Source organism: Pollicipes pollicipes, unplaced genomic scaffold (genome assembly GCF_011947565.3).
Source record: "Pollicipes pollicipes isolate AB1234 unplaced genomic scaffold, Ppol_2.1 Scaffold_7231;HRSCAF=8579_pilon_pilon_pilon, whole genome shotgun sequence".
NCBI lineage: Eukaryota > Metazoa > Arthropoda > Thecostraca > Pollicipedomorpha > Pollicipedidae > Pollicipes > Pollicipes pollicipes.
Window position 1 is genome coordinate 44,254,271 of NW_023597034.1, and position 70,936 is coordinate 44,325,206.

General features: G+C 49.1%; 4 protein-coding genes and 1 non-coding gene across 6 annotated transcripts in view; 2 read left to right on the forward strand and 3 right to left on the reverse strand.

Moving 5' to 3' along the window:
- Positions 1 to 13,262, forward strand: part of LOC119110252 (glutamate receptor ionotropic, delta-2) — a 19,332-nt gene extending 6,070 nt beyond the window's left edge. Inside the window, exons 4-9 of one of the 2 annotated variants that reach the window (XM_037234012.1) lie at positions 1,598 to 1,731; positions 3,442 to 3,660; positions 4,626 to 4,757; positions 9,390 to 9,550; positions 9,721 to 9,869; positions 12,892 to 13,262. In XM_037234012.1, coding sequence (XP_037089907.1) covers positions 1,598 to 1,731; positions 3,442 to 3,660; positions 4,626 to 4,757; positions 9,390 to 9,550; positions 9,721 to 9,869; positions 12,892 to 13,061 — 965 coding nt within the window. In that variant the 3' untranslated portion in view covers positions 13,062 to 13,262. Of the gene's footprint in view, positions 1 to 1,597; positions 1,732 to 3,441; positions 3,661 to 4,625; positions 4,758 to 9,389; positions 9,551 to 9,720; positions 9,870 to 12,891 lie in introns of those variants that run through there. The other variant, XM_037234013.1, reaches the window with a different exon arrangement.
- A 15,683-nt stretch (positions 13,263 to 28,945) lies between these two features.
- On the reverse strand, positions 28,946 to 35,715 carry LOC119110644 (uncharacterized). The gene is made up of 3 exons (XM_037234544.1): positions 35,573 to 35,715; positions 34,954 to 35,102; positions 28,946 to 30,492 (listed from the first exon to the last, which is right to left on the reverse strand). The coding sequence occupies exons 1-3, from the start codon at positions 35,611 to 35,613 to the stop codon at positions 30,356 to 30,358; spliced, it is 327 nt and encodes a 108-aa protein (XP_037090439.1). The 5' UTR covers positions 35,614 to 35,715; the 3' UTR covers positions 28,946 to 30,355.
- A 1,848-nt stretch (positions 35,716 to 37,563) lies between these two features.
- LOC119110171 (glutamate receptor ionotropic, delta-2) lies at positions 37,564 to 43,939 on the reverse strand. Its single transcript, XM_037233906.1, has 6 exons — positions 43,871 to 43,939; positions 43,160 to 43,351; positions 41,718 to 41,904; positions 39,247 to 39,380; positions 38,066 to 38,284; positions 37,564 to 37,713 (listed from the first exon to the last, which is right to left on the reverse strand). Exons 1-6 carry the CDS (start codon positions 43,937 to 43,939, stop codon positions 37,564 to 37,566), a joined length of 951 nt encoding a protein of 316 aa, XP_037089801.1.
- Positions 43,940 to 48,108: 4,169 nt separating this feature from the next.
- On the forward strand, positions 48,109 to 48,181 carry TRNAV-CAC (transfer RNA valine (anticodon CAC)). The gene has a single exon. It is a non-coding gene; the product is annotated as a tRNA-Val (tRNA).
- Positions 48,182 to 63,519: 15,338 nt separating this feature from the next.
- The window catches only part of beta-PheRS (phenylalanine--tRNA ligase beta subunit), a 10,587-nt gene continuing 3,170 nt past the window's right edge, over positions 63,520 to 70,936 (reverse strand). The window contains exons 3-14 of the mRNA XM_037233142.1: positions 70,416 to 70,570; positions 69,962 to 70,034; positions 69,571 to 69,686; positions 68,345 to 68,495; positions 67,841 to 68,020; positions 67,059 to 67,234; positions 66,384 to 66,585; positions 65,836 to 65,916; positions 65,326 to 65,418; positions 64,785 to 64,902; positions 64,217 to 64,369; positions 63,520 to 63,712 (exon numbers count right to left, since the gene is read on the reverse strand). Of these exons, the coding sequence (XP_037089037.1) occupies positions 63,561 to 63,712; positions 64,217 to 64,369; positions 64,785 to 64,902; positions 65,326 to 65,418; positions 65,836 to 65,916; positions 66,384 to 66,585; positions 67,059 to 67,234; positions 67,841 to 68,020; positions 68,345 to 68,495; positions 69,571 to 69,686; positions 69,962 to 70,034; positions 70,416 to 70,570 (1,650 nt within the window). The 3' untranslated portion in view covers positions 63,520 to 63,560. The remainder of the gene's footprint in view (positions 63,713 to 64,216; positions 64,370 to 64,784; positions 64,903 to 65,325; positions 65,419 to 65,835; positions 65,917 to 66,383; positions 66,586 to 67,058; positions 67,235 to 67,840; positions 68,021 to 68,344; positions 68,496 to 69,570; positions 69,687 to 69,961; positions 70,035 to 70,415; positions 70,571 to 70,936) is intronic.

Genomic DNA, 70,936 nt, shown 5'->3' on the forward strand with positions numbered 1-70,936 from the left:
TTTTTTTTAAAAATTGCAATCCAGCGGCACTGGGTACAATTCCCAGAGCGAGCGAATTGTTTGGCCCGCCTGAAATGGAAAGGTGGGTTGGCAGCTGGCCAACGAGGGTTAACCCTGGCCCGGGGCGGCTGTGTCGTAGCATTGCGCGACGCGTAAAGCCCTCCACATTCCTGTCTGACGCAAGGGCGAAGGCAAAATTATCCGCTGAACTGGGCGGTACGACTTGGGTGGTGGGTACAGGGTGCACGTAACAAGCTATGCTTAGGCAGGTACTGTGAACCCGGTCACCCATGCAGACCATTCGGAATAAACTTATAAAAAATTATAAAAGTCTTCAATTTCGGGCAGAATAGAAGTCACGCAGTGTTAGATCCAGGGAGCAGGCACTGGACACACACGTCTCTTCTGATCGGCACGTGAAGGCCACCTTAGGGCGTCGATGGCGCTTCTCTTTGGCGGTCATGGGAGGCGGCACACATTTTGGTTGTGGGAGACGGGGACGGGGTTAGCCTCGAAGGACTTAGGCCATCCCTATGTTCCAGAGCTTTTCACTTTAACCTCACAAACTATTGCATATCTTGTAGCGCTAGGTACGTGAAGTTTATTGCATCGTTTATCCGCTCAGCTGTTGCAGGTTGTACCTTATGGTGAGAGCAGACCTGACTTTTTGTTATGAGAGTGGTACGATACGCCACTGCGCAGAAAGATAAAAGAAGATGGTCCTTTGTGTTGTGGTCATCTCTTACCCACGTTTTTTTGTAGATATCCGCCGAAAACATTGGGGACCAAGCCAAAATTGGAGGGGGAAGCAACTCAACATTGGGGGTGCCAGGGCCCTCACAAAATAACAAAAATCGACACCCGTGATCTCTTGATTCCGCAGTAATTTTTGATGAACTCCGGTGTAACATTAGCCGAATGCAGCTAAACAATGGTGAACAGCACTTTTATCTTAAGCAGCTTGTGATGTGCATTAGCATGTGTCCCGGGACCTTTTCCTCGAGCTGACCCTGGAAAAGGTGAGGAACTCAAATTTTAACAGCTCACGACATTGGTAATATGGGACGGGCGTGCTCGGGTTTCAGAAAGCTAGCTTTAGCTCAAAAGGGCTATAACAGGCATGGAACACGGCTGCCAAAGACAACGTCGATTTTCCGTTTCACCCTGCCGTGCCGATATACTTAAATATTAGGTGAGAGTTACCCACAACTGAGCCGTATGCAAACGATGCGTTCAATTCCATCTCGATGTAATCCCTGCATGGACCGTATCGGTCACTTATTACCGGACATAACGAGTAGGACTGTAAAACATCTTGCACACCGCAGTAAATCGACAATGTCATGGCATGCTATGTCGTGCTAATCTAGGCACGGCCTTATTGCCCGCGTTTGCGAGATATAGTAAGCACCCCCATCTTCCAATTTATAGTAAGCATCGTTCTTCAGCAGCACGCGGTGCCCTAGTTGCATGTTATGCGTGAGTTGGCGTGCCCACCAGCTGAGCTGTCTTGTGTCCACCAGTTGTCCTGTTATATAGCATACGCACGTGCGCATCGCTCCAGCTATACGTCGTGTTGACCTCAGTGTCTTGCTAGTGTGCGGGATGCTGTTAGCTACTTTTCTGCTACGGGTCACCGTGACCTTGACCCGACCTCGGAGCGAAGAGGATGATCAGACGTTCGGCATTGTCTCCAGCCTGCTGCACATCCACGCCTGCATAGTGCAACAGGTCAGCTTTCTCAGCGGCAGGCGGAGTTACGTGCGGGCGCCTCCAAAAAGTTACTCCATCTGTGCTAGTTCTCGTATCAGGTCACGGATTCCTGGATGGCCTTACCGACCTCGCAGAAAGCGGAAACGACACATTCCGTGACACATGGACAAGGCTGTGTCAAAGGCGTCGTATACTTAGCATTTTTGGAGGTGAGGCTCATCATACCACAATGTCACCTTGACCAACGCTGCCACGTGATGAGTATGGAGCAATTCACATCAGTCGCATAGCTCATCGTTATCACTGTTGGTTTCTTTGCCATCCGCAGTTTGCTGGTGTAGACGCAACTCTATCCATCTGTGGTATTTCAGATGGTGCGTCCGACATATCGGTACAATTTTTGCATTTATGCAACACGAATTGGCGTTGCCTTCACAATGGCGGTAGTGTGTCGCAGGCCGATCATTTTTGAGTGTGGCACTTAAAAGTGATCGGTGGTTGTGACACAGTGGTTACACTTCGTATGCTGGATGCTTTATTCTAAAATGTACAACGTGCGTAATAACCGTACGTCTACTAACCTCGACAACCACCCGTAGCGACACCTTAATTTTTGTTGACTTTCTAAACGGGCCTAAAGTCACGTTGGATGTTAGAGGGATTTACTTCTGACTGAATGCCAGGTGAAAATCTACGTTAAGGTTGCTCGCACCGGTGCAAATCAACGAAAAGGTTAAGTGCGGTTGCGCCCCTCGTTTTTTACTCTTTAGTTGTTTTTTTATTTCCAGGCAGAAGTCGCCGGAATGTAAGCACAACGATACATATCTATGCAAGCACTCAACACACGCATGAGCACCATTCAGACATTTGGGTGGTACCCAGGATACCAGCATGGTCTGGTGCCCGCAAGAAGACCATGCGATATGCTTGTGGGAAGGAAACAAGTATGTCGGTGACTGTTATCTTTGAGTAGCAAGCAATCATCCACAGCAGCTACGGCGTGTTGCAAGAAAATAAGCCCGATGTAGATGGCCACGCGCTGGAGATGATGCTATCTTTTGTTAAGGAAAGGGAAGGCAATTGCGGTAAGGTTGGTAGTATGCTGTTAAAAACCACCTTGAAAATAGTTGAAAATCGAGTGAATGAGAGGTACCTAAGACCCACTTTTGCTGGGCTCTTTTGACTACGTTGTCCTCAACCGGGAAGCCATCAAAACGTCTAAGATTGCAGCGTCTGGTGCTCATATCGTCCAAGACCGCAACATCCATGCGGTTCTGTACGCCGCGTGCCTGGACGTTCCGATTCTCCCCTGTCCTGGGACATTGGACGTTTTCTGGATGTTTTGAACGCTGGACGCTGCAATTCTGGATGTTTTGACCAAAGACGTCATGAGCTCTGGACGTTTCAATACCCATGCTGTCAACCAGTGTAACCGGTATCAAACCATGCACCCGCCTCTGTGTCAGTCACTTCTCACTTTCATGTCACATACATGTGCTGAGCCTTCCTCGAACCAATCAAAACACAAATAATTCATATGTTAAACATATCGTACATGCCACCTTATCGAATTTGAGCCGCGGAGAATTTCTCGCATTGGGTGTTGTTGCCGCTGGATAACCCTCTCCTAGATGTCTCGAGCTCACAAATCCCGTTGGGACCTGCAACATGGCACCTGCCTTCATGTCTTGTCAGCCTAGATAGCAGGGCATGCTGTGCTCTCCGCAGGGCTGGTCCTCCACGCCCAGTCGAGCCTCTTCTCGTGTTGTCACGCTGGCCGCGCGTGTCCTCGGCATCCTCATCTACGTCGAATACACGGCCATGCTGATCTCGATGTTGACGGTGGTGAAGACAGGCCCCGAGGTCAGCTCTATGGAGGAGTTTGTCGCCCGGAGCGACTGGTCGCTGCTCATCCGGTCGGGCGTGGCCTACACTAACGATTGGAAGGTCGGTGACTCGCTGAACAATATTTGTCCATGTTTTATGTTACCCGTTTCAGCTAGTCGTGCATGGAAATGAACAGGCCTCCACGTTCGTTTTGTATTACATTGTCTAGAAATTTGCGCCTTGGATTTTCAGAAACAACTTTTCAATGCTTAGAATGTTGAGATGCTAGTCTTCAGAACATATCTTAGTGATCACTCTGTTGTAATAAATTACTGGCCACGGGCATAACAGTGTTAAAAGGAACAACCAGCAAATTCGTCCCAAACTTACCATACTAGAAGCATGTCAAAAAAGGTCAACAGTAAAAATTCCACAAGATTAAGATCGACGGCGAAAAACGTAAGTACGGATATGTTGGGAAAATATCGACCATGATGAAATTTCATTGAAAAACGATTGGTTTATTAATTATGGAAAGGATGAACATCAACATCACCTACGCTATTTTGTCAAATTTTGCATTGCAACCACTTTTTGCTTCCAAACCAATCCATGTCAATGGTCGCCCTCGAATATTTATAGTCGAGTTCTTTCTAACAGTTTGTTCGACATAGAGTTTTGTGTCAAAACACGGAGCGCGCGGTAGACGCTTGCTTCGAAAAGGGTCGCCATTTTGGAGTTTAACCATAGCGTTAAGGCAAAGCCACGTTAACAACGCGATACGAAAACATCCGCTTGGGGTTGGAAGATGCGCTTTGGAACAACCGTTTTGTTTCGTTACTGAGAGTAAGAGAATTCGTGATAGGTGCATCCTGTGGTGAAATGCGTGAACTTTTCGTCTTTGCTATCACTGAATAGGAAATACATCCAATATCGTCTGTGTTTTCTCCACACGACTGCAGCTATGTTTATCTCTAGACACATTATACAGAGGCCAGCCAAAACTTTTATCCCTCAAACATTGGCTGTACTGGGCTCTGTCATACTGCTGCCCGCTCCACACCAAGCAAACTTCGCATCTTCAGATGAGCGAGGAGGCCTCGCTGAGAATACTCTATGAGCGCATTCAGACCGGACAACAAATCAAGACACTGACCCCGGCGACAGTGGAACAGATGTTTGATCCGAAGACGGTGACCTCTTTCAACCGTATTCAGGTGAGTGCAGGTTGGCCATGCGTGAATTAAAACAAGTGCTAGTGTGTAACACTGCCGTATCCGATGTAAGACACATTGCGCTTGTAATTCCATGATATTCAGTGGTGCTTTGTCAGTGAATATGAAGTGACTCCAAAATCCGCGGGTTTAATTCTGCTGCTTCGCATGGCTTCAGTAGCTTCACACTGTATCATCTTACGACAACGTGCCGGTGCTATGACGTGTATCACATATAGGCGACTGGTCCCGGATATGCGAAGCGTGTGGGTTGCACGTCACGGTTCACATACGGACAGACCGGACCAAATGCTTCACATACGGACAGACCGGACCAAATGCTTCACATACGGACAGACCGGACCAAATGCTTCACATACGGACAGACCGGACCAAATGCTTCACATACGGACAGACCGGACCAAATGCTTCACATACGGACAGACCGGCCGGACAGACCGGACCAAATGCTTCACATACGGACAGACCGGACCAAATGCTTCACATACGGACAGACCGGACCAAATGCTTCACATACGGACAGACCGGACCAAATGCTTCACATACGGACAGACCGGACCAAATGCTTCACATACGGACAGACCGGACCAAATTCTTCACTTACGGACAGACCGGACCAAATGCTTCACATACGGACAGACCGGACCAAATGCTTCACATACGGACAGACCGGACCAAATGCTTCACATACGGACAGACCGGACCAAATGCTTCACATACGGACAGACCGGACCAAATGCTTCACATACGGACAGACCGGACCAAATGCTTCACATACGGACAGACCGGACCAAATGCTTCACATACGGACAGACCGGACCAAATTCTTCACTTACGGACAGACCGGACCAAATGCTTCACATACGGACAGACCGGACCAAATGCTTCACATACGGACAGACCGGACCAAACGCTTCACATACGGACAGACCGGACCAAATGCTTCACATACGGACAGACCTTACTAGATGTTGCCGCACTCTGCGCAGGGTGGAGCCCACGCACCAGATTGACGTGACACTTTACACCTAGATAGCGTAAGCCTCCTTTCATCCTTTGATGGCAGCCAGCTCACGAGTGTTTGTTTCAGGACTTAAGTTCATTTAATGACCAATCACCAGTACAAGGTGCAGTCAGCCCTAACTTACTTTACTTAGCTTATCCTTCTCGTTGGTTTCCTGCAACCAAAAGCTCTGAATTGAAAAAAGGGTTAAACAAACGTCATGAAGGATTGTAATGACTCTATTACAGCAGTAATCAAGTTGAAACTTATCATGGGCCTATCGAAAATCGATTGTGGAGACATGAAAACGTGGTCTGGGGAAAATATGCCGGACTCGTGATTCAGCGACACTAGGTAAGAGTCCCAGAGTGGACACATTATTTGGCCTGATTGGCACGGAAACGTCACTTAAGAGCTGGTCAATGAGGGTCAACCATTGCCAGGGGCGACCACACAGCAACATTGTGTGGCACGTAACACCCTCCGCATTCTTGTCTGGCGACAGAGCGGAGGTGAATTTTGTTCATTGATAAGGACCACACAATTTGAGTGGTGAGTGCAAGGTGTACGCAACAGGTGGGGACAAAATTTTCAAAAAGTTTACAAAATGAGTTTGGGGACAGCGCTGTACCAAATGGTGCGACGAACACCCAAAATACGCCATCAAATGAGGTTTTCCCTGACTTTTCTAAAGGCCTCATTGCTCGTAGAATAACCATAAGAATGGAGGGATAAAAGCACTTGTATTTTGGCGACAGGCCTCTATTGAAATGAGTATCAGTAGTAAACCAAGAATTGCCCGCCGATTCCACTCAATTTTGCAGTTTTTGATAGCGAGCCACAAATTTTACAGTTCACCAGCATTTAGGGGATTAAACACGGATAATTGCCAACCTCGTATTCTACGATACAGCGCATATCCAACTAAAAATTTAACCCCGCCAAAAGTACGTGCACATGCAAACGAATTAAAGTAAGCAGGTATCACACACCGTTCAAAATGCAAGCGATTTCAAGTAAACAGGCGCCACGTATAACGCATCACTTATGCACGGAAACGACTTCAATGAAGCAGGCATCGCGCAGCACGTGTCAGGCATCACTCGTACATGTAACCGATTGTAGTGTAGCACGTATCACACATCAAGGCACAAATCGCATTCGAAAAATCGGTCATGATGAGCCCTGCACGTCTGGTCTGGTCGCCGATTTCATATCAGAATGGATTCACTTATTTCCCTGCCTGTGCTTCGTAGATGACTTGAGATCTCAAATGGGTATAGGGTCCATACCTCCCTGGATTTTAGCTTGGTTGTGTGTTATTAAGTATTGGTCGCCGAAAGGGGCATTCTCCGCTTTGTTGTTAGCGTTTGCAGGTGTTCAGTGCATCTTAAGCGAATATGGCTCTCGGACTCTCCGATATAGACCATGTCCCTCCCATGTTTTTCACACAGTTAACATTTAGTTCTGTAAACCAGGTTTGTTTGCGCGCAGATCCCTTCGAGATAAAATACTTCAGAGACTTTGAGGCTTATTGTCGTTTTTACAGGCTCTCCGTATGTGCAGTTTTCATTTTCTAATGATATATTTGATTTTTGAAAGCAAGCGCTCCCCTGCGTTAGGTGGCGTTAGAAGTCCATCGTCCAACAGCGCGTGTTCCATTTCCTACCACCTATCTCCCACGTGTTGTAGGTTTTTTTACCCCTTCTTAAGTCTACCTAAAAGCCTTTAAAAAACATCCACTGCGCAACAGCAACGTCCACATTTCGTTTATACTCTTTCTTTCTTTTTCATTACTTGATGAGTTTGTTATAGGCCTACCTAGCCTAGGAACACATAACCAATTATATTGTGCTTAGTGGAAGTTGGATGCGCAGATTCGCAGCGCAGAATGATACAAGAATTGGTACGCGCTGTCCGTGCGTCCCCAATCCAGCATTATCATCGATGTTTCTAGATAAGAACATTGGCGGGCAGAGCCTTCGTTTGAAATTGGTCCAAGAATATTGTCGTCAGAGGATGAGCGCATGGGTTCCCTATTGCCATACCCAATTTCTGTCGATGGTAGTCATCGCCGAATGAGGAAACATTATACTAGACACAATTTTCCAAAAAAAGACAAACGTCCTCTGAAAACATCAATTTTATGGAAATGATCGTGTTTCTTAGCTTCACCGCAGCGATGGCCTTATTGACAGGTATGATGCCACATAAATTGACAATATCCGCACTGGAAGAAAATGCTGTCCTCTGGTAACCCTTTTGCTCGTAAATGATTGGAAGCCTTTTTAAGATGCGCTCCGTCCGACCCTCAGAGGGGCCCTCAGATCTTCCTCAGACCCTCAGATCTTTGCGGCCATGCAGTTTAGAGACTAGAGAGTTTTGTGTCTTGAGAAGCGAATGTTATGAAATCCTATTACAAAGTCATGTTAGGAATGGCATGTTGAGAAGTCATGTTAGGAACTTGCAAAACTTGGACAAAACTGATCGTGAGCCATTTGACAGCCAACATGCCTGGAACTCGTGCTTACGAGTGCCATATATGAGCATATCGACAACTATATTTATCTTGAGATTAAACGTCGCATGGCCGATGGAATGGCTGTATCAAAATGACATCATTTTGACGTCATAGATGCCTGAGTGACCTTGAAGTAGTCTGCTCGAAAAAGTCTGCGCATCTTCGCGGTCATGTGGCTCACAAACAAAAATGTTTTTAAGCCTTAAGAAGGGCAGGGCTGTGAACTGCACCAAATGATCTCCAAGATGGCTATTTCAGTTCAAAACCCCGCACTAATGTGAAACATTCCCTTTAACGTATGCCGTATATTAAATTTTGGAATGTTGGCTGTCGGACCACTTGCCATTTTTGCTAGATTTCAATGGCAGTATGATTTTCCGTTGGATTCGGTATGCTGGCTGAAAACAGGATATGACAAGCCTGTCTTGCTTATATCAGAAAACTACACCCCTGAGTCAAGGCTATCAAACGACATGCAAATATTCCATTTGCCCAACAGCACCCATTTGTATTTCATACGGCCATCGTGCGGCGTTTTAAGCGTGGAAGCAAACTTACGGAAACATTCTTAAAACATTTATGAGAAAGCCCGGCGAGTGGAACAGTGTGAGTGTGGGAACATTGTTTCAGGGCTCTCGCACGACACCGGAGCATCGAGTCCGGTCGCCGGGCCCATTCGATAAGACCGTCTCCGATCCATGCCAGTGCCATCCCCAGAGGGAGCGCACCACCGGTGTTTCCGACCTTCGACAAGCTCCGGTCACATCCGGGCAGGCACACGTCCGCCCCACACTACTGCGCAGGCGCGCGGCCGATCGGCTGGCCGGCCTGGACCTGTCAGCGCGGCCACCACGACCTGAGACCGGAAGATGCAGAACTGAGGAGCCGTCGCCAGTCAGCAACATGCTACATGTACATGACGTGTCTCACTCCTCCTGCCAAGTGGCAGGGATGCGGCGGCGGTGGTGGGAGTGCTGTGCCACAGCGCAGCTCGCTAGTAGGTGCTGCTGGTCCCAGCCTGTCTGATGCTTATAAGATTACCGGGCCAGGAGAATGTGTACTCCGCGGTCTCATTTGGATCGCTTCGCAGGCCTTTTTCAAATTCGGATCGCGAGCCTGTGATCTGTTCTCTCTGCCGTTGAGATCAACTTCCAGCCCAACTCGTCTCTCCCAGCCAGAGACAGGTCGACTGGAGCCAGTTTTTCTCGTCATGCGGAAACACATGAAGCTCAAACCAGACATAGACCGCGCGTAAGTAAGGTGTGGCTACTGCGTATGATTTGTTAGGCGCCGTCAACAAATTGTAATCGGACAACGAAAACAAACTTAATGACCAGTGAATATAAACAGGATGTGTTAATGGCTGTCAGGTAACTTGATCACTCTGGTAACATGCTAAAGGTGATTGTTGCTCGTTCCAGAATGCAGAATATGTACCAGACTGGAGTGATCGACGGCCTGTTCAATCGCTGGTTTCCAAATGTCACCAATGAAGCATGCAGCTCATCTGTGGAAGTCCGACCGCTGGAGGTTGATGACCTCATTGGAATACTTAGCATAGTTCCAGCTGGTAAGACCGCTGCCGGCCCTTTGTTTACGCTGTTGTTCAAGCAGTCACACGGGAACCTGATGCTTAGCGCGTGATGACTTCGATTCAGTGCTGATTACAAAGCTGACTTGTGAATGCCGTTGTTCTGCCTTAAATGACCTCTTGCTGTCCAATAAATGGACCCCATTGGTTTTCGTTGCCGTCTGACATTTAATGAAGTATTACTATTCATTTAAATCACTCGGTTGTCACATCGTGTTATTTTCTTTTTATTTTGCGCGGGAAAGCGTTGCACAGTTGAGTTTTTGCAGGGGTCCGTGAGTATCGAACAGCAAACAAATATTAGCTCAGGGACTAAGCCTAGGGGCCACATGGGACGTTGCCCCCTCTGAGCTGTGCGGTTTACATTGGATACAGGGCAATTTCGCAGAAATGCGGTAATATATATATATATATATATATATATATATATATATATATATATATATATATATATATATAATTTCATGAAAGAAGTCACTTTTAAAAATGTCGATGAATATGCCCCGAGTTTTGCTTAAGGAGATGTTAAAAACCCATAGAAGTGGAAACCCTCCTCAGGCCCATCATCGGCGCACATACCATCGGATAAATAAGTAAAAAATCTGACACGATTTTGAGACCATATGTCCCAGCTCAGCGCTGCAATGACTCTGTTGATGAGCTGCTTGATATCTTGCGAAAAAACGCCCCAATTGTGAACTTGCGTCGATTAATATGGAGAGCTTCGTCACAACCATTTACCAAGGGAGCTTTTCGTTACAACCGTTTATTGGAAACCCTGTAACGTTGGACTGAGTGAACGCCGCAGTGAATGTCCCAAAGGTGTAAAAAGACCGATGTTACAGCGTTGTTTGAAGGGTATTGCTCGCATGTCGTAGCTGTGAGCTCTTGCATGCTGAGCTCAACCGCGTGGATGCGTCCGATGTGGATTCAACCTGAACAAACCATTGGATACGCCATACCTAATTCCCTCTTTCCAAAACTCTTGCTTGCAGGCAGCTTAGTTTTCAGAAGCTACAGAACCGACCACTGCCAAACCTCCTCCATTGGTCGCCCCATATCTGATTCCTTCTTGCAGTTTGAATGGTTGGTGGTCCAAGGTCAGTTCAAGTCATCAGATTTTACAAATGTTAGACTTCTTGTCTGCAGACAACTCATAGTTCAGAAAGCACCGCTTCGATCGTCTCCAAGCTCACCATTTGATGAGAGATACCTTGCAGTAGCGGTGTGTGCCATAGAGTCGTGCACAATCATTTTTTACAGTGCCCAAACGCGCGGGCATTTTTGCGGTCGTGCGCTTCACTGTAATAACATTTCTACATATTTTTTGCACAAATGCAAGGGCATCGTATCCTTTTTCGCAAACAAAGACATAACGTACACCTGAAAGGCATATCTAACTTTCGAGACATTCGGGACAGTCAGACAGATTGGAGAAGCCGGAAATGCGCCTGGGAAACCAAAGGCACGGGGTTCGATTTCCCGCGGTTCCCGCTCCTCCTGCCAGGGTGAGAGGCTGGCGACGCCATTTAGCTTCAGAAGCTGAGTACGTCGTGAAGCTCCAATGCCGCGCACACACACCCACGACACGCACACCCACACCCACACACGGTGTCAATCGTAATCACGCACCGACATGGCTGCGCACAAGCACAGGGAAGCTCGAGGTTACCGTTGACCAGAGCAGTGACGTCTTTTCCGTCATTTTTGCCACCGTTTGCTCCTGAGATCTCTCGTTAACAAACTATGAGTGCAGAAAGTGAGCCCTCAATAAGGATTCTGAAGCCGTAGATCTGTCCCAGAAGGACTCTGACCAAACCGGTATATTTCGTTAGGCCCATCCAGCCCGCTCTCACAGCCGGGCGTGTTAAATCCGCAGCATCCGTCACAGCCGTTGCTCAGGCTTAGTTTCATTCGACGGACTTTTGAACAACTTGGAGCCAGCAACCAACAATAGGCTGCTGAGGAGGCATGTTCATAATCACGACGGAATGGTATTCGCACACCACACATGTCGACCACGGCGACACCATGCGTCATGCAGCGCGTGACTTTCATAAGAACCTCCCGCTGAGGAGAAATCAAAGTAACAAATGATATCACTTGCCTATTAAGGTCAGCCTGAGAAAGTTGCACGTTTCATAGGATCAAACATAGAAGGAAGGACATAATTGTACATGGCACCATATTTGCGGCATCAACAGGAAGGCAGGTATGGCGTATTGAATGGCATGGATTCGTAGTAATATAAGTGGTTGGTTCTAAAAACTGAGTTTTCTGCAGGGACGAATTTTGGAATTTGTGAAATGTGATGACCTTTGACTTGACGTTTAGCCACCAAATTGTCAAACGCAAGAGGAAATCAGCTCTGCTGCATGCAAGAGGGAAAATTTCGCAGCAATTGGTTAGGTAGGTTCTAAGAGGTTCTCTGAGGTTCTCTTTAAGTTGTCTGCTTTTGAATGTTAAATTTTCCCTTCGTGTTTTTGAGGTGCTTTACCCCAGGCCTGGTCTGGATATTGCCACCTCATTGCTCACCTCATTATCCTGAATCGATCGGTGAAGGTTTTAGGGCGCTCGGACAAGCCGTTTCGAAGAGCGAGCGCGTCTGCTTCATGCTTTCCTGCCTGATCATGTACATTGAACATGTTTATCACACGAAACAACTTAGGGCCGCTACAATTGCCACGGCCAATCAGCACCTCGCCACGTGATACATCAGGGATGAATGATGCCGGTCAAAGATAAGTCATCTTGTTTCCAAGAAACCGAAATTCGCAGGGCTAGATTCAGCTTATCAGACACCCTGAAAACAAACCTTCTTAAAAGTTGAGTGGTGAGATGGTTTGATGTTGATGAATCTGTTGCGGTGATAATTACAAGCTACTCTATAAGTCACTCCTGTAACGAATCACTCTTCAATATTGCAACAGTCTACAGAGTTATGCATGTCTGTCATTCGTCAAAATTATTGTTACCTACTGAGGATGACCATTTGTTGCAGGAGTCGTGATCAGCTTGGGGGTACTGTGCCTGGAATATCTGACCGCGTACCTCGTGAAGGGCACCGGAACTCATCGACGACGCGCGAAGCGAGATATTGCCAAGCACAACCAGCACCAAATGATGGGGTTTTTATCGCCAGCACCAGACACTGACTTGTCCGAACGATGATGGGCTGGATCACCAGCACAAGGGACCGGACAAGCTATGCAGTTTCATCCCGTTTGCACAGTTCAGGGCTGTCGACTACACGATATACTGCATGCCACATCACATGCTTTATCCAGGGTGCCCGCTTTAGAAACTGAGCGCGTATTCTAATTCTGGATGTGCTTACTTACAAGCTAACAGTTGCGGCGACACATTCTAATTGTGCGATTAAAATATACGGTCCGCACGGCGCTGGCTGTCAGTTCCATTCGCGGCTCAGTAGTTGACTCTCACTGGGCGAGGGATAAACGCTGGCCATAAGCGGCACCTCTGCCAGTTGTCTTACTGGCCGAGGGGATGGATGCTAACCTTAAGCGGCACCTCTGATAGGTTGACTCTCACTGGACGGGGGATAAATGCCAACATTAAGCACCTCCTCGAACAGTTGACTCTCACTGGGCAAGGGGATGGATGCCAATATTAAGCGGCACCTCCTGACAGTTGACTCTCACTGGGCGAGGGGATAGATGCCAACCACAAGCGGCACCTTTGAGGTCACGGAACGGTAGACAGCATCTTGGCGCTCAGCATAACTGACGATGCCACTCATTGCGCGTATTTTGCACACACAAAACCGGATTTTGGTGGTGCCTTTTCTTGTTACCAATTTTTTTTTTGCCCAGACGTGAATAAAATTCCATAGTGGCACAATCAACTGTGGATGGTTGTGATTTCAGGCATGCCCAATTTTCTATGGACAGTTGTTTACCCCGCCCATTCTCTATAATGCCTCTACAACCTGGGATCCACGCAAATGGGATATTCGTGGTCTGCATGCAGAACAGACCAACAGAGATTGGTAGCATTGGCAAGAAGGTGGTGAACAGGTAAGTGACGCGCCCTAAAAGCAACGCCTCGTTGGGCCTCAAATTAAAATAAAATGCACCGGCAGCCTAGCCCTATGTTTGATTTTCCTCGACAGCGCTTGAGCCATTGCAGTAAAACTCTCACGTTTGCGCTTTTTCAGTCCAAATATAATTTTTTTCTTCAAACGAGCAGCAGTAGTTCCTTCTGTGCATGCTGGGGCGATGCGAGTATTCATGAAGCTGACATGCCTATAGCCGGGAGCCGTGCTTGGCTGTCTTCCAATAGCAATATACTGCATCAAAGTGAACTGTCATGCCCTGTGCACTCCATTGTCAGTCTTCTTAAAATGCTGCCGCATTTCCTTCCGCACTGATTGTCCGCCCCATTCAGTAGTATGATTGGAGGGGCCATATCGAATAGGCGCCGGCGACCGGGCTCGGTGCTCCGGTGTCGTGCGACAGCCCTGAAACGATGCTTCCCAGGCTCACACGGTCCCACTCGCCGAACTTTATCATAAAGGTTCAACAAAAAATGTTCCCGCAAGTTTGCTTCCACGCTTAGAACGCCGCACAAGTGTCGTATAACGTGCAAATGGGTGCTGTTGGCCAAATGAAATATTTGTTTGTCGTTTGAAGGCCTTGACTCGGGGTGTAGTTTTTTATACAAGCAAGACAGGCTTTTTCAGCTCCCGATGTTTGGGTGTTACGAGTGCAGAGCTCTTATGCTAAATTATCAACCTTCAATAAACCGGGAAGTGCTGTATAAACCACGATTAGAGGAACATTGATTGAATTGACATTACTTCAACGTTTGCTGCGCCTGTGATCACGAGTAAACCTATCAGAGAACATAAAACGATCAAGTCAAATCCTATTGTAATCAGCCAGCATATCAAATCCAATGGAAAATCCTACTGCCATTGAAATCTATTAAAAAGAGCAAGTGGTCCGGCAACTAGCATTCCAACATCCGATACACGGCCTACGTTAAAGAGAATGTTCCACATCAGTATGGGGTTTTGGACTGAAATAGCCATCTTGGAGATCATTTGGTGCAGTTCACAGCCCTGCCCTTCTTAAGACCTAAAATCCTCTAGTTTCCGAGCTACATGAACGTGAAGATGCACAGACTTTTGTTGTGCACACTATTTCAGGGCCACTCGGGCATCCATGACATCAAAATAATGTCATTCAAATACTACCGTTCCTTTGGTCATACGGCGTTAAATATCCAGGGAAATATAGTTGTCGATATGCTCATATATGGCGCTCGTAAGCACGATTTCCCAACATACTGGCTGTCAAATGACTCACGATTAGTGCTGTCCAAGTTATGCAAGTTCCTAACATGACTTGCCTTTTTTGTTACATAATAGAACCTATTTATCCTCCTTAGTTTTGACCGAAATAAGAGTGGTAATCGAATAACTTGAAATAGCGCTGTGGCTGTGGATACAAGTAAGCACCTTAACACGCGCTCGGGTGGGAGTCAAATTGACACCCGAAGGTTTTTCAATGATAGTTTCCGAACGGCGAGGCGTAGCCGCGCCAATTGCAGCATAGCTATGGAGAATTAAATAGCGCATCGTTTGGTATAAAAATTAGATATACCTTGCACGGCCGCTGACCTACAGTAGGTCGAAGTCATGCAATGGATTTTGCGTAGTCGATTTTTAGGGAATTGTTTAATCTGATGCAACAACGGGGAGTTAGACGAAGCCACACATCTCTAATATAATTTCTTAGACAACACAACAATTCAATGAACAAATTCCACTGACCTTAGGTAAATTTTGAAGGTCACACCAAGGTCAAAAACAATCTGTTGTATTACTCTAGGACTTTTTACGTAAGTTACACTCGATTAATATCAGGTCTCAGAATTGCAGCTTCAAGTAGAAACAAGGAGTTATTTTTCTGAGGTATATATGACGTGTTTAAGACCAACAAGAATAAAATGTGTGCACTGTTCTCTACACCAGTGGCGTAAATTAACGTGACTGCAACCCAAGGAAGTTTTTGGCATCGGTTAGAGCAATTTTATCAGTTTTCCCCCAAAAAAATTAGAATGTGGTGCTCTTGACGTCAACACAGAAGCTGGTAAGTAGGCGGCTGCACCATACTGCACGTGTCGCGAATAAATGATGTAGGATTCCTGTCGGTAGGAGCTTTTGCTGTACTACTTCTGTCGTGGCACCCACGATGATGGAGTGCGTGCAGTGGGTTTACCAGCGCGTTGGCTGCAAAATTAACGCCCCATCTGAAGTACACGAGACGATTCGCTCTTACATTGAGGGCTCATCACAAAAGGCTACGCTTTCCGAAATGGCTAGTGCGGAGGGTAATTGCATGAGTTGGGATAGGTGTAGATGTGAACTACATGGCGGGAGTAACGAAGATGAGTTTACACATCAGCCAAGGGTAGTAAGGTTAACCGTGATAGGAACGAACTGCACACCCTCGCGTTGGAGCAAAGAATGTCGGCTCGCTTCTCCTATTGAAACCTGAAGGTGCCGGGTTAGCCCACCAGCGTGAGGTAAAACCACTTTCAAGGCGATTTATGGATCGCAATTTCGTGGGTTGCTAAGTTATGGAGCATGGCTTTGCATGCTGGTCATGACTTAACACGTCAATACTGAATATATTCGACTTTATGTGGTAAGTGGTGTAACAATGTTTTGCTGGCTTCATCATAACGTTTCGCAACGACCATGGCTGTCTATTGGCGATAGCGCCCACAAAAATGTAAATAATCCTATAAGCACCCTGAGAGTCACCCTACCTTTCCAGCTGTGTGAGTGAGTTCAACGAAATAAAGCCACTCCTTGTGTGGGAGTGAGCAATGCCACCAAAAACAGGAGATTTCGTGCCCCACATGATGTTAAAGCTTTCTTGGTGCGATGCTTGTGTTCAACCAATTGGTATCAGCTGTTGCTCGCGACTGTGAGACAAGGCATCAGTATCCAAGAAATGTCGTGGGACAAAACAGAAGCTCAAAAACGCCACTTGAGCACATAATCCATGTTTTCAGAAAACTGTGTGCGCCTGCATGGCCTAGATGTCTTACCAGGTCGGTTATGCCAAAGGGCGTTACTAAATGATTCATGGACAGCATTTCGCGTCATGCGAATTTATTTTCACGTAGATGCGGTGAACAGACATGAAAAAATAATATGCCTGAACAAAAAAAAAGAAGTTTATTGGAGCTTAGATTATGTGTCTTGTCATAGCTCCGAACCAACTGAGTGTGATCGGCTACATTCTAAACCATTCGCATATTGCCATCAGTTATGCATCTGGTGTGGTTCCACTCACCCCTCGCGCCCATTCATCGCAGCGGCGATCGACCCGGGCCACCGGTAGTGCTGACACCCGCAGTAATATAGGATACAATGACGGATGGACGGCCATACATGTGGTGGTGTCCTGGTGACGGCCGCCTCCGGCCTTCGATCGGCAGCCGCACAAAAGCGGCCATCAGTCTGAGGAAGGGCCGGAGGACAGCGCGACGGTGCAGCTGGTGGTGCTGTACCATCAGTCTGAGGAAGAGCCGGAGGACGGCGCGACGGTGCAGCTGGTGTTGATGTACCTGCTGCACCGTGTTGTGCGAAATAACGTTAAGCATAAACTTCCTTTTTTTGGAGAAGTGGTCCGCTCTCACTGCCAAGCCAGTTCTTTTCGAGCATCACCATAAGCTTGAGTTACATTTGTAGTTTAGAGAATGAGTACATGGCGTACGCCTGTGGGGTGTACAGGCGTATGCTCCCTTCCAGCAAATATTCCATTCCTGCCCTCTTCCTCTTCCATAGGCGCATGCATACCAGCAAATCGTACCACATAGCGTGGTGAGCAATCGATTCACATAATACGTTAGCATTCCAACGACGGACAACATGGTTTGCCGTTTTAGATGCGTTGCCAGAACCCCAATGAAAGTGATAGCGCACAGACGCTGCCAATGCAGAGTGCAAATTCTATGCACAAAAGTTTGTGTTCTGGGCCGAGTTAAGAAAATCCACCTTTTAAAATGGAAAGCCCAAGATGACCATTTGGGTATAAGCTGAACTTTTACACACTTGTTTTGTGGAACGAGCCGTTGTGTGCCTCCAGCGGGCAAACAAGTGACGCCAATGCCCATTTTATACCAGTATCTGGTTAACTTGGTTTTTGAATGAATTAATTATTAATAATTTATCTGATTGATTAATTAGGACGATTGGAAATTGCCACATGCTTGAATTTGAGCTAGTTGTACCCTGCAGAAACGTGACCAGCCGAGCAAAGACCTCAGAAATATAATTTGACCTCGCTTGCCATAGACTGACGGATTCCGCACTTTCAGACAGATCAAAACGATTTCAGTTGAGGCCGCAGCTGACATGCAGGGATAACGACTCGTCTTGCTACTATTTATTCCAGCACGTCTCCCGTGGAATCGGCAACGATCCGCTTCATGATCCTCGCCTACAGAAGCTGGCAATGCTGTCGAGGCTGACAATGTGCGAGCGACTTTGCTCCGATGTCCCTACCACATCATTCCTTCTATTCTCAACGATCCTGTGTTATGAGTGCCATCCGTAAACGACAGACGCGTCGTGTCATTACGCACGTGGCAATTGGTACTTACGTGGGTGCAGCTTAGGCTGGCGTGACCGACCGGGGTGTGAACTCGGCAGGTGGGCCGCCCAGTCGCTGTGCCCGAGTACCCTGCTGAAGCGTTTGGCACATGCAAAGCGCCGAGAGGCGTTTTTAGACCGGCTGTCAGCAGTCACCAGCAATAGTCTCGCCTCGGCAGTATTACAACCAGCCAAGTGATCCCGTGTCTAGCAAATGGCTTTGGTTTCGCGCTGAGAGGCGATCCGAAGTGGTACCTGACATCATCCGGGTGATATGGGATGTCCAGGAAGGGGCACGCCCGGGCACCGGTACCTGTTCACGTGCAGACTAAACATGTCGACGGTAACGCAAAGCAGCGCCGCAACCGTGTCAACATGCATTGCTTCTGCCATGTGATGTCAAATAAGTCAAAAACTTGAACGTTGGTTGATGCGGATTGCAGAGTTCGCAATTTCCGTTGTGCCGCATAAGACCAGATTGGTTAAAACATGAAGTGGAGCATTGGCAGGTCATGGGCGTCTTGCGGAAACGAGAATATCTACATCTCAACTTCTGTGTTGTGATACAAGACTAACACGGTAGAGCTTTATAGGGTGTCAAGTCTAAATGTTCTAAAATGCATTCAATTCCAACATGAGCATTCCTGGTTACTGTTAGGGGGTTGCAGATCAGTTTCAGCATGTCATGGAGGGGGGAGGTAAGTGTGCGATAGGGTGACATGTGAAACGCAGTCCCGGTAGTCCGGTTGGCTGCAGTGCCTGCCTTTTGATCCATCCACCCGTGGCGGTATGGTTTCGAGTCGCTTTAGGGGCTCGCTACTATCGTTGACAGGTATGTTCTGCGGCCGATGGTAGTGGTTGCGCCAAAGGCTAGGTGACGTCGGAGGATAGGACGCGTTGTGCCCAGTATTGTGGCACGTTAAACTTTCGCCCCCAAATTCTGACACTGAGCTGTAATAGCATGATCGAATGGTAGGGGTCAGGGCTTACACAACAAACACTGCTTATTTTGAGCTCTGATACCACAAATCCATCCATTCAGAAAGGGTCAGAACAGTTTTTCATGCAGTATGTTTCAAGCTGTACATGAACACATGCCACGGAAGAGCCTTCTTTGGAAAAGGAGTTTATGGGCGCACGATAGTGTGCCTGACTATTTAAACCATATAACCGGTATATTCTCTGCTAATGGCATTCTGTGAACCTGTTGTTGCACCTAGAAAACACTAGTAACATAGATCAATATAGATAATGACGTTGTGCCGAAATGAATGAGGCTGGCGAGATTAATCAAATGAGAAATGAAAATCAATGGAAATAAGATATCCACCTTCTTCCGCTTTGTCCCCCGACAAATCGCCTCTTATGTTTCAAGGAATGAATGAGATGAGGTATTAATATCACGAATGGGTGAATTGTTCAGAGTATCGTCCTCGTCTGGCATGTCAGTATGTAGACAGCATCGTCCTCGTCTGGCATGTCAGTATATAGACAGCACTTCGCCCAGCTAACTCTTCGGCTGTGGGCAGGGTCTCAACGCCACCTCACGCACATCAGCGCCACCGATAGCATGGAGATCCCGCTGATGTGCCTGATCGATGTGACAACATGCTTTGACGGCATTGACGACGGCCTCTTGTTGCAAAAACTCGAACTGCACGCCACCGCCACCACCTGGTTCCTATCTTTCTTTCGTGACATCTTAGACCGCCATCCTGCCCAGCGTGAGACCTCCCAACCATGCGATAACACCATAGAGTGTTCCAGAGTAGTTCTTGTGGCCCTTGCTTTGGCCGCAAAGGCCCCTCTGCAGCTAGAATAGGTCACTGTTGGAAAGGTGTGCAGTTTTTCGCTGTCGACATGCGCATGAGAGTTATTGATACGCATACTACATGACCAAATGTGCATATGTATGATGTATGATGTATGTTATGTGCATATGTACCGTATGATGGCTGCATATTACATTCCCTCATATTGACCCGGGGATTTAGGGCCACTGCAACAATGAATTGCCCCATGTCGATGCATACGGCTTCCATGCATGCATACATGCATGCATGCATGGAAACCGAGTGAGGCTCAGTAGCGCATGCCACGACTCTACGTACTCCTGCACGCTCTTGCGTGACGGAGGGCCCACAGCTTGCCGATCTGCCGACTCCACGGCACCGGCGAACCGCGGGCGGAAAGCACCGTACGCGCTGCTTCTCAGTTGACAGAGCATCCGGCAGCGCTGCCATCGTCTTGTTGTCAAACTCCACGACGCAGGGAGTCCATGGCGACCCACAACTGCACCTCCACGAATGTCCGTGCTGCCGTCTCCGCCCGCCGGCTTTGGAATGGCTGCAAACTTTACATTTTAAGAAAACAAGTCTGATGCCATTGGACCAAATCGATTTTGTCTTTGCGATTTTGCGAAGCGATTTTGAATCGATCGATTTAGTTGCATTCCGGCTTAACAGAACCACTTTATCTACTAGAAGCCTCCACAGCTATAAGTTCTTTTACCCAATCCATTCGTTACCCATGAGGTTGTGCCCATTCTCACTCGCTACCCATTCCGATTCTGTTGTACGCATCCGTTACTTACCAGCTTGAGTTTGTCAAGACCTTCGGTTCTAAATCATGCAAGGAATTACGGAAAGTTTCTTCCAAACTTGCTGTTTTGGGACGACAATGGTTAAGGCAGCGTGAATGGAGCTATTGTTTGTTAAAGAAGCGCAAGGGGGCAATGGTGTGTAGAATTTCTTGAAGCATCTATCCGCCGCAAACGGCATAACTATACGCACCCATTCCCGTATCTGGTTCAACCTGTAGCAAACCCAGCCTTTTACTCGTCACCCACTCCATATGAGTACCCTATGGGCTTGCTCAGCTCGTGAACACACTGGTTGCCTTAACACGCGCCCGGGTGGCCGGTTTGGATACCTTTCACTCGGGTGGGGGTCATTTTGACCCTCTGAGATCTCAGGAACTAAGAGTACCAGAGACACTTAATTCACATGGTGCATTGACCAGTACTTCCACTCACTTAGGTCAAGCTTTACGGTTCCTAGATCATGACCTATGGGCCAACTAAGGTCAAACAAGGTCAAATCTCAGGATAGGCCCCAACGGGCCTCTGGAATCTAGATAACTGTTTAAAGAAAAAGGTCGCATGCTCATCTAGGGTCAGTGACCTTGTTTGAACTTTGAAGGCCATGATGACCAGAATCACACAAGACTGCTTTCTGGGTTTTGCATTTAGATCAGCGACAAAAGGTTACGCTAGACGGTAAGCTCCTTAAAACAAAATTTTGACCTGGGTCCTCTAGACCAGTAGCCTTTCTTACCTTTAAAGGGTCTATGGAAGGTACATAATGCGGTTCCTTTTATCAGTAAATTCGGAATGAGCACTAAAAACTACCCCATGCAGCAAGCCGTGGAGTAATAAAACAAGGTAGTTTTGACCTTGATCTGACCTTAAGACTTAACCTTAGGTCAATGTCATGTGTTCATTCAATTATTGTGTTGCCTAACAAAGTATCTCAAAGGTGTACAGCTTCGTCTAACACTCCGTCACTGGATCAGACTGAACGATTTCCTGGAACTTGCATTCGCTGAAACCATGGCCTGACGTTGATTTGCCTTAGGTCAGCGACCTTACAAGGTACATCTAAATTTTGATGCCAGACGATTCGCTATTCAACTATCTACAGCTATACAAAATTTGGCGTGGCTGTGCCGCGCCGTTCGTAAACCATTCCGGAAAAACCGTCGTGGGGTCAATTTGACCCCTCCACCCGAGCGCCTGTTAAGACAGGGCAGTTCGAAACATGCAGCTGATAGGAGACAGCACGAACTTCGTCCTAGCTCTGGGCCGAGCATCGGACCAGCCTGTCAAGTTCGGGCTTAAAAATTAGACTGGCGTTCGGCCCGTTGATCAATGCCAGTCACGCGATCAGCGCCCCACGCACGACCTGTAGGGGGCTGTCGCCGGGGCGAAAGCATTAATAAGAGATCGTCCATCAACTTTGTTACCCATGGATAGGGGGGAGGGGGGGGGGGTGATGGGGCGTAGCTGAAGCCTTGCAAGAGGAGGAGGGGCATGTTCTGTACAGCGTATCAGTGCGTTCATGCGTGATTGGAAATAATTAGAACTTCAAAGAAAAACGGATTATTATCTTGAACCTGGATGCCGTTGGCTTCCTATCATGACAAGGAACACGCTCGTGATTTGTTCCACGTCTATAGCTCAATTAGAGCTCAAACGGACGTGCTTGGGGGCATTACGTTGCACACAGCGTACCCAAGGGGAATGGAAAGCTCCGCCAAGCGTAATTATTGTGTAACGAAGCGGCAAGGAGGGTTACAAATGGCAAACAAAAATCGTAAAAGAACTCATGCACGGCCCCTAGAGGCAGCGGGCTGAACGTTACTATGAAACTCACGTTACGAGCGTGCGATTTTAGTTTGTTTTCGGTTCGAAACAAACGAGTTTCTGACCACCGAATATCTCATATATTATATAAACGCATGCACGTTAACAGTGCGGTTGAAGCGAAACGGCAAACAGCAGAATGTGGGTGGAGCTGTGCGGAAGCCTCTTGCATTGTCGGCGAGCTAAGCGGGCTGCCTCACACATGTAACTGTTCAACACCGGATGGTGGTTGGCGACATCTCTCCACAACCAAAGTCACTATAGTAAAACATTTTGTCCCTGACTGTGCTGGCCCCGGTGGTCCACGACGACTCCACGGGTGAAACTAAGGCTGACACCGTTTGTTAAAGGTGCGGCGAGTTGTAACTAGCAGTGCACCGGACAGCATGAGTTGTAACTGGCAGTGCACCGGACAGCATGAGTTGTAACTGGCAGTGCACCGGACAGCATGAGTTGTAACTGGCAGTGCACTGGACAGCATGAGTTGTAACTGCCAGTGCACTGGACGGCATGAGTTGTATTTGGCAGTGCACCGGACAGCATGAATGCCCAATGCTATGCATATAATCGCATGGTATGTTTGCGCTATGTAAACCAACTGAACACCGGTAGGATGGACCTAGGGCTACAGTACTCTATGCCGAGGATGGGGCAAAACCGTGCTCATTGGTAGCGACAAGCGTATTGGTGGTTGAAGTTACACTGGGATTCTAAGCATCCACGGCGTTTTGAAGTTGGTCGTCCGTGTCCAAGCTTAGGTAAAATAGCAGGACAAAACCATTTTCAGCTACTTGTGGCGGAGAACACTCGAGTCGCGTCAGGCGCTGGCTAAAGCTCCTGGTTGGCTGTATGTATGGCCTGCGGCCAGTGGCAGTTTCCGTACAATAGGCCACGTGACGTCATAGAACAGAACGGACCGTTATCATAACGTAGTATTATCGAACGTTAATCTTTCACCGTTAGATTATGCGATTCGCCTGAAACTTCGCATCGGATGGTGGTGTCCAGGCTCACGTGATGGGCGGTGCTTAGCGTGGACGCTCCTCCCACATATTATTCCAATCAAACTGTTTGGACATAATATTAAGAAGGCCTCGAAACGAAGGACGATCACACTGCACCCCAAAAAACGCATACCGATTCCGTGTATGTAGGGTGGAGTGATCCCGCTGACTCGGGAAACGTGTTTGGTTCCTCGTAATCTTGACCTTAACAGAATTGGCCCTTGAGGGCTTGTGATGCCAGGCACGCTCCTTGACCGGCCTGTGGCGGATGAACCCAGATGACAATATTGGCGAGATCCCGGCAAGCCATGTTTGACGCGGGCGTGTAACACTACTCGGCCGTCCGAGTGTGCAGGCTGCTGGAGGCGACCGAGGCTATTCCTCTGTACCTGTTGCTCGTGGTGCTGTAAACCTGGCGTCCAGTTGGCATCATTCTAGTTCAGCGGATAGTATTCCCCACAGTTGATGCCTGACAGGGCCACAGGGGGGTTGGGGGGCTCGGGCCACAAATGCCATGACACAGCCACAATGTGTCTGGATGACTCTCGGCCACTTGCTAGCTCACCGCTATGCATATGATGAGACCACACGGATAGCTCCTCTCGGTACCCGAACCTAGGGCCCATGGACGTCAAGTCCTCTGTCATGTTCCTTGGCTGCAGAGATGGCAAAATATGACATATTGGTAACAGACCTGGCTTACCCTAATCAGGCTCTTCCCAGGCCTCCGAGACCAAAATACGGAGCGGACGCTAAGGGTCTGATGATGATTTTCAGAACTGTTCGGGGTTTTGGCCTGAGCTCACGCGTTGTTAAGAAAATCAGCATAGGTGATGCACGGCCATCACTGGACCACCGCTGTTTCCTACACTCTGCACTTGATATTCTTATGACACAGGCCACATGCTATGCAACAGACCACTAATCTTGAACCGAATTATGCGGAACACACCCGACCCCATCCTGCACAGCTGGTCGCAGGACTATAACGTCAGCTCCCTGCTCCTTGTGATCCCATCGTTCGGAGCTGGTGTGACACAGGCTGTCGGCTCTCTGTTTATTGTGGCCACACGCTTCAGAGTTGGTCATGGATGGACTGGCTAGTCTCTCTTTGCTGCTAATGATCACATCAGAAACAGCCTCCAGGGCAGCGGTGCATTCAAGGAGGGGGAGGGGCACGGAAACACGTGCTCCCCCATCAAACTGTGACACGTATCAACGGCTATATAAAGAAATGTCGACAATTAAAAATCCAGAATTGAATAGGCCTTCTGATCAAGGCAAGGGCTTAACATGCAATGCAATGCAATGCAAATAATGCAAGGTATTACAGGTGTTCTTGATCCAGCAAGGGGCCTGCCTATACAAAATAGGGCCTCCTGTACACGCCTCGCGATGCATAGAGGGGCTTGCTGATTCAGAGCAGAAGCCTTACGACTCACAAAGAGGCCCCTAAGTCCAGCAAATGGCTTCGGCATCCAAAAACAGGGCATTCTGATCCGGAACTGCGGCTATCTGACACGCAGGCCCGTAGCCCGGGGCGAATTAGATGTCCGTGCATCCCCTGGAATCTGGGGTGCACCCCCAGCCTCGTTCCGCGCAGTCCCTGTACTAAGGTATGCTGTGATGTACTGTACTGTATCTGTAAGGTAAAGGAGTTTCACAACAATCAGATGGAACGCTTCCTTGTGTTGAGGACGAAAAGGCGTTGGAGTCCGCACTTACCCCTTGCCAGGTTTGCTACCAACCTCAAACCCGGTATCATTTGTGGCAGTTATGTTTGAATAATTGCTGACGTTCTTGTGTTAACAGCCTTTTTTCCACCTCAGAATGTTTCTAAATTTCCTTGACAGCCAAGCGAATCTAAAGTGGCAGCGATGGAACGTTTCGCACTATGCACGTGCCTTGGAGACACGATCGACATTTTTTTTTAGGGACTAAGCGCCTTAACAAACCTATCAGCGCACATTTTGGGACACTTCCTTTCTCTTATGTTTTACTTTTTCAACAACTTTGAATACGGCTGCTCGACGATGGGAAGCTTTGCAGGCTGTATAAGCCCGTTCGTACCCATACAGAATGGGTGACAGGCTGCGTGTGCAAATGTGTTTAGAAAACTATGGGTGCGGACACGACGATGGGTGAGAAATTTATGATGTGCTAGGTAGAGGCCTCTGATAGCTGCTACACAAGTTTATTGTTCGTGACTTTTTTCGTCATCAATAACTTCATTCGCAGTACTTTTACAATCATCAATACAAAACAGCAAATTAAGGTGCAAGCGTGATACAGGCTTTTATTTCGCTTTTAAGACTAAGTTCAGGAGCCCTCAGCCCTCTAGAAACTCAATGTTCGCGTTAAGCAGTGCTTGTTGCGTGAGCACTGACCTCGCCGTCCGATGACACGATTTAGGGTCAATGCAGAATTTGGTGCCAAAAACTTTACGTAGCACATTACTCGGCATGGTAAGTCCTGCCGTATTACGTCACTTAAGCCCAGAAGCGGCCCAAGCAGGGTTGGGGGGGGGGGGGGGGCGGGCACAGGTGACAACTGCTCCCTACTTGCAACCGACAAGGGGAGTAAGAATACGTTTTTTAGCCCTCTCCCAATTTAAGGGAAGCCGATTTTTCGAAACTAAAGGTGTCGTAGCCATCTGTAGAGTACCAAATTTGAGATCAAGAAGGCCCCATAAGTGAGCTAGAGAGTGATAAATCTGGCTCAGAAGACCCTTTTCAACATCAAAAGGCCCGTTTTCAGGATCATGGGGCCATCTTCATGAATAAGAAGCCCATGGTCTAGACCAGGAGAATCAACGTTGCGGTAAAGAAGTCCCTTCGCTGGCACAGTTGGCCCCATTAGGAGCGCCCTGTTCTAGGCTAGAAGGCCTCCTCTATATTCAAGAGGCCCTATTTCTTAAACAGTAGGGCTTTTCCATGCATCAGATGGCCGCGGTTCCAGATCAGGAAACCTTGTCTTGGGATGAAGAAACCTTGACTAGATTTGGAGTTCCCTTCGTGGATTGAAAGTATCTTTTTCCGAATTAGAAGGCCCCTATGTGCATCACACCATTTTCTGGAACAGGGGACCTTCTGTTAGGTTAGCGAAACCCTTTCCTGGATATAAGGCCCACATTCTGTGTTTCTTATCTGCCTAAATTTATTTACTTGGGCATTACGGATCCAACAGTTGGATAAGGGAGCATGTGCCCTCGGTGCCCCTCCCCCTTGAATACGAAACTGTCCAGTATGCCCCCCATTAGGAGGGTCCATTTTATCCAGGAGGCCCCCGGAAAATCCTGCCATCATCTCGAAATCCGTGGCGTTGTCCCTGCCTGTACCTAAGCCCGGCTTCTTTCACATGGCGCAACCACCTTAGTCAGAAACAAACAAGAAGTGCATACAGTGACTGAAACCAAGCCAGCCACAGGGGAGTGAAACAGAAGACGGACTCTCAAACCACTTGAAGTATCGAGGATGACGGAAGCTTTCCTGAAACATTCACACAATTTAGAGCTTAGGTACGGTAACAAAGCAAAGGGGAAGATAACGTGGAGGTAAACCTGATAAAGGTTGTACAACGGGTGGAGGACTCCCCGAGAAGGGTAAGCCCATAGGTGCCCATGTGATATGGGTAACATGGTGGTTTGGAACAGATTTTAGGAATATCATGGACGCTGGTATGGGTAAGATGTCTAAGAAACATCTGATGAATTCTAAAAGAGATTCTTCATAAACTTCTTGAGAAACTTAAAATGCTGAATCTTGCGCTTGTAATAGGCATAATGATTTCCATTCACACCTCATTCGCAGCCACCAGCACCAAATGAAAAGTTTGGAAGTGGACGTTCCTGAAACGTTTCCACCAGTTATTATAAAATACCTGGAAAGCGCAGACGAGTGGGCAGCGGGTGGGCACAAATGGACAGGAATGGCTAAGGGCCGAGTATGCGCACAGCCCCCCATGGTTAACGAGTGGCTCGGGTTGAAGACATTTCACCCAAATTGAAGTGAAGGCCTCCAGCACGGGCACCATCCCAGTGGTAGCGGGTTAGTTTGGCAAGGGAAGTATAACCCGCGAAGTCCTCTACATCACAAGATCCTGAGCAGTACCACCTTCCCCTGTCCCTAAGATTTCCATATTTTTATTTCATTTTCATATTCAAATTCGCACATTATAATTAAGTCTTAGATAAGATAGAAGTAAAAGCTTTGTTTCTCGGAGTCAATTAGAAGAGTGGAGATATAGATGCAGGACATTTTGGCAATGTTCGTTTATCGAAACAAATGGCAAAAGTGAATATCAACTTCCGTTTTTGTTTCGATACAGGTATGCTGCTAAAATACCGACGCATCTATATCTCCATCCTCCTGTTTTATTTTCCGAGGAATAGTGCTATTACTACTGTCTTATCCATGTGCATAATGTTCCTTGCAATGCACTTAACAGCCTATATCATTTCTTGGTTTTTGGAATTTTGAATTTCAAGCGTGTGTACCGAATAATGCACTTGTCATATCTACGTGATCAGAGAGCTTCGTTTAGCCTGGTTGGGCATGCAGTTCTATGCAATTTTCTTGTCTGTTGCATGTCATAACACGACAAAGATTGCAGTCACTTTGTACTAAATTAACAACGACAGAAAAGTAGTCTGACAGATAACCAAAGGCAGTAACCATGGTCCGGGCGAGAACCATGCAAGCAAACGTAGTCCAATTCGGAATAGGACGCAACACCGCAGAACCGAAATAACTGCATAGCAACTAGTGTTTACCAACGACGAAAAGTGAAGTCCAAAAGTGAAGGCTCAACGCAAACGTCCCGTGTCATAGCGTGACCTGACCTAATCTGACCTTGTAAAATGTAGGTCTAGCTAGGGGGGAGCACCGCGGTTGCAAAGCTGTCAAATGGAGTAGTGATTATGAGCCCAGTATGTGCACAATCGATTTTCATCTACACACGCTTGGGGGCGTCATTTCGAGCCTTAAATAAAACGTGACACCTAACCTGATCTAGAGGTCAGCTAACAGAGGCATATCAGAGAAATGATTTGAAAGGAGGGGTGAATGATAGATTAATTTACATGACAGTGGAACCTGCATACAAATACGGTAAGTGGGTATGTCTTTTAGAGGTCAACGTATCTGATTTTAGTCACAGTTTTCGGAAGGCTTCAGGTTTTTAGCTTGATGCGCAACCCCTTAAAACCATGCTACATAGTCGATTTTGGTAGCGAGGGTTTCAAGAGGAATGAAATGGCGAGAAACGTTACGCCCACCTACCAATTTATACACTTTGTGCAGCACGTTGACGCGTTGCCATTATTCATGAATCAGGCTACATCCATTACGGCACAGAATGTTATCTGCACTAAGCAGCTGAAAAAGGAACCATTTTACCATTTCAGCATGTCATTATTTTACCTTCTTTTAGTCCTGTCCGCATCTATGTCCGCGTCTAGTATGTGCAATATGGTATTCGGAAGAGAAGGCAATTCCAAGGTTTTTCTTACGTATCTTTGTCCCGACTTTGCATTTCCTCTGTTCCCTCTCCCAGGTGGCCGAACTTGCTTTAGGTGCTAAAAATTCGTCAACGTAGTGTTGTTGTTAAGTTGGTTGCTGCCAGGAAAATTGCATCGTTTTTGCACAGAGTATCCATCTTTTTGTTGGTTTATTGGTGCACCACCTGGGAGCTTGGTCTGGCTACGGGCCTGATGATACGTGGAAGAGGCCTCCTGCTCCAGAAAATGGGTCTCTTGACAGGTAAAAGATGCCACCTAATCCAAATCATGGCTCTCCTAGTTAATAATCATGCCCTCCTAGGTAATAACGAGGGCCTCCTAGCTCATAAGGGGTCTCCTCGTTCTTAACAACGATCTCTTAGTTCCCCGGATCAGCACAGTGCCTCTTTCTCCTCTCCTCTTCTGATCAGATTATGGGTACCTCAATCATAAAGGCAATCTCTTTGTCCAGAAAACGGAACTCTTAATGCAGAAAAGAGCCTTCTAAGTCCACTTCAGTAACATGTAGCTCAGCTATGTATGAGCTTAATTTTGTTAATACACGTGATCTAAAAAGCATTTGTTTAGGCAAAAAGGTCCCTAAAAGCTTAAAGGGCAAAACCATACTCTTGCCTCGATGCCCCACCCCCTGCCCTGCTTCACCGCCCCGGGATGACATCCTCCACAGCTGACAGTGAATGAACTGGTCAGCCTCTCTCTGGCGCTCTTTATCGCGTCCTCCACAGCAGCTGTGGTAAAAGCTGGCCGGTCTTCATTGCCCATTATCAAATCCTCGACAGTAGCTGTAGTTCTGGCTGGCCGTCTTCAGTGTTCATCGTCACGTCCTCCACAGCTGGTGCGGCATGCCGGATAATCTCACGCTCTTTCTCCGGTGCTCGTGAGCGTAATTCACATCCTCCACAGCTTGTGCTCTATGGGTTTGGCGGTTTCTGGCGCCACGCGCTTTTGGTACTGGATCTCGGTGCTGTTGACGCAGTACGCAGACAGGTGTTCCAGAAATAGCACCACCAGGCTAAGCAAGATTCCTGCAATGTATAGCACGATGTTAATGAAACGAGGAATGGCGAACACAGGCACGTAACGAGGTCACGTGCTACCCTTACACTATACGGGTGCGTTTTACTTTAAGTTCCTCGACAAGTCCTAGAGCTTTTTTTTCGTAATTTCATACCACGTGATATGATTCTCTTCTGCGATCTGCCTGTAATTCATTGCCAATAAATACATATCTTACTGCGCTGCTAAATTTTCACAATTGTGCAATTGCATCGTCCGCTATAATGATGCAACAGCTGCTGCAGCGCAACACGGTAAATATGCACAACATCAAGCACGTCAGAACCACCTCAGCAGCGAGTAGATCCAGAAATGATCATGTTAGTAAAGCCACCGGACTATCAAAGGTCACACAGCGGGACAACCAGCAGACATCGATGATAATGGAACAGAGAAAGAGAGTGGCAAGAGAAAAGAGAGGTGGATAGAGAGGTCATCAAACGTCGCACAGCAAATGCTATCATTCTAGTGATACATGATATAGCATCGATATAGTACCGATACAGGATTCAGCACCGAGATCATCTGCATCGGGCATGCATGCCTAAAAAGGGGTTGACCTGCTTTGGTTTGGCTTCATTTGATTTGATTTGATTTGGCTTGATTTGGCTTGGTTTGGTTTCACTTGGTTTGGTTTGTTTGGGCTGGTTTAGGCTAGAGCCCTTTCGGCCAGCAACGACCATTTGAAGAGCTATGGGATAACAGACTAGTTACAGGGAATGTTTTACATTTGAAGATATTGAGGCAAGCATGATATATGGTGAGGTAAGCTCACTTCCATTGGTTTGCCTTCGAGTGTTAAATACCGCTCCAGACGAAAAGCTGCTTAATAAACACACTTCTCAGCAATTCATCATTTAAATACGTCATGGAACGTATTTATGACGTCATGCTGCGGCCAGATGAGTCGAGTCAGAATTACCACTGTAGCCGGCGAGCTGACCCCCTTGTATCTTAATTTCCCGAGAGGTGCCCTTCGCGGCGCTCGAGATATTTGCAACAATGGTTCTGTGCTCTCGTTTTGCCCCTTTCTCGTGGTGCCCTTGAATATTTGTCGGCGATTTAAAGCAAGTTTCGTGCATTCACGTACTCGATTATGACGCATATCTTGCGCTATCTTGCGTTATTCCATTGCTAGTCCTACTTTCGCCACAACCCAAACCACTACCCAACTTGTTGCATTATATATAGCAGGAGACGTGAGTCGCGTTTGAGGCTTTCCTGAATGCATGAAACAGGTTGAAGGCCAAGTATAGTCCGTGGATGCCAGAAATTATGCTGACGAACTTCAGAGACAGACTATTCTATTGCGAAATTTTTGTTTATTGATCTTGAGTATTGCATGGTGAATGGGATTGCAGAAATTGCGTGACGTGTGTATGGCTTCATGCATGCCTGTGTGACCTTGACATAATCTGTACGAAATAGTCTGCACAAGTTCGCGGTGTCTAGCTCAGAAGTCATAGGTTCTTAGATCTAAGAAATGTGAAGAGCGCTGAATGATCTTTAAAATACCTATCTCATTTCAAGACCCCATGCAAATGTGGAACACGCCTTGTGATGGTAAGGCAACATGCACCTGAAGGTCCTCCACCAAGACTTATACCGCGTACCTGTACGGGCTTTGTGCCCGGCGCTCGGAGGGGCCCTCACCAGGAGGTGCTTAAGCCTTCCCATGGCTGGCACATGTAGCTTTCCCAGGATAAACGGGATATTTGGGCGAAGGAGCATGAGGCGAGATGAGGACAGGAGGCCAGATGAACCAGCGAGGATCCCGGGTAACGAATCATACTGAGTTAATTTGACGTCATATGGAGATCTACCAGCTTGCTGCTAAATCCCCAACGCCATTGGTTGTATGCAAGAAGGCCACTGTGGCTCTCAAACGACACTACTGTCTTGGCAAGCAGGGTGCAGCTTTGCAAATTTGAAAACACGCGATCCCCCGCCCCGACTTTTCAAGATGGCGCTAACTGCTTGTCATCGACTTGACCTGTTCGGTTTCTGTTTTACCACGTTTCACAATTACGTTGAGATTCATGTCTACCTGGACGGGGGCAGTGTGTGGCTGTCAAAGATTGGCACTCATTCTGGATTTCTGTTGCACGGGCACATCCGAGGGAAGTTTGATCTCGCTCTGCGTGTCTTATCAACATGTGCCCGGATGGGTGGTAGAATACCACACCTTCGGGTGTGGACTGATGTCCCATAATACCGCAAAAATAAGCTAGCCGGAGAAACCAAAGTCACAGGGTGGGTTGGTGCCTGTATGTGAGCTCGCTCATGTCAAAATGTGAAGTGATCTTCGGATCAAAGGAGATTAAGCAAGGTCAAGCTCCAGGTTGGTGTCCAAAGTTCCTCAGATCTCCTCATGCAACCGCCAACCGCCAACCGCCAACCTATATACCTTTACTTTACGTTTCTAAGTAAAGGGTCACTGGTTTCACTGCTCAAATCTGTTGCGGTCCCTGCGATCAAATTCGGAATGGCCATCAGAAACTGTACCGCGCAGCGAGCTCTTCAGCAAAAAAAGCAGGTTGGTTTTGGCCTCGGTCTGACCTTCATACCTCACCCAAGGTCAGCGGAATTTGTCGTAATCCTATATTGTATTGTGTAACTGTCTAAGAAACTATATCAGAGACGAATGATTTCACCAAACACTTAGTTGTCGCATCAGATTAAATGACTCACTAGAAATTGGCCTCGCGGACAGCCACGACCTGACTTTGCCCTGCCATAAGCCATCCACCTTACTAGGTACCTCGAATTTGTTTCATGCCGGAAGATCTTCTATGCAACCGTTATGCGAATTTTGGCGCGGCTACGCCACGCGGCTGGAAAAACGCTTGGGCGAGGGCGGGCAAATTAATCCTGCTACCCGAGTGCGTGTTATTAACTCACTTTACAAATTGTCTTCTGCTAGTGAATGACGTTATCATACCAGTACAACGAAACATTAACGATGTAGTAAGCGCGCCTGTACTTTCTAGCACAATCTGGACCAGTTGCGCAGATGATCTGAAGCTGACAGACAAGTATTCAACATCCTAAATTGTAACCAGCATCGGTAAAATCGTTATGTTGACCACTGACAACAAAGCGTAATCATAACCAAAAGAGTATATTGCGCTGTTCTCCGACGATGGATGTCTACCGAATAGCAGAGTGATGCTGTGAAACATCCTTTAAGCTGTAACGACTGTACGTGACCTAGACTATTGTTAAGCAAGCTCCCGCCTGGAGTTGAGTAGGTGCTATCATATGCGATGCAAACTGGGCTGTATGGGTCTCGGCAATATGTTTTGGAGCGGGCGAGAACGGCAGACATAGTATGAACATAGATAAACGTCTATTCTGACCACTTCTGCACCAAATTACGATCAGCTTTCAAGCACCACGGAATTAAGGTTGGGAAAGTAAAACACGATATAAAAAAGAGTTAGAACTCAGCACAAATTTACAATATGGCTACGCGGCGTACTTCCGGCTCTCCTACCTTTCCTTTCAGCACAAGCCCGCCGTCGAAGCGGACACTCTGGCACCCAGGCGCAAACAGCATCCTTAATGTCCATTCAGAACGTCCTCAATCAAATCAGACACAGCCATTTCCCCCATTGTTTCCAATTGGCCGTCCCTCCCCGGAAACTACGTGCAAAGTTCTTGTTTCGTTGGTCTTCCAAGAGCGTGATTCCAGCACGGAGGTGTCGTCCGTTCTTTTTTTTACTGCAACGATCGCATGAAGTTTTAGAGCGGAGACACACTACAGCTGTTTTCACACTAGCGTAATTTAACTGTGAACTAACTTGGTACTTGATCTGAAACGCATGGAAAATGATAAAACTGGGTGTAAAACCCATTGTTTGTCGTTAAACTTAATTAACACGGTGACATTGCCTCGGAAGCATTTTTGTTTTGCCGCGTATCAGTTCGTCATCGTACGTTTGGAGATCGTGTCGAGTGCCGAAAACTTGAAGTACAAAATAGATACGTGAAGACAGTATATTTATCTGTAGCAAATATTAGGTCTTTTGAAAGCTCTGCCAACAAGCCATGAACTTCCCTCTGCTTATCCCATTTTTGCGCACATCAAATTCAATGCCAAATTAGATCCGTCTCATGATCTTAGCGTGAAAACGGTATTTACGTCTTTGGCTTCACTATGCTAACTCATGTCATCTTCTCCGCAGTTTGAAAAAAATCCGTTAGTGCTACACTGCTACCGAGCGTGTTGCCAGTGTTCAACGTCTGTGTTATGCTGGCGGAATATCACATTATTATGTTCACCTATCCGTCAGACCAGATGTAACTAAACCCAACTGAGTCAGGCATGGTGTCACACAGGCAGGGACCACGAAGAAGCAGTGAGTGCTGTCGAGGAGAATCATGTAGAAAATAGTAACGAGATAATCGAACAGACAATACCGATTTACCAGCTGGCATCATGACGAGAATGGCGCCAATGTCGTCAAACGCCAGCGGCCGAACGCCGGAGGGCGAGCCACACTTCTGGTTGGTGACATTCCAGAACCACCGGTTGTACAGGCCATCAATAGCGCCGCTCTGGTACAAGCCCTGCATGCTGAAACAGCCAATGTGCACACGGAAGCAAGCTTATTGGCCCCTGACGCGGCGCCGATGGGCCATGACCTAGTCAATGGCTGTGCTGTTCTGTGCACGACGGGTGTTATTAAAAGCGTGGTACCAAAACACTGGACACAATTGCACTTAGCCATGGTATCCCTATGCATGCATACATACATACGTACATATACATACACACACACACACACACACACACACACACACACACACACATATATATATATATATATATATATATATATATATATATATATATATATCAACGTGTCATGTCAATAATGCTGTTTGAGATGTCACCATGAGATGTCACCGTTTACCATGGAACATCTGTACGGGTGCTCCCCACGCTTGAGCGACCAGGGCGCGTGCCGACACACGAGCTACCGGTCCGTCCACCGCAGTAAGCCGTATAAACAAACAGAAGCCATCTGCTCTGTTATCACTTACACGTGGTCTATCTCCGGCTTGAGCTTCATGTGTTTTTGCATGACGAGAAAAGCAGGCTTGCCGACGTTGCCGCCCAGCGTGGAGAGCTGACCAGATCCATGTGTCGGCTCCAATGGCAAGGGGACCAGCCTGCAGGCTCTTGCGCCCATGCTGATAAACGCCTGTTGGTAACCACCAGTGAACATCATTATATCCTATTTCCGCGATGCCTTCGGTGCAGTTGAAGGCTGTTTGTAAACCCGTGGGGTTACCTCTGCTTATTTATCAATGCACCGCTTCGTTCTCCAGCATGAAAAAAAAACAAGCAACTTATATTGCCGGCAACTGCTATAGCGGTTGGGTTCATGCCTTATGGCACCAACCACCAGTTGAAAAGATGCGTAATTCTGGCGAATGCTTGTGAGAATAGCACTCTTTAATCATATTTCTGTACTTCTGTACCCATGAAATGGTACATACCTACTTCTGTATTTATGTACGCATGACAAAGAAGCAAATCGGAATGCGGGCTCAATCACCCCATCCCCTTTCATGTTGCGAGAGCCACCTGAACGATTCCCTCTCGGAAAACGACGTTTCATTGCTTGCGACACAAACCACATTTCTGTAGAGAGAAATTCTGAAATTTTGTCATGGGTGAATACACGAAGCAAAAACCAATCAAGTGTGCTTTTGTACTGCGGGAACATTGTTTTAATGTTTATATTTTGGTGTCGTCGGTATCCAATGGTATGGGGTCTCATAGCACGTGCCAGAGATTCTGTTCAATTGCAATCAATGGGTTCCAGGTGCCACAGTGAAACGATACTGATCTAAAAGCCTATAATACCTATGGTATTTTACCGTTTTAATTTTTCTTGCGACTGCTCGGTCTCATAATTCGGGTAGGAAATAAGCGAATTTTTAACAAGCGAAATCTGAATTTTTGCAGTGGCGTATTCGGGCTATTCGGGGCAGGGGATGGGTATTGGGATATACTCTTGTTGACAGCCGGAGTCCCTCTTTTACGCCGTGTGCTACTGAGTAGCAGGGTCTTGCCCGCGCCCTCTTCACCTAGAGACCAATATGGCCCCGCCCTCCAGGTTGACTGACGTCTTAAAAGGTGATTGGTGAAGTGGTAAAGTGGTGAAAAGGATGAAGGCGCCCTCGGTGAATTGCGCAAATACTGGGATCTGGCATTCAACTTGCCCACAATTCATCGATTTTGCCCCATGTACTTGGCCTGCCAGATAATACAATGTCCATTTGTGTCCCGAGGAAAACCGTTTGGGGTGGATTTTCCTCCCCCACCAACGTGGTGGACGACGCTGCAACGCTCTACCTACAACGCTACAACGCTCGCCGACCGACTGTCGGCCGAGAGACCGCGCCGGCGCCCTTTGCGTTTGTTAGCACTACCGCACGTTACCGCAACAGGCTGGCACTGGATCCAGTATCCGCCTGCATCCGCACTGCAGGATAGGTGGATTCGCTCGTATAGGTGGAGCCAGCTATCGCGGACTCGGCTCTGGTCAATACAGGCTGTTTGACAAAACGCACTGTATGAAATACGTTTAAAGGCCTGATTTATCAGGGGTTTTTATTCAAAAGTATCCTGCCCATTTTCACCAACCTGAAGCCAACCGTCATTTCCAGGTATATCTAGCATTGCTCGTATACCATCAGCGCTATAAACTTAGCACCTATGACGACCAAAACAACAATCTCACATGAGTCCACGTGTGCACCAATAAATGAAAAGATGACCTAACGTGCCATCCAAAAACGTGTCCTAGATCAGTCCATGATTAAGATTAATTGTGAATGTCTGACACAATGTGAAATAAATGCAGCGTTGGAAAAGGTTACAAATTTCAAGGTGATCGATCTGGATTGGTGAGAATGTTAAAAGAAGAAATCGAAGGAGGAGCGGCGATTAAGTTCTCCCTCACACAAAAAAGGTTAACTATGATAAAACCTCCAACACTGCACCGAACATTCCTATAAACGCATCATGTTCGGTTGCTTGCCTGCTCGAGATTAAAAGAGGTGACTGTGTTCGGTTCAAACATCTGTCCCATCGTCTCTGGGGTCAGAGTCTTGACGTTCCTCCCGGCGTGAATGCGCTCGGAGAGTATCCTCAGCGAGTCCTCCTTGCTCGTCTGAAAACGAGTGGTTGGTCGCAACACAAATCCTGTTTTGTGACGGGGCGGGCCGGCTCGTCACAAAGGGCAGCACTGTCAAGGCTGGATAGGGGTTTCGTTTGGTGTCCATAGACTGAAATTAGCTTGTGTGAAACGGATTTATTAAAAAGCAGCAGAAGCGTTCGAGTGCAAATGTCTTATTCAGCGTGATTTTTCCAACAAGATTTCCCAACAATATCACAACTCGTTACATTTTCTCCGAGCCAGGCGTCATCCGCGTGCCAAATATGTGAACTTAGTCTTTCACGTGAATCGACATGATCGTGATTGTCGTACAGAGTGGCCACTTGTATAAGCAGTAGGCACCGACCTTCCAGTCACTGACGTAGGCCACGCCCGGCTGGATGAGCAGTGACCAGTCGCTCCTAGCGACAAAGTCCTTCACAGAGTTGACCTCTGTGCTCGTCTTCAGCACGGTCATCACCGAGATCAGCACCGCCGTGTACTCGACGTAGATCATGGTACCCAGCAGACGCGTGACCAGCGTCACGATACGGGAAGAGATACGACAAGGGGTGGTGGACCAGCCCTGTGAACAGCACAGCATACCCCGTTATCAAAGCCTGAGGGAGCGCCGCTGGAATGCCTCGTTATGGAAGGTTGAGGGGGCGCCAATGGGTGCCCCGTTATCGAAGGCTGAGGGGGCGCCACTGGGGCGTCCCGTCATCAAAGGTTAAGGGGCACCACTGCGGTGCCCCGTTATCGAAGGCTGAAGGGGCACCGCTGGAGTGCTCCGTTATAAAAAGTTGAGGGGGAGCCGTTGGAGTGCCCCGTTATCGAGGGTTGAGGGGGCGCCGATGGAGTGGGGGCGCCGCTGGAGTGCCCCGTTATCGAAGGTTGAAGACGTGCCGCTGAAGTACGTCATTCCGCGCCGTTGCACGAGATGTCCCCGCAGTCAAGACATGCTCTGATGGTCCACGTTAACACCGACATATTCGCGAAAGGCGAGTCCGGTGTCTTCTTTCAAGTCCGGTCCTATCCCTTCGAAAAGATGCTTCCCACCTGCGACAGGTAATATTGATATGGAGTCGCGAAGCTAAACCAGCCGCTCTCATGGATGTACAGTCCCGAATTTTGTATTGTCCAATACTCTGCCAACTGAGCTGTCCCCGTGGTTCCGTACTGGGACATGTCAGTAGTTTTTACTAGCGTGTGACAGGTGCGGGGACGAAGGGCGAGAAACCGCGCTGACGTGACCCGCACTTGACGAGCATGTAGTGACAGTTGGCCAACAGAGACAGACTGAAACAAGGTGGTCCTTCCTAAGCGTTCCATGGCACGCTAAAATCTCTCCGTAAAACAGTTTGTCGAATCGCAAGACGTAAATCCACATGATCTGCAGCGCTAGTGCAGGTGTTCAGCGCGCTACCAACCGATCTTCCGGGCGGCAAAGGAAAAGCACGCAGACCCTTGAAACTACTTTTTTACCAAGGCGTCGCCCCACACATCGTCGTGCTCACTGCCCACTCCACAGAGCGCGTACAAGCTGACCTGTTGCACTATGCAGGCGTATATGTGCAGCAGGCTGGAGACAATGCCGAATGTCTGATCGTCCTCTTGGCTCTGAGGTCGGGTCAAGGTCACGGTGACTCGTAGCAGAACGGTGGCCAGCAGCATCCCGCACACTGGGAAGACACGGACAGTGGGCGCGGCGTATGGCTGGACCAGGCGCATCGCGACGCTGCGCGGTTTGACACGGCGGGCAGACGCGTACAATGGTGGCAATGGTCCGGGATGCATGTTGGTCCAGGACCCATAACGGGACTACCAATTGGGTGGAATCTCAGACAGACGGGAGGACAACCACGAACGCATGACGCATGAGACACCACGCGGCATGCGTGACTGCATCTCATGACATACACCACATGACAGCTTAACACCAGCCCACGCGACTCATTTCAGGCATCACCTCACACACAGGCAAGTTTCACAGGTAGTGCGAATTAAAACGAGCACAAGTATCGTCGGTTGAGTAAAGCGATTCTCTTCAACCCACGATACGTAAACGTGATATGCTAACAAAAGAGAATTGTCATATGAAAACCGTGCCGCATTTGCGATTCAGCAGACAATACCGATTCCCTACTCGATACTCAGCGTAGCAGGTATGTTCGGTTGGTCTTTAAGACCGATACTCAGCGTAGCAGGTATGTTCGGTTAGTCTTTAAGACCGATACTCAGCGTAGCCGGAATGTTCGGTTGGTCCTTAAGACCGATACTCAGCGTAGCAGGTATGTTTGGTTGGTCTTTAAGACCGATACTCAGCGTAGCAGGTATGTTCGGTTGGTCTTTAAGATCGGGTTTAAGAGGCCGTCGGTTCACAGCGAGCATCAGGGCGACCACGGTCCACGGATGGTCCGCCCGAACGAGTTTCAGCTGGCTGTGTGATCGTTGGGGCAACCAGAAAAATAACTGCAATTTGTTCTACTTGCAATTTCCGACGAAAATATCGCAAGAAATGACATGCAGCGGGATAAATATCAAATTCGCTGATGGGAAATGTATAATGCTGACACAGTTCAGAACAGGTTATCAGATTCTTCAACCCCGGCCGGTGGAAACAAGCGTATCAACTTCCAGCGCATTCAAGCAAGATAAATGCGGTAGTTCCCATCGATTAACTTCAACTACAATGCCTGTAGTCGTTAAACGCTGGGCTGCCATCAGTGCATCGATCAATCTCCTGCAGCCTACGGACTCAGCGATACGGCGTTGCTGCAAGACCCGCTGCCGGACTGCCAAAATCGGACATGGTTATTTACTCTCGCCCAATGAGGGGATGGGGGGGGGGGGAGTTCTTGCGGCGAGGGGCTGACCCCGAAATTTTCTTATGCAACTTGCCTATAACTTGCCTATAACTTGCCTACGATGGAGGACATGATGCTGGTTTCGCAGGAACTGAGTTTATGATATTATTATCCATTCAGTCACTTTATAGCACTTTTCTTCTAACTGGTGGTGACCTATAACCGATTTGTGAGGGTTAAGCCAGTCGGGTTTCTTGCCAAATCCACGATACAGCTCACTTGCTGGCAAATAAGACATGTTACTTCTCTGTTTTGATGTAGGTCAAGGGGATGGGGTCCTGCGCAACTGAGACTTGCCGCACACAGGGGCCCCCGTCAGTGTGTGCACATGCTTGGGCTGGGCTCCCACCAAGGGGGTAGGGGGGCACCTTAGCCAGCTTCTGGCTAATATACGTACTTATTACGGATAAACGGGGCGTCACGGATGTTGGGAACGAAGCATAAAGGTTGAAATAAAGCAAATTTGGCATATACAGGGCACCACAAGAACGACAGGGCACCGCGCTAGTGAAGGTGAGGCTCTCGCCCTGGCAGAATTTAAAGTGATGGATCACTGCACCGGTTCTAGCGACGCCAGCCACCCAAGCTGCGACAGTAAGGACGACCACGGAGCTTGAGGCGGGGTCTGCCGTCGTGACGGCTCGGATGAGGTCGCGAGCTGCGCTGGAGCTGTTGGCACCGGTCGCTGCGTCGATACAATAAGGCAGGCCGCTGCGCTAGTTCGGGACTGGTCGCTGCGCTGGTTCTGATGGAATCTGTCGTTACCCTGACTGGCTCTGATGGCAGTGGCCGTCACGTGACGCCCGGCGCGGGATCGGATTCTCAGTGCGGTGTAACAGGACCCGGCCCCTGCGCAGGCTCCGATGAGCCCGACCAGTGTGGACCGGATCAGTTGTGGTCACCACTTTTTAAATTTTCTTGTAACGTCACTAGCCACCTCAACAGATTTTCTTTAAAATGGTCCCTGACCACCGCAGATGCCGCGGCAGGTCTCAGATCTGGGTGCAAATTGCTGACACTGCCAGCATCACCTTCAGCTGTTACCTCAGTTGACGAAACCCACTTGTTTTGTTCTCACGGATGGCGGCCGTGAATGGTTTGCATGTACATACGATTACAGGGGCATTTCTATATGCGCACAGATGTGCTCACCAAGGCAGATCCAAACGTTCGTGTCGAAGGGCGTTAGAAGAGAGCCGATGTTGTTCATGTTGGCCCGAGGCCGACCTGGCACCAGGAAATGCGTTCTCTCAATGAGAATGGGCACCTTGCCCACGAAATCCACCACCCGCTGTCTTTCGAGAGTCCACATCATTGGGGCCAGGCCCACGTGCGCGCTCTGAGGAGAGAGGCGTCACGTGTGAATCGTCATTGAACGGATTGATGCGTGATGTCAACTCTCCGACTGATTAAACAAATGGCGTGCCTGATGATAGATCCGCTGTCAGAAGCAAAGCCCGGTGACGCTGCGGAAGCTATGCTGTACTCTAGGCCTGAAGCAAGCCAACCCTCCCCCCCCCCCCCCCACTGCTGAATTCCATCACTGAAACACGCATTGCAGACAAGTATATCGTTCTGATCGCCTCACTCCTTTGGCGCAACACCTGGGGCTCCTCTACCGCTTCCGGCAATGACTGCAGGAGTAACCGACTTTTTAACACGAGCACGTGCAATTCTGTGCAGTCATCACGGTCGTTTAAACCGCGGAGTGTTATCACGGTAAAATAAAATAACTTAGGTAAACCACACTATCATATTATACCGTTCAGTGCGTCACGATGCAATGTGGCTGGCTGCGTCTAATTATCCTTACATCCATGTGCATGACTTATGTGCTTTCCAAATCTCCTCGCATTGCTCTGTTGATCGCATCCTTTCACAGAGTATTAACATCAAATGATCACACGCGCGAGGCCCTAGGGGTCGTGGCGAGTCGCGAATTGATTTTTGGTGGCTAAAAATTACCCTTGGAGGCATATGCCGGTACACCTCAACTTGTTATGCGTTTACTCTGGAGATATATGTAAAGATGCAAAGCTCTGCACAGAGATAAAAAAGACAGTCTGACAGCGGCTGACCGGCCTGGTGATCAGCAACACGGGAGGCCGCAACCTCACCTGAGTAAAAGTCATAGATCAGTCCACGGGTTACCACCTCTGTTTTGAATTTTTGTTCCGCCATGTAGCATGCCGACCTTTTCTGACCGCGCTAATGGTGTGTCTCTCTCATTTGTAGGCTTCGAGTTGTGTTGCTGAATGGAACGGTATATTTTCCATTGGGTTGGGACTTTGCGTTGAGCTTGGCGTTCGATGCTCTGAAATTACTATCAAAATAGTGTAATAGCCATCAATCTGAGGATTTTAACCAATGAAATGCAGCAAGATAGTGTGTTAAGCACACAAGCTGTTGGAGCCAAGACACTTGAGTGGAATATAACCAATTCGGGGACAACAGGAAAATGATTAAAATATACCTGTTCAGCCATATAACTGAACAACAAGAGCATTATGCCAGAGCAGATGCGGCAATAGACGGTTTCTCATCACGCACAGCCTCATTTTGTGGGAGAAAGCCCTGCATCTAAGACAACTGGCCTTGCTGACGAGTCTGCCGACGAGGCCGGTGAATGTGCCGTCCTCTCGCCGTATGCCGAAGTCGCCCGGAGTGTTGTTGGTGTCGTACACCACCGACACGCCGATCGTCGCGGCCAGCACTTGCATCAGGTCAGCCAGGTAGCCGGTCACATGGTTCGGCCGAGCCGGGTCCACCAGCGTGAACGGTGGGTCCTGTCGGGGCGGAGGTGGTCAGGTGGGGTGGGTCCACCAGCATATATGGCGGGTCCTGTCAGAGGGGGGAGGCGGTCAGTTGGGTGGGCCCACCAGCGTAAACGGCGGGCTCTGTCGGGGCAGAGGCGGTCAGTTGGGGTGTGTCTACTAGCGTAAACAGCGGGCTCTGTTGGAGCGGAGGTGGTCAGGTAGGGTGGGTCTGCCAGCGCATATGACAGGTCCTGTCAGAGAGGGGAGGCCGTCAGTTGGGTGTGTCCGCCAGCTTAAACGGCAGGCTCTGTCGGGGCGGAGATTCTCACTGATCAGGGGAGCACTAGCGGTGGTTTCTACCAGAACGAGGACAGTTAAGAATGGCGAGTCCACCACCATGCACGATGAGCTGTGGAAAACGAGCGATGGTCAGGATGGGTCGGGTCAACCAGTGCTCACGGAGGGCCCTGCCAGAGGGAGGTGGTCTGAACTTTCCTGACATCAGCCACGTCCCCGCATGTTTCGGCGGCGCGTCGCACCACTACTCACGTGGAACGTGGCCACAACCAGTGTGTCGGTGTGGCCGGTGGTGTTGGCCCACCGCCCCATCTGGTGCATGTCTGGGTCCGCCGTGGCGTGTTCGCTCACGAGTCCGGACCGCTGTCGGACCCGGTCCTGGCCCCGGTCTTCCGTCCGGCTCCAATGCCGGCTCGTTCACGGGAATGACATCGGCTGCCGGAGGACATGTTGGAGAAGGTGAATCGCACGAAGTACCTGGCTGAGTGGCTAAGGCCTCCGATATTTTAGGCATTTCCCAAACTACAGGCGCAGACTACAGTTCAGCTCCGTGACACGTTTCACGCTTGGTGATCTGTCCATCGTTGAACCCATTAACGCCCGGGGACTCATTTGAGGGCAATCAAAGTACCAGCCTCTTACGTCTGGTCGATTTTTTGTCGAGCTTGGTGTCGATGTCTATAATTTGTGCGGACCCTGTAACCTCATCCCCTAATGTTGACTTGGGGCTACCGAATGTTGTTTGGGACGGCGCCAAATTTTACTGGAATTTTACCACCTTGAGGACTATGTTGAACATTACACAAGGGCGCTTATTGTGCATTACCTGATGCTACAACCAGGGGCATGGATTTCGATGGATTGGGATACAAAACAACGGGCAAGTTCCGCAAAAGTCGCGATTTATTCAGTGACTTACTCTGCGATGAGTTCCATTTGCTCTGAAGACACGTCAGATGGTCAATAACGGCACGATAACATAAAACATGACGATTATTTTGCAATGCTATGTTATTTTTAAGTTAAAGCTAGATGAAAGGACGGGGAACTCCATATTACCAAATAATTACCCGTCAATCGAAATTTTCAACGATCAGAATATTCACCACCACCAACTAATATTTGACAAAATCTCCTGACGCCTCAAAGACCTTAAGGTCCCCTTTCAAGCTAAAATTCAGTCTTAAAGAACGGGGAACTACCGATCATAAAAACAGAATCCGACCGATTTCAAGTTCGAAAGCATCATATTGTTCGGAAGCGCGAGAACTAGCGTCAGCCAAAAAGCCCTGAAACCTTGAGATCATCTCTTAGGTCAAATTTAGGCTCAAGTGACGGGCAACTCCAATGAATGGGCCCGGTGGCGGTCCAGGATTTCGTCAAGGGGAGACGCAGCATTCTGGGGCCCTGGAAGTGTAGGATCTCCCTTACCTTTATCTCCCTGGGAACCCATCTTCCTGTGTGGAACCCTACGGAAAGTAAGCGTGCTACGTATGTACATTCATGAAGCATGTTCATTTTCTCCAGATCAAGGTGAATCCTGTCATTTTTAGGCGAAGTATTTTGGTGAATGCGTGGTACATTGAACAAAAGTTGGGTGCTAGATACCATCAAAATCAAGCACGGCACTTGATTCTTAGGCCATTTACGGCTAGCTCGCTAGTCGATGTGATCAGCTGATAGCTAATCAATCTATGCAAAGTTTTTGCTTTGACTGCTATGAAGTAGCTTTGCACGATTTTCGACTCAACAAAACATCCTATCATTTACGACGTGTAAAGATCGTGATGCACGAGTATAAAAGTGAAAGTTGTTCAGTGCATTAGCGAGGAACATTATTCACATAGATAAGACAGTAGTATTAACCTTATTCCTCGGAAAAAACAGGAGAATAGAGATATAATTAGGTTGATATTTTGGCAACATGCCTTTATCGAAATAATAGCAAAAGTCTGCTATTGTTTCGACATTTCATCCCAGCCAACTTCTGCTATTGTTTCGATAAAGGCGTGTTGCCGAAATAGCAACGTAACAATATCCCCAGTCTGCTGTTTTTTCTAAGGAATAAGACTAATTCTACCGTCTTGTGCATACAAGTGTTGCAGGTTCAATAACCAATGGATATGATGTATGCCATGTCGACAGCGCGTACAATTTTACTCAATCATTACAGGTAAAAGTTCATCGGTGCATATCCCATTGCTGGCCTAAGGCTTAGGCTCTAAGGGTCATCGTGTAGATCTTAGACTTGTGTACATGAAGTGATTTAGCCAGGTCCACGCGAGGAACATTATTGGGCAAGCAAAACGCAGGCACATGTGGGGCTTTTGGCAGCATGGAAAAATCTTTCGAACTTTATTGGAAGAGCCGACGACTTATAAGGAGGACCCCAGAGCGATCAAAGAGTGCCCCGGCCGATTGAAATTTGGGTCCCCGTCAACAGCGTGGGCCTTCCGATAAAATGGAAAAGCTTAAGAACAGGTGGGGACGTCACCTGAGCGATCGAGGTTGCTGCGGCGGGACCACAAGGGGGGTTCTTTCAAGAGTGTAGGGTTCTCAGAGCAAGCGAAAAGAACCCAAGACCAGTATGGTTGACCGTCCATCGATCGGGAGTGCACCGGCGGATAAACATTAAGATATAGAGCACCTGAACGAAAGGGAATAACCCAGTGCCAGTGCACTTGAATGATTTGAACGATCGGGTGTGCCTTGGCAGATAGCAAACAAGAGTGGAGGGCCCTCCACAGTGAGATCAAAGGGAGATAACCGCAGACAAAGATCAGTGTAGAGAGCCTCTGGACATTGCGTGTCCCAATGCATTAACTTACATGGGGCCCAGCAGCAGCGCAGGGCCCTCCAAGCACGTGGAAAGAGCCCGAGACCGATGCGAAGGGCCCCTGGGTCGCCGAGTGTATCCCGTCATATGGGGCCCCAGCAATAACGTATAAGAATCCGTGAATGTGATCAATCAAGAGTGCCCCCGGCATGTTAGCGGATCGTACCCCAAGAGCAACGTAGTGCCCTTCAAGAAAATGCAAGATAAAGGGCGGCGTGGAAGGCTCATTAGTGATCGGATTGACCCGGTAAATAGACATAAAGGGCCCCCGGTAACAGCATAGGGCCTCTTGACAGTGTAATGAGCTTAAGAATCCCCCTAATCACCACCCTCTCGAACAGCGCATAATTTTTTGGGTCTGCTCACGGGACCCTCACTTTTGTTTGCAACTGTTGGTGATCGTCTGGTGTTGAAAACTGCGTCCGTTCGGCCGGTTAGGGCCCGTTCGGAACCAATGAAGCACTTCGGGGCCGAAGGGGAAGGCATAGCCCCGTGCCCCTCTCCCCCCTCTCTGGATTTGATACTAGCCCGAGCAGATTAAACAGATGACCCCCCGAAAAGAAGGAAGTGCCCGCCAAGCAAATTCAAAGCATCTAAGATCTGACGCAGGGGGTCCTTGAACAAACGAGGGCGCCTGAACGAGTTAACAGATGGGCCCCTGACAAGAGTGTAGAGTCCTCCGCAAGTGAAAGATATTTGGAAGGGCCCTAGGCCAATGTATATGGCCCAGGCCTAGGCCGACGAGCATATCGCGGGTGTACTGGTAGGTTAACCGACACCTATGTGAAGGGCCAATGAACTAACCGGAGCATCCTGGCAGGTCAGCTTATCGGGCCCCCGACATATAGACTTTGGGTCTTTCGGTCGAATGAGAAGAATCAATGGGGGCCCTTGATCGACAACAGTGCCCCGGCATGCCAGCATATAGGGACCCAGCTGCAGCGTAGAGCCCTCCGAGCAAATGCAAAGAAGCGTTAATGGGAAACGCCTGGAAACGCCCGGCCCCTTAGCGATCGGGTTGTCCCTGCAAATGGAAATGTGGGCTCTAGACAACAGCGTAGGGCTTCGAGGCAGATGGACCATCTCGGAAGCTATTCTGGATCTTTCCGGGGTCCAAGCGGAGGGCCACTGCCCCGTGCCCACCCCTTTTATTTGCCACCGTGGTACACGACATCCCAATTAGCTACCTGATCAGGATTTGTTTTTATCGGCTCATGGGCCGTTCACTTTGGCTTGCCACCGTTCTTGGTCGCCTTGAGGCCTAAGGACGTCCAATTTTGCTGCGTTTTGTGTAAAAAGCTATGCCTCTTCGGCCAGCTATGGTCCACTTCGGGACCTATTCTACACCTTCAAGGTGCAAGAGGGGGGGCATGGCCACGCGCCCTCAGGATCTGCCACCGTCTGTGCCGCCCCCTGCCTGCGTAATTGAGCGTGGTGTGACATGACCTTGCGTAGCACATGGCATCCCATGCTGAACCAACGTTCTTGCTCGGTGGCATAATAACGTCATATTTACATCGTTAGTGATGGTACGCCTTTAAGGAACTCTTTTGTGAAACCTTTGTTATTTGCCATGAATATCGTACGTTGAATGTAAAGAAATCACTTAAGACTATGATTTTGAGTACTTTAACGCCGTAACGTTTTAACCGTTGTTTCCGTAGTGTAGTGGTTATCACGTCCGCTTCACACGCGGAAGGTCCCCGGTTCGATCCCGGGCGGGAACAGGTTTTCCTATCTGCGCTAGATTTTCCAGATTGTGCGAGGGTGTGCACCAATTATGTTAGTCGTTTTTGGCAACTTCCAAACCACCCACCCTGGCTACACTCTGGTAACTCCGTTTCGCTGGGGAAGCCATGATTCCTTTGTGTCAAGCGTCAGGGGCTGCGCCGCGAATTTTGAGTCAGGGGCAGAATTTTCTAGGCGGCCTATTGAAAAAATGGGCCTCTTCGCAGGGGACCTGCTGGGCAGTGCGTTACTCAATAAACAGGCTCGCCGAGGAAATGTGTGCTCTATCAAATGGTTACATGAATCATATATAAATAAAAATAAATGTTGACTATTCAAAAATCTAGAATGGAAGAGAGAGGGGGGTTTCCGTTTATTCACCCAAGGGTCTTACTATCATAAGACCGGGCCTCTTAATCCAGAACACAGTGCTCCAGATTCACGATGGGGCCTCTAAAATCCAGCCGAAACAGAACGCAGGGGATCTCGGAAACAGGCCGTCGCGTTATCCCAATAAGGGATCTTGTTATCCCAAAACAGATCATTCTGATTCGGAATCTCGGCCATCTGATCTATGAAAGAGCCTAATGCTCCAAAAATAGGACCTGCTGACTATACAGGGAGGCCTAACTCAGAACAAGGACCTCCTAGCTTCGTAACGGGGCCTCCCGAGCCAGCTGTGGGACCTCATTAATACAACACTGGGTCTGTTGATCTAGAGAGAAGGCTACAGGTGGTCTCATGATCCGGAAAACGAGCCTCTTGATGAAGGAAAGGGTTTTCTAAGACCGATCTATTGCTGACTAACTTAGCTATGGGCGCCTCCTTGATTTGCATTTTGGTAGGTGCCCTAATCTACGGGCGTCTACGGGTGTTCAATATCTTTCATTTAGGAAATAGGGGCCTCACAAAAAGTTTGATATGGTAAAAGCCTACTCTTTCCCCCGTTGCCTGCCGGCACGGAAGGCTACTGCCCCTTCTGCCTCCATCTCCCCTCCCCCCTCCCGCTACTGCGCCGCCCCGATTAAAGTCACGTTCTAAAGATATAACATCTGTTTTGCCCTTTATTGCGCTAGGTCCGCGCTAGGTTTTGCCCTGTTTTGCGCTAGGCAAAACAGGGTATGTTTTTGTGGGTATATTACTTGTGATGAGAGTAAGCCAACCATATGTGGATTTAATGTTTGTGTAAGCATTTTGAAACCACTTGTGCATGATTCACAATCACACCTGGACGTAGCATTACGTTTCCCTGTCTCTTGTCACATGATATCCTATACCATACATGGGTGGAGGCGAAGGTGATCCAATGATCTATATTTTATGATCTTCGAACGTCAAGTTTAGTCACAAAGGTCAAAGGTTGATCGGAATAGGCCTGGGATGACCTGACTTCACAGACCACTAGAGCGATAGTAAAGGACTTATAAATTTAAAGATAAGATTAACGAAAGATATGCTTGGAGTACATTTCCTTCGAAAACAAGTGCTCTTTACCACCTTTGAGCAAGCCGGGCAGCGGCGTCAGGGATTTCGAGTTGGATGACAGAATTTTCAAAGGGGCCCCCTGGACGAAATGGGGCTTCTTCACGAGGGTCTCCTGGGCAGCGTTGCATTCGTCGTAATTGGGGCTTTACGACGTGATCAGCTGCTGAGGCTGTATGGCGTCGCGTGACTCTCACTCTGGCAGCGGGGAATGAAACCCCGTACCCCCGGTTTCCCAGATAAGAATTACAGAATGCCCGTGAAGTTGGCTATTTATTCAGCGATTTATTAAGCGGCGACTTCCGATTTCTATGAAAAAGGTCTCAACGTGAATTATAGCACGAGAGTCTCGAAAATTACCTTTATTAGGCAATATCACGTAACCTTCGAGATCAAAAGCTGAGTTAAAGAACGGGGAACTCGATATCATCCAAAAATCACCGGCCGATTTGCAAGCTGCAAGCATCAAAATATTCCAGAAGCGCAATAGCTAGTATCCATCAAGAAGTCCTGACCTCTAAAAACCATATGTCAAGGTCAAACGCGGGCTCGGAGGGCGGGGAACTCAATATCACACAGGAATTACCGGCCGATTTTAAACTTGAAAACATCAGAATATTCACCGCAGAAAAAAACTGGCGTTTCTAAAAATCCTGACTTCTCGAGGTCATCAATTAAGGTCAAACGCAGGCTCAAAGGATAGAAACTCAATATCACCAGAAAATTACCGTGCAATTTTGAGCTTGCAAATGTCAGGACATTCAACACGGAAATATTTCATGCACGCCAAATTTGTTTGACCTTTAAGGCCAAACGCGGTGTCAAAGGACGAGAAACTCCATATCACCCAAAACATACTGGCCCATTTGAAAACTGCAAGCATCAAAACATTCACGAGCAAAAAAGCTGGCGTGCGTAAAAAATCCTGACCTTTCAAGGTTGCCGCTCAACGTCAAACGTGGGCTCCAAGAACGAGGAGCTAAATATCACCCAGATATCACTGGCCGATATTAAGCTTGCAAATGTCAGAGCATTCACCACAGAAAGAACTCATATCCGTCAAAAAGTTCCGACCTCTCAAAGTCACCCTTCGAGGACAAACGCGGGCTCAAAGGACGGGAACTTAATATCGCCCAAAATTACCAGCCGATTTCAAGCCTTCAAATATCAAAATATTCACTACCAAGAGAACTAGCGTTCGTCAAAAAGTCTTGACATTTCGAGATTACCCTTCAAGGTAAAACGTCGGCTCAACAATCGGGGGCTAGTTTGATGGGCGATAGTTATTTTTGTCATGTATATTCTGATGTTTGAAGTTTCAAATCGGCCGGCAATTTTTGAATCACATGGATATTCCCGTCATGTAAAGCCACTCTTTGACCTTGAACGGTGACGTTGATAATTCAGGACTTTTTGTCGGACGCTACTTGCTTCTGTGTTGAATATTATAATGTTTGCGAGTTTAAGATCAGCCAGTAACTTTTGAATGACATAGAGTTTCCCGTTCTTCGAGCCCGCAATTGACCTTGAAGGGTGACTCTGGAGGCCAGGGCTTTTTGACGAACGCTAGTTCTTTCTGTGTTGAATATTCTGGTCTTGGCAAGTCAAAAATCGGCCAGTAATTTTTGGGTAATATAGAGTTTACCATCCCTTGAGCCCACGTTTGTCTTTGAAGGATGACCTTGAGAGCTCAGGCCATTTTGAAAGATGGTGCCTTCAAGTTTAAAATCGGCCGGTAGCTTTTTGGTAATATTGTATTCCCCGTCTTTTAAACCCACGTTTGTCCTTGAAGGATGACCTTCAGAGGTCAAAACTTTTTCACGGACGCCAGTTCTTTCTGTGAGGAATATTCCGACACTTGCAAGTTTAAAATCGGCCGGTAATTTCTGGGTGGCATGGAGTTCCACGTTATTTGAACCCGCGTTTGAACTTGAGAGGTGATCTTGAGAGGCCAGGCTTTTTGACGGACGCTAGCTCTTTCGGTGGTAAATATTCTAGCATTTGCGTGTTTAAAACTGGGGGGTCACATGTGGGCGATATTTAGTTCTCCGTTTTTAAGCCCGCGTTTCACCTTGAAGTCACCTTGAAATGTCAGGACATTGTGAGGCACGCTTGCTCTTGCGCCAATGAATGTTTTGATGCTTGCAGATTCAAAATCGGCCGGTAATTTTTGGGTGCTATATAGCTTCTCGTCCTTTGAGCCCGCGTTTGACCTTGAAGGGTTCCTTGAGAGGTCAGAACTTTTTGACGGACGCTCGCTCTTTCTTTGGTGAATATTCTGACAGCTGCAAGTTTAAAATCGGCTGGTAATTTTTTGGTGATATTGAGCTCCCATTCCTTTGAGCCCGCGTTCAACCTTAAAGGGTGACGTTCAGAGGTCAGGTGCTTTTGACAGAGAGCAGTTTTTTTCTTTGTTAACTTCTTTGATGCTCGCAAGTTTAAAATCGGCCGGTGATTTTTTGTTTGATATGGAGTTGCCCTTCTTTGAGCCCGCGTTTGACCTTGAAGGGTAACCTTGAGAGGTCAGGACTTTTTGACGGACGCTGGCTCTTGTACTTGCGAATATTCTGATGCGTGCAGCTTACAAATCGGCCGATAATTTTGGGTGATATCAAGTTCCCCGTCCTTTGACCCAGTTTTTGACATCGAAGGTCACATGATGCTGCAATTTGAATGTCATTTTGGATATTCTCGCGCCATAATTCATCTTGAGATCTTTCTCAGCGAAGTCGGAAGCTGTCGCTGAATAAATTGCTGAACAAATTGCCAACTTCACGGACATAGACGCGCAGTGGTTGACGCAAACGCGTTAACCACACAGGATCATCACCCTGCTGTGCTGCATTCAGGGGGAGGGCAACGGGAAAATACGTTCCATTATAAAATTGTGACGTAGATACATCAATATCCAGATGAAGAAATGTCGACAATTAAAGTTGCATAGCAGGTATAGGGGTGTTCTTGACCCAGTGAAGGGTCTTCCTTTCCCCAAAACAGGACTTCCTGTTCCAGACTCCCGATGTATAGGTGGGCCTCCTGATTCAGAACAGGTTCATTTCGATTTGCAAAGGGACATCCAAGTTCAGCAAAGAGCTTTATTATCCGAAAACAGGGCATTCTGATCCGGGACTGCGGCTATTGATGCGCGGACTTGAACCCAGGTGGGTGCACTGAGTGTCCGTGCATACTCTAGGGATCTTAGATGCATCCCAGCCCCGTTCCACAGAGCCTCTGTGCCTAAGGTATTATTGGGGTGTCACCGCGATTTAATGCACCCTTCCTTGTATTGAGATTTGTAACTATCGTCCCGGAAAAACGTGCCCGCAGTAAGCACTTAGCTAATGCCAAGTTTGCTACTTAAAGTAAGCCCTGCTTCATTTGTCGCAGGCGCGTTTTAAGGAATTACCTGACAATTTTTATGGTGATTTTCTATCTCCTGCCCACCTTAGAAAGCTTTCAATTTTATCTGACAGCCGGGCGATATTGGAGCGGCTAGATCTAAGGTGATTTCAATAAAACATTTCGTGTTATGCACGCGCATTGGAAAATCGAAATCCCTTCGATCATCAAAAGACAAAGCCATCGAAATTCCTTACGTGGAAACTGCTCAAAGAACGTTCAGGGTACACAGTATTGAAAGCGGTTCTCGACAATAATAAACCTAACTGGTTTGGTAAAACCGTGGGCACTAACGAGTGCGGTACCGATGAGGGTTTGGTAGGCTGGAATATGTGCAAAACTTTTATAAAATGCTAGGTGGATACCTGGAATAAATACTCAACAACTTAACTACTTGCGTTTCATTCCGCTCTTGTTAGCTTTATGCGCATTACTTTTGAACACATTACCCTATACAAAAAGTTTTGGTGCAAATCGGATGCCTATCTTTCCTTCACTTTGAAGGATTAGTCCGAGCCTTCTGATAGATATACTTCTGGGATCAGTGCCCACACTAAGCAGTAAGCAGTGCTTATTGCGTGATCAGCGATCCCACCATGCGATCGTACAATTCTGGATCAACAGACGAATGTTGCTGTGGAAACTTTACGTGCCCGGGAAAATTTACCGAGGAAAACGTCACGTGCCAAAACACCGGCTAGGTCCTGTTTGCTGTCTAATGCCAGCTGAACTAAAGAGCGACTGCTATCACATGCCGTATATATCCCAGGCAAAGGCAAACGGCAAGTGCACAAGCAATTCAAACACAACGCATCGTAGGTGGGTGAATCGTAAGTCTGGCCTCAAACCAATTGAGCAAACGCGACGGACGGAAAATTTGCTAAATGTTTTCCAGATTATAAGCTCAAGTGCTGTAGAAAGTGAGCAGTTGGGTAACGTGTAGATTTAACTGATCAGGAAGGAGTCTCGGGTGGGTGGGGGATAGAGGCCTTCACGGAATCGGTAAACCCATTGATACCCATTTGGTTTGGGTGACAGGGTGGTTCAGTACAAAGTGGCGGAAATTATCAGTACTGTTATGGGTAAAACATTTACGAAATGCCACCAAAATATTTTAAAAAATACTACACCAAATCACTACCGTTGAATTAAACATAACTATCTCGTGCGCACTTCTCTTGCAACATCAACGGAAAACTGTTAGAAACTCTTGAAACTCATGAAAACTGAAAAAATGACTGAAAACAAACTCAACTCTCACTAAACTCACTCAAACTTCATAAGTCATAATGAAATGCCTGGAAATGCAAAACGAGTGGATGACGCGTGGCAATAAGTAGGTCAGAAAAGGTAAAGCGGCTAGGTATGAGTAGCGAGTGAGTAGCCCACGAATGATGAGTGGATTGGGTTAAGGAAGTCGTATCCTTGAAGGCCTCTAAGGTGGACACAGCCACAGGAATAGCGGATGAAGTTGGAAAATGGAATCTTACTCGTTAAGTCCTCTGCTGCACAAGATCCTGAGCAGAACCATCTTTCCCTTACTCAATATTTTCCCCAGATTTCGGTCCTTAGTTTAACATAGTTTTACATAAAGATTTATCGCTTAGTTTTGGGAATTAAAAGACTCCAAGTGCGTACCGAATAATCCACCTGCTATGTGTGTATCTACAGAGAGCTTCGTTTAGCCCAGTTAAGCATACAACGCAACTTTCTCACGTGACGCACGTCTTAACATGACAAATATGGCAGCCATTTTGCACTAAACTTACGAAAAACGGCCCCAGAGATGACCATGCAGACGACTCGCAGTCCAATTCGGAATTGAACGCAAAGCCACGGAGCTGACAGAGCGCTTTTGGGATCAGTGCTTACCGTTGACAATTCCAAAAGTGAATTACTTAAAGCAAAGGCTCCATGGTCTACCGTGACCTAACCTAACCTGACCTCATAAAATTTTGGTCTCGCTAGGTATGGACACCAACAACTGCAGTTGTATAGCTGCAAACTGAAGGAGCGACAAGGAAACGCAGTGTCTGCATAATTGCTTCTTTTCACCTACACCCGCGTGAGGACGTTATTTCAGAAGAAATGTAAAATTTGACACTTCACTTTTTTAAAGATTTTATCCGAACCCTTTGAATGAATGGATTTCTGGGCTTAGAGCTCACGCTAAGCAGTGTTTGTGTGAGCCCTGACCCCCACCACCCGATCGCGCAATTCCATGTCAGTGGCAGAATCTGGTGGCCAAAGCTTAGCGTGCCACAATGCTCGGCACGGTCCGTCCTGCCCTCTGACGTCAACTGACCTTCAGCGCGACCGCTGCCACCGGCCGCAGGCCATACCTTGCCAAGGGCAAATAGCGAGCACCCTAAAGCGACTCGAACCCACCCCGCCACGGGTGGGTGGATCGGAAAGGAAACACACTAACCAACTGAGCCACCCGGAACGGATAAAAGAAGGCGAACTAATTGGCTGGACTGGGAGACGAACTAATTGGCATGAATGAGATTGATATGAAATGAATACCCAATGACTCATCTGTAGAGTGGTGTCACCTACATGTTCATACTGTTTGTTGTCTTGGCTTGTCGTTGTCACGTGAAATTCGCAAGACACAGGATTTATGGTTTTCTTGCGTCTTTCTATTCCGATTTCACATCAACTCTCCCCCGTCTCCCCCTCCCCCTCCCTCGCCCAGATGGTCCAGCTTGCTTGACGCGCTAAACATCACGTCAGAACAGCGTTGGTTAAACTGAAAAGAGGTTTGTTCCAGCCAGGAAAACGTAAATCGTGTACACAAAAAGTATTCACCTTTCTTCGGTGGTTATCTGCTGCAACCCCTGGATGTTTGGTCTAGCTACGGCCCTGGTGATACGTGGAAAGAAACTCCTGTTCCAGAAAGCAGGCCTCTTGATAAGTTAAGGGTGCCTCGTAGTTCATAACGGCGTCTTCCTAGTTCATAACGAAGTCTCCTAGTTCGGGGTCAGGGCGAATTGGGAGGTACATGAGGACGGTGGTAGCAAAGAATGGCGCGCAGGCGATCTGATCAGACGCGACAGCTGATCAGCCCAGGAGTCTTTGCTTCAGTTGGTCTTCGCGTGGCCGCCGGAATAGACCCACAAGGACCAATCCTTGATTTAACGACAGTTCTCCCTCGAGTTGGGGCTTGCTCGTTTGTGGTATCTTCTTTTACCCGGAGATGCTCGGATACACAGTCTTCGGCACACAGAACGCAGTGGCCTGTGGTTCAGATGGCTTGTATGTCTGCGTTCTGAAGACCGGTTTCCCATTTATCGGAACCGTCATTCCCTACATCTTCAACCCCTGTCTTACCCACTCAGATATTCCCAACGCTTGGAACTATTCCCTGATCCATTACATTTTTAAAGCCGGTAAACCACCTCATCCATCCAATTTCCATTTTTATAAAGGGGCCTATATATATATATATATATATATATATATATATATATATATATATTAGCATCTTTGCTAAGTGTTGTCACCAAAGTAATCAAGGGAGTCGTCCAACGGCAGCTTTGCCACTATCTATCCTACAGCGATCTCATCGTATCCTCCTATCACGGTTTCCGTCCTCGTCACTGGACGGAAACCGCCCTGAAGTTGGTCTCCGGCCACATTCTTGGCGCCACGGATAGAGAATGCCTCATTGCCGTGCCTCATTGATTTAAGCACATGTTTTGACGTCACTGATCACCAAATTTTGAAACTGCGAATGCGCTGACATTGAGACCTTCCGGCTCGCTGCCCACCTTTGGAGGCACACCCAGGGTGTGTCTGAATGATGGGCCCGGACACGGGGTGTCGTCACGGCCGCTTGCCAACAATATGGATGTCCCCCAAGGTTCGGCATTATTACCACTTCTTTTCACAGTTTCTAGAATGATCTGTCTTTGTGCGCAGAAAACGCACACATTTTCCAACATTCATATGACACTCAGGTTTTAGTGAGCGGCCCGAAGGATGACCTTAGGAGACTTATCTCCCGTATTGAAGCATCGCTGACACCACTTACCTGCTGGCTCCATTCGCATGCCCTTAACGGGCATGCGAATGTTTTCCCGTTATGTTCAGATGCTTAATATGTTCAATATGTTCGAATGTTTCACATTTGAACATATTGAAGCAGACATCGGATATGATGAAACAAGCTTACCTATAACTATTGGCATACTTTTAAGGAGAAAACACTGCCGTATACAACACAATTTATTTGCTGGTAAATATTTCCCGCAACACGTCATTGCTTGATTGCGTCATCATACCATGCACAACGTTGATTGAGAACCAATTGACGGCCGTTATACCTGGAAATCGCGCCCACGAACGCTAAATAGAAACGACTCGATCATAACAGTTTTATATTCTTACCTTTGTCGCCACATGGCTTATGGAACGCCAGAACTTGAATGACGTTTTTATGATGCCATGAATGTTGACGTGATTTTGAAGTCTCCCTTTAAGGTGAACGCAACCCAAACGTGGCTTATCACTTCCGCCTGTCGTCAAAATTCACGCGCCCTTTCGGGCTTCATCGTAACTTTTCGTGACGCTGCGCTGCGACTGTGTGCGGATACAAAGAACCTAGGTGTCGCCTTTGACAGCGCCCTGTCTTGAGATTCGTGTTCACACGTGTCCGAGCTCAGCCGCCAGTGTACGGGCATGCTGGTCCCATGCGCACCACTGCCTTACAGATGGTGCCATCAAAACTCAAGTGATGGCGTTGTTGCTCAAGCAAGTCACGTACTGTCTCATGGTTTATGGCAGTGGCACACATGACAACTTTCATATGATTCAAAGGTCCCAATCTTTGCTGACTGAGCGATGTTGAGCTGACGTAGCTTTGTCCATCTGCCTGACCCGCTTGAGACACTTCGATGGATGTCGCCTCGACACCTGACAGAACTGCAAGTGGTCACTCTGGCTCATAAGGTGATGCTGCACAGCGAGCCAAACGTGCTGAAGGCCATGCTCGTGTAGACCCGCGACCTGCTCCACAGGACAGACTCCTACAACTCCCTAGTCCGAGAACCGAGCCGATAGGAGATGTTTTGGGTACCATGCGCCAGCACTGCACCGCCAGCCGACATCACACAGCTAACAAAGCAGCGGTGAGAGCACTTCTGTTTGAGTGCTGATGTTATTGGTGGCCGGTGAATGGGTGTCTGTGTATGACATGCTTGTTTTACCTGCATGTTCTAGCTCCTGACTTTTGACAGGGGGCTGTCATGGCCACGCTCCATTGTGGAGGGCCCAATGGAAGTAATACATGCATATACACGTACATAATTACAGACATGCATACATACATTAATACACCCATACATACATGCATGCTTGCGTGCATACACACATAAATACACACAAATATACGCACGCACATACGTATATACATACATACGGACATATGGACATACATACATCCATACATACATGCATATATTCATACATACGTGCATACATACATACATACATACATACATACACACATAATAGGGTCATCTTCGCTCATGACAGAGCCTCCTGGCAAGTAATGGGAACCTCACCAGTAATAACGAAAATCATAGTTCACAACGGGGCTCCCAGGTCATAAGGGGACGTCTAGTTCCTAACGGGGCCGCCTAGACCAAAACGGGAGCATGCTGGTTCAGAAAGGGGAGCATCCTAGTTCATAACGGGCCTCCCATCTCATAACGGACGCCTCATTGCTTATAAATTGGGGCCTCCGAAAAGGAGGCTTGTTAGTTCATAACGGCAAGCCTCCCGAGACACCAAAGGCCCTTTTAATACAAAACTATGCCTCCTGCTGTAGAGCACGGGTCACCTAATTCGTGAGGGTGGTCTCGTGATCCAGAAGACGGGCCTCGTGATGCGGAAAAGGGCCTTCTTGGTCCAGTTTACTTCCTTGTAGCTCATCAATGGGAGTCTCTTTGATCTAATTTTGGCAATCCATTTGAGCTAAGAAGCTTTTCTTTGGGTAAGAAGGCCACCAAGGCCACAGAATGGAAAATTTTGAGGGAGAAACAACCCCGCCAGACATCTCAACTGTCTGGTAAGGGTATACCCGCCAGAAGGTATACCCTTACCAGAGGGCAGGTAAGGATCAGTCAGCCCAACTGGCTCCTCTACCCCCCCCCCCCCCCCCTCCCCCAGGCTGTACCTGCACTATTCTCCGGCATAACTTAAAGATAGAAATCATAAATCATGAAACGTCCAGGTCAAAAACTTTGGATTTCACATGAGTAAGAGTGATTTAAATTCAGGTATCCAAATTTCCAACATCGTACTCGGAGCTACCCATAAGTTCTTCTAGAACAACCCTAGAGGTGAATTTCCGCAATCTCCTTAACCTCTTAAGAAACATATTAATACAATTCTCAAACCAGTACCACGCAAAGGGACGTACCACCCACGTCGTGCCATAAAATTCACCTCCGCCCTCTTGCCAAGCAGAAATGCGGAAAATTTTTCGTGCCGCACAAGGTTGCGGTCTTGCAGCCCCAGGCCTGGGCCACCCTCGTCGGCCAGTTGCCAGCTGATCTTTCCATTTTACTCATTTCAGTCAAGTCAAACAACGCGCCCGCCCTGGAACTCGTACCCAGTGCTGCTGGATTACGAGACCGGCGTCGTTCCCCTGGACCACAGAGACGGCAAATCTTGCCTTCACATTTGCATTGCAGTCTGCAATAGAGACAAAACTCTACACCTTTAACTATAAAATTTTTTCTTTCAGCACGCCGTGGGCGCGCGCACTTTATGGTGAAGCGTAGACCAACCAACATGTCATACTCTCAATCCATTATTTTTTAATGCATCAACCTGTATTTTTGTATTACCCACATTTATTCAAGTGCATCACATGCATATTAATGCATGCAGAGATTGAAACAGGAGGACCTGCACCCGGTGGCCATACCCTCTCCGATACGCCACTGGTGAAGCGCAACGCTCCGCACAAGCGTGGCGCTGCGAGAGATTCGTAGCGGCCTGTTCTCGTTGGGCTAGACCCACCTGTCAGTGAGGTCCAGGCCGGAGACCAACGGTGCCAGCGCGAGCCCGCCACGGGGCCACCACTGCCGGCCGCTCCGGAGGGCTGCAGGGCACTCGTCTGCCGGCCAGCTGGCCGATCCCACGCCTGAATAAGCCTGCAAGCCAGCCGCGCTCGCCAGCCTAACGAAGCCACTGCTCGCGTCGCCTCCGCGCTCAATGGCAACGAGTCAATGCGGGCCTGAATACCAGAGCGGCCGGCGGCTCCGCCCAGCCTTAAACGAGCGACTCTGTTTGCTCGCTTCAGGCGTCTGACGCGTCTGTAGACAAAGCCGCCGCACGCAAAGTGGCCCGGGTCGCATTGTGCAGAAATGTCGGGGGTAACAGAGAACACGACATATTCCGGCAAAGTATGTATGGTGAGACATGCACGCCGACGATGAACAAAGAACATGTTGCGCGGAAAGACACTTTCTCCTAAACGGCAGGACATAATGACAGTGCTCAACGGAGCGGCAAAGACGTCACTGGCTCGTATCAGCGGAGCGTTTGCAACGTACATTTAGCCAAGCAATTAGTGTGACGATGCCTGCGCATTTGTTACTCGTAGTGTATTTGTACGGTTGCGCCGCGCCGCAGGCTGATAATAGAGCATGCTGTCAAGCCAGCCAATCTATGAGGCCATAGATTACCTAGCTGCCTTTTTATGGCGGGACTTTACGGCCTATGACGAGATACGATTCCAAAGAAGAGGAACGTTCTATTATATTTTGGGACGTTCTCTTTCATATGCTGTTCCGACAATTCCCTTAGCGCCAACAATGCCTGCTCTCGAGGATGCTGATGAGTACCAGACAAGTGTCTTGTCAGTCACGGAAAAGGGCAAGCAAATGCGACACGAAAGACAGCATGACAATGCGCGCCCCACGTGACACGTGAAGCGGAGCAGACGTTACCAGAACACGAGAATGAGATGCTGGAACACGCACCTTACAGCCCGAATCTCGCATGATATTGCTTTCACCTGTTCACTCGGATGAACAGTCCTTTTCTCGGATTATACTTCCATTGCCCTTATAAACTTGTGTTCACAATATTCAACAATCTGCAGTGATTTTGTTAGCCGTACTTCGATGCTTCGAACGCAATTCATGCATCTGCAACATTCGGTTGAAACCACTACATAAATGTGTAGTGTGGTTTGGCTTTCGCATTCTCATTCAATCTATCCCCCTGTGCCCCAACCTCACTGTCGTTAGTGCGACATTCCCCCAATATATTCACATGGGGAAGGAGAGACTCCCTGGCCCAGTGCCCGTGCGAGTGTCGTTACCACCTGCCGTTGCCCGTTGACCCATGCAAGAGGATCGCAATGCGACCTGTTACATAGAGTTCTTATGGAAATTCCGAGTGGCATTCAGCACAATTTTCGTTGTTTGCTAGTTTTCCGTAATGACACTTATCAAGATGTCGCCTTGGTGACACATGAATACTTTGGATGATAAACAACAGGCCACCAGTGTTCATTCTCCTCTTCGATATCTCGCGGTTTGGAGGTTGTTGCATGTAGGCATATATATATATATATATATATATATATATATATATATATATATGTATGTATGTATATCCCCCCTCTCTCTCTCCCTCTTTCTCGCTCTCGCTCTCGCCTAGCCGGGCGAATGTTAGCAGTGCACTGGGAAGGAATAATTCTGAATGACGGAGGAAGCAGGGGCGTTGAACGACTGGCGGCCACTTTTGAGTAAGAACGAATGGCCGCCTGAATGAAAGTCGAGTTCTCATTCTGATTGATGGTTGGAAGCTCCGGCTGGCCCAGCACCGCCAGCAGCGTGGCGATTACCGTTGTTATTTCGCCTTTGGGATGCGTAGCCAGCGGCGGTCACTTTGTGCCCGAACTATGGCTGTGTAAAACTACCTCGTGTTATGCAATATAAAGTCGCTGTTGCGGGTTTTCCGGATCGTGTCCAAAAAACGCCAGTTGTGCGAAATGAATGGCCGCAACACACGGAGCGGAAAGCATCTACCACGCAGTGGTCAACCAGGCATGACTCATGTATGCACTGCTTACGTAAACTTGGTGTACCAGGATGCTTTTAATGGTGTCAGAAGATCCCGTCAAGGTAAATAATTGATTGTGAAATCAATATGGGCCAGAAATGCACTGTCCTCTTACGTAAATAGTCGGGTCCTCGCCTCAAGTGAGCGTAAGGGTGGCAATTGCCGTGAGCCCCTGCAGCTGGCGACCAGGAGCGTCGACGGAACTGAAGCCACCTTTCGGCTCCGACGGCCCGGTACACTTCGGCTCCCATGGCCCGGGTACACCACGGGGCCCGGCGGGTGGCAGTATATGCAAGGAGGACCGCGCTCATCATCGTTCGATTCCAACAGACGGCTCATCAGCCTTGCAGCGTGAGGCTGATCACCTTTCTCGTGCTGGAGCTGAGGTCCCCGTGCGGTTAGCGACCCCGGGTCTATCCTCCGCTCTCGCGAAGGATTTGCGCTTGCCCCCCCTCCCCCCCCCGCTCTCCCAAAACATGACAGAATAACTTGGCGCCGAGGACTCCTAGACTTGTCGCAATGCCCTTGTCCGTGACGTGTGATACCCGAGCGAACTACGGGTCAGTCTCCCCTCTTCCATCCAGGCCAGACTGCAAGCGGTGAACGCCATCGCTCGTGCAATCCTCCGGAAGGGGGCTGCAGAAAATTAACCAAATTTAGATGGTACAGATGTCGATGGCACCAGTGTCGGTCCCTGTTTCTGCCTTCCCTTCCATCTGCACTAAACAGCTCACAAGCTTCGCTTGTACAGGAGAATCTCAGCTCATTTTCGAACGACTCGAGTCACGGTCGGTTCGACGTCCCAGGAACCCACAACGTGACCCACCGACGACTTAGCACCTAGTCCAGTTTTTGTTGAAGGGCTCCGAGTCCTCAACGCTACCGCAGAGAGGGCGGCCACCTCGATCCAGGTCTTCAACACTCCGATCACAGGGAGCAAGCAGCAACGCCCCCATCGGTTGCCCTGGTTGTCATCAACAGCACCACTGGACGCAACCCGGGACTTCGGAGTGCCGTGGGGGGGGGGGGGGGGGGCGAAGCCCGGCAGCGCTGAGTGGACTCATTCTGCGCGATGCACCCACCCCCTACCCCGAAATCCCACCGAGAGGTCTTACTCACTTCGAATGAGGAAGAACTTCGGTAAGCTGTGGCCATTACCACACGTTGTGCAGATAGCCTTGCATTTTACACATGTGTGGTTTTCTCCCACAGTAACATCCTCAGACGACGTTTCGAATTTTGTTATCACCCTCAGGCATTTGTATTGCAGAGACAAGCAGTTATCTCCACCTGTCGGAACCCACCATTTGTAGTGCCTCGGAAATAGCACGCTTCTTTGCGTCCCCCATCCTCAGATAAAACACCGTTCCGCCATGCGCCCGCACAGTGTATTCGTGGGAACGGCGGTTGTCACAGGAACGGCTCGAGCGTGATCTCGACCGCCGAGCACGGCATGTTCAGCTCGAAACGCGTGATGACGTCAGGGTGCAGCACGCCCAGCCGACCAATGGGCTCGCCGAACGCCATGACGTCAGCGCAGCGGCCCGGAAAGTAGGACGGATCTGCCGACAGATGGCATCAGTGTCAGTTAACAACGGCGGAGCAAGATTTCACTGGGACTGGTGATCACTCGCCTGAACACCTCAGGTGGATCCACAGAGGAACAATGCTTCAGATGGTCGAAACGGACGAAATGGGAGGACGGAACAGACCTCCCACACATTAGGAGCACTAGGGAACATAAAGCTGCATGAACTCATGCATATGAAAAGGTGAGAAAAAAAAACTGAGGCTCCTTTGAATGGAAACATAACCCCAGACGGGTCAACTAGGGGGAGGGGGACATTGGCCGGGCCTACAGGAGTGGAGCACGACCTTAGGTGGGTCGAAAGGCGGCGGAACAATAGACCACACAGGTAAGTGCGTGTGAGACACGGTCACGGTCCCAGACACGTCAGCAGCTGCGCATTATCGCGCGCGCAGTTGCTACGCACAGCCCAGGTCACGGGACCGCCGCATGGTTCCGGTCTGGTGTGCCACATCGGCCGGGGACAGGAGGGACTGACCGTCGGCAGGGCGCAAGCAGTAGCCCGAGACCGGGTCGGACGGCACCTCCAGCAGCTGCATCACGCGGTCCAGAAGGCCGTGGATCACCTCGAAGCCGGATGTCTTGCAGTAGTGGACGGCCGACAGACGTCGCTCGTTCCTCGCGCCCGTGTCTGGAGGTCAGCGCGTCGTCAACAGGGGGCACGGCGGCCGCCCGCCATACGGACCACTGGAGGGCAGTGTCCATGCCGACGGGGGGTCGGCGCCGGCGGATTCCGACACTGGAGTCAGCGGGCGCCGCGCGGCCGGACGAGGGATACCGAGCCCCGCCACGGTCCGCGTCGGCCACCCCAGCTCAGTACCCGCCACAGCTTTACCGGCCCGGGTCCCCTTACGGGCCGGAGTCAGAGCTCTGCGAACCGACTGCAACCCGCGACCCGCTCAGCCCCACCCAGGACCCGCTCAGCCCCACCCACGACCCGGTCAGCCTCACCCCCGACCCGTATGTGCCTGCGGATCTCCCACGCCGCCACCCCATCTCCCAGCTGAGGTAGTCACGGCCGTAACCTCGGCGATCAGTGCACTCACCCGATGTCCGATCCTTGAGCACCACGTCAGAGACCTCGAAAAGCCGCAGCGGCAGTGGCATCCGACGGTTGGCAGCCAGGGTCCTGAGCAGACCCGGCACCAGCGTGGTGCGTGCCACCTGCACCAGAGCGGCACCAGCGTCACCAGCTCATCAGAGGGCAGCCATCAGGGGAACAGAGCCCAACACCAACGTCACCAGGGCGGCAGCGACAGAGCCCAGCATCAGCGTCACCGAGGACGAGAGGACAGCAGCAGCATCAGAAACTCAGCGGCACCACCACAGAGAGAACAGAGGGCAGCAGAAGCGTCACTGCATCATTACATGGGGGAAAGGAAAACAGCGCCACGGCAAACATGAACACGAACAGGAAGGACCTTATGATGGCATATTAGTATTTCGAGGTATGTCCTCGGATACTTGAACTCCTGTACAATTAATAGGAAATAATCTTAGAACAACTCCTTAACCTATGAAAAGATTGCGTGCTGAGAATGGGTGGGCACCTCCTCCCACAAAAGATCATGGCGCCGTGTTTCATACCTGGAATTCTAGCGTCTTGGGGTTGGAGACGTGTACAGCAGGCAGCTGTGACACGTCCAGGCCCATCTTGGCCCCGATGTCCTCTTTGGAACACTGCAATAAAGACGTGACGCTGACGGCCAGGTACGACTCATAAAGGCAATCAGCTACAGAGTGCGCTTGATTGGGGTTCGATTACAGCAGGATTACATGGAACACACACGTCATAAATTTGAAAAGATATTCAAAGTAACAAGTGCAATCATTGCTCGTCGTGTCGTAAGAAAAGAACATTTGACACCATGAGATGGAAAGCAAGTAGTCGAACTGGGATGTCATCACCACCACCAGCCCGACAATGACTGCCGCAATAGACACGCCAGCTGACGTGGACGCCACGCGATGGAAGGGAGGGAGGGAGGGAGGGAGGGGTCCCAGGTGCAGCTAGCCGGCCGCCCGCCGCGGCCAGCTGTGGGTGCCGCTACCGAGCTGGCCGTCCGGTTCCGCTGCCGCCAGCGGCCGACCACTCACCAGCGAGAAGGTGAGAGCCTCGGTGAAGCCTGCCTCAGCCACCTGCTGACGAATCTGGTCCGACAGCTTGTTCAGCGGGTCCTGCAACACACAACAGCGCTGGAGTCGCGCAGCCGCGCGGCCAGATGGCCCCCATGTACGCAAAGACCAGCCCACATGCACTGCCATGGCTCAAAGAATGTAGGAAAACCATGAGCTGTACGGAATGTCTTCAAAACGCAGCCACCGCACTTACGGATAATATTCCAGCTCACGTCCAATGAGGAGCGCCCGTGGTCTCTTCACATCTCCGTTCTCATCGCCATTCCCAGAAACATCGCAGCACACATCCAGTGAAAATCACTCTCCTCTTCCATATCAGCAAACCCCTCAACACATGAACCTAGCCTTGTCACCAGGGCGGAGGGACCCCCGTCCCTCCTCCAACCTACAAGTTGTGCACTGCACCCTGTCCATGCAGTGCCTGGCGGCTTGTGTAAACATTACCCTCCAATAGCAGCCGCTGCTGGCTCTGTTTCCCGCCACCACCGCCACCGTCTGCCTCGCACCTGGACGGCGATGACGCCGATCTGCGGGATGACCTTCTGGATGTTGTTGTAGCCGTAGGCGATGGCCACGTCCTCGATGACGTCACAGGCGTGCAGGATGTCGTGCCGGGTGGGCGGCACCTCCACCGTCAGCCGGTCGCCGTCGGCCGTGCACGACAGGCACATCTTGGTCAGCAGCGTCGCCAGCTGCTCAGACGACTGGCTGTGTGACGTGAAAGGAGGCGGTGATGTCACGGCAACCAGAGCAGCGTCAGGGGGACGGGGGGGGGGGGCGGGGGCAGATCACGTTTTCTTGTGTTTTTTTTGCCATGCCAGGTGATGCGCGGCGAACTATGGCGGTGCCGAATATGATACTTATGCATACAAAACGCAAACAGGTGACAACATTTTTGACGATACAGTGCATAATTTTGGTAACTCAAACCGCGCTAGTGCCCAACAACAATGCACTATTGCCCGCTTGCTAGTATCCTACTGAAGATTATCACGAACGTTGTGAATGCCAAAACCTGCAGTTCAGGGAACACACTAAGTTATCCGGACTGGACTTTCATGAAAGAGATTGCCGTGAAATGATCTGATATTAAAACCGAAGAAAATCCTGTAAAATGTTTAACCAGCTTTTCGAATTTATCAGCGAAACCGAACATCTTAATAGAATACTTGGGGACTTACGTTATTCCCACGTTCCTATTGACGGTGCTGACATCTATCGTCTCCTTCCGGTACGACAGCGTGGGATAGCTGTGCTTCTCTCCAGTGGGGTATTCCACCTGCGCAGACTCCACCGTATAGGCCTCCTTGCAGTATTGGCTGAACATGCACACCAGCGTGTCCAGCACCACTTTGGCCTGCAAAAGCAGCGAACGTCTGAACCCAATGACATTTTGCAGCTGACTGGTGGAATCCATCAATTTGTTTGATAATTATTGGGTTTTAGGGCGTACCATCATGCCATGTTGCGCCAATACAATTTAAGTGACCACCGAGGTATATAACTGGCTGCAAATCCTACGTTTGTCAAAAATGAGAACAGCTGTCCTATGCCAAACAGCCGAAAATCGTCGCCAATTAAGTCCGAAAAGGTCAGACCTGCGGCATTTCGTCGGAAATAAAGCGACCGTTCTCCAGCCCTAACCTAGGTCAGCTCTAGCCCCTCACCTAGGTCAGCTCCAGACCCTCCCCACAGTCAGCTCCAGCCCCTCCTCTCGGTCACCTCCAGCCCCTCCCCTCGGTCACCTCCAGCCCCTCCCCCCAGTCAGCTCCAGCCCCTCCCCTCGGTCAGCTCCAGCCTCTCCCTCGGTCACCTCCAGCCCCTCACCTAGGTCAGCTCCAGCCCTCCCCTCAGTCAGCTCCACCCCCTCCCCCCGGCCAGCTCCAGCCCCTCCCCTCAGTCAGTTCCAGCCCCTCCCCTTGGTCACCTCCAGCCCTCCCCTCGATTAACTCCAGCCCCTCACCTTGGTCAGATCGGTGGCCGTGCACTCGATGAACACGTTCCGCGTCTGAAGCGTGATCCTCGAGTGATGTCCGTTGATGATGGGCGGCATGCTCAGCACCACGCCGTCAGCGTCCGTGATCACGGGGTACACGGGTGAGTCACGGACGATGGCCAGGTACTGCTTCAGGTGACTGTCACCCTGACGGCAGTACGAACCGGCCCGCTCAGCACGCCGGCCGCGCGGCCCCAGCCACGTGGCCCGGAGGTGGGCATCACCAGCCACGTCCGCCGGAGCTGAGGGCGCTGTGGACGAGGTGTGCAATGCTGTGTGCTGAGGGCGCTGTGTGTGACGCTCGGCATCACGCGCCGTCCATCTGGGCTAAAAAAACAACAACAAACCTCCTATCAGCCATGGCACATGACAATCGCCACGCTGCTGCTGAAAGAGGCAGCACAATACACGTACACCGTGCGAGCCGCCGTGCGGCCGTGTGTCGCGCCCCGGCTGGGCGCGGCGACTGACCGAGTACAGCTCCATGAGCTCGGGCGCCGAGTACGACCGCGTCTGTCCCAGCGGCTGGAAGCGAATCTGGCCTGGCGGTAGCGCGTCGTACGTGAACGGGCCGCGCACCGTGTCCAGGTCGTGCGTGCCGATCGCCACTAGGCTGCGCTTCCTGCGGCGACGGGGTGGGGCACAGGGTTAGCGAGGTCACGCGGGACGGCGACAGGGTCAGCGGTGTCACGCTGAGAGGGGCACTGGGTCAGCGGGGCGGCGACGGGGCGGGATAGGGGGTCAGCAGGGTCACGAGGGACGGGGCAGGGTCAGCGGTGGAGTACTAAGAGGGGCACCGAGCAGGCGACGGGGCGGGTTAGGTTTAGCGGGGACGCGAGAGGCGGGGACAGGGGGTCGGCAGGTCACCCGTGACATTGGTCGGCTCGGCGGGGTCACGGAGAGCAAAGACTGTGGTACCGTTAAACCAGGACCGGTACGAATACGCAATGGAAATTAGGGGAATGTACACAAATGCGTGGAGACGTGGCCTGACCGGGTCAACAACGGGAAACGACGGGGGGGGGGGGGGGGGGCGAACAACGGGGGTCTCAATATGCGACCAAATCAACAGCAAAGCTGCAGAGTAGACTTCCGGCTTATGAGTACGGAGCCTTCTTCCAATAAAACCTGTTTCTACGTACAACACATTGTAACTAAAATATACTGAAGCATATCAAGAATGCCATGCACAGTAGAAGAATGCCATGGCTTTCCGGTAACAAGGACACATCAAATATTTTCGCTGTTGCAACACAACCAATAAGCAAACCCGACTATAGTAGTTTCACGGAAGGACTGTCACGTCAGCATCACGGAGGGAATAATGGTTAACACCGGACAGCCTTCCCAGACTATTCTCAGGGCCGGTCCTTCCCGGACTATCCTAACGTCTGGTCCCCTGCCGGTTAGCTCAAACAGTAGAGCGCTGAACTCGCAATCAGAAAACCCCAGTTCGTGCCAATTTCATCGTGAGAATACCGGCTGCGACGCAATCATGGCTGAAGACCAAACACCAGCCAGTGCTTCGCAGGACTATACAACACCCAACTATGGCCGGATAATCGATAGGCCTACATGTGGTGTACATGCTAACACGCTAGACGATAACATCAGTTCAAACAATTATTCCAGCCAACTTTCTTCTCTGGGCAGCGTGCATACCACTGGCCGATTCTGGCTGCGACCAAGCTGCTGACCTGCACAGGTTCTGGTGCAGCTTGTCCTGCAGGTCTATGAAGCTGTCGTAGATGGCCTGGGTGAAGGTGACGCCCCGGAGAACAGCGGCCACCGCGTGCGGTCGGATCTTGCCCGTCTGCCAGGGCAGCATGGTGGGTCACACCTCCCATCAAAAGCGCTCAGTGACTGACAGCAGCCCAAAAGCGACAATGGAAAAATGACTAGTAGGCTGATGATGACTGGTGGAGTACTGCGGCGGGTGGATCGGCGTGGTGCCAGAACTAAACGAGGGCCAGAAGTAAACAACAACAAAACAACACACGCATTCACTTTTCAGAACTCGGCTGCAAAAAAAACAAGGTCATGTTGAAACGATTCACAGCGAACAGCCTTAGGGCCCAAGGAACTCACGTCTGGTTTGATGATGAGCCGCTGCATGGTGCCGCTGCGAGGCTGAACGGCCCGGTACCGGGGGATGGCTAGCCTGCCCAGCAGTGACAACGTGTCTACAGGTCCACATAGGCTGACAGGCGTAAAATTACGCGAAATAATGGTAAATACCTCATGGCGCTCCTTGGCATTGTAAAAATAAGAGAATAAAGTGAAAATGAAATATAATTAAATAATGCCATGAATGGCCAGCAATGCAGAACCTGTGAGCATATAACAAGGCACTCGATGCACATTATACGCATTAATCGCGGAGGGTAGTGCACGTTTTGATCGATGACACTACTGGTTGTCACTTTTCAGACACAGCCACTACAGTCTATTTGACAAGCCCGCGTAATAGAAACTCTACTGTAAACCAGACGGACAAAGAGAGCACCACTCAATCATCTGTTGCGTTGTGCCAGCCACTTACTTTCCCTGGAAGACCAGCAGGCCTCGAGTCAAGCCCTCCAGGCAGAGCAGGTCGTACCGGTTGGCCGGGATGTCAACCTTGAATATGACGTCCTCGGAGGCGCCGGACGACCTGTCGCCACCCTGCTCCTTGGAGATCATCTGCTTCTCTGTCGTCTGAGCCACGAACATAGGCGTTGGTGAGCAGGAAAGCAAGATGGGATGGCTGGGAAGGACGCGACGTAGGGCTGGTGATTTCGTGACACTTTGTCTCAGAGCAATCCCAGTCCAAGTCCAGTCCCAGTGCCACAGCAGGAACATTGTCAGGTCCCGAAAATATGGAAAGGTCGGCCCTGACAACCGGTCAAAGATAGCTAACATGGTCCAGGGCAGCTGTCTTGCAGCACTGCACAAAGCATAAAAACCTCCACAGTACTTTCCGGTAAAATAACGAAGGTAAAGTTATGAGATGGACTGGGTTAGTCTGCTCTCAGTAGCACGACCGGGGCACACATGCAACAAGCTCCCTTTGGCCAACCCTCT

Coding starts and splice junctions, on each gene's coding strand:
- LOC119110644 (XM_037234544.1), bottom strand. CDS start 35,613: ATGCAAAAACACATGAAGCTCAAGCCGGAGATAGACCACGT. Junction 35,103..35,572: donor AAGCCGGAGATAGACCACGT/GTAAGTGATAAC, acceptor TGGCTGTTTCAG/CATGCAGGGCTTGTACCAGA. Junction 30,493..34,953: donor TCTCGTCATGATGCCAGCTG/GTAAATCGGTAT, acceptor TATACATTGCAG/GAATCTTGCTTAGCCTGGTG.
- LOC119110171 (XM_037233906.1), bottom strand. CDS start 43,939: ATGCACCAGATGGGGCGGTGGGCCAACACCACCGGCCACACCGACACA. Junction 41,905..43,159: donor TCGGCAGACTCGTCAGCAAG/GCCAGTTGTCTT, acceptor CTCTCTCCTCAG/AGCGCGCACGTGGGCCTGGC. Junction 37,714..38,065: donor CCTACGTCAGTGACTGGAAG/GTCGGTGCCTAC, acceptor ACTCGTTTTCAG/ACGAGCAAGGAGGACTCGCT.